This window comes from Salvia miltiorrhiza, chromosome 7, assembly GCF_028751815.1.
Source record: "Salvia miltiorrhiza cultivar Shanhuang (shh) chromosome 7, IMPLAD_Smil_shh, whole genome shotgun sequence".
NCBI lineage: Eukaryota > Viridiplantae > Streptophyta > Magnoliopsida > Lamiales > Lamiaceae > Salvia > Salvia miltiorrhiza.
This window is the reverse complement of record NC_080393.1, coordinates 52,547,136-52,619,224: the sequence shown is the minus strand read 5'-3', so window position 1 is coordinate 52,619,224 and position 72,089 is coordinate 52,547,136. Positions and strand designations below refer to the sequence as shown.

Here is a 72,089-nt window from a genome sequence, read left to right as displayed (position 1 = left end):
TTTGATTTATTTATTTGAGCCCAAACCAATCAATTATATATTCGTGGGGTCAAGATTTATTTAATTACTTAAGCCAATTATTTATTTTAATTGGGACTTCATAATTATTCTATTAAGTTTAATTAGAGAAGATTTTAAGACTTACTAATTATTAATTAGTAAGTGAATTAGATTATTTTAAGATGAGTAGATTATTAAAGATTAATAATCCGACCTCATAAGACGAGCTTTAATTCCTTAAATAGGATTAGCATCTCATAATTTAATTAAAGGAATATGAGTCATGCATAATCATTTCACGCATCCTCATTTATTGAGATTTTTCGAGAATTAGAATCTTATTTTATTTTCTCGGATTAAAGGTCAAGCACCAGAGTTAGAGCTAAACCGTGAGTCTGCTATTCAGGTGGGCTTTCTACGTATAAATTAAAACCATATATATTAGAATTGCTAAGACTTTATGCTTATGAATTTGAATGATATTGTCAATGCCTAAATGCTTTATGTTTTATTATTAATTGCCTATCTGATGTTAATCGAATTCGGATTCTGGATGGGACCGCAAATCCCTTCGGAATTAGTGTACACCTTGTGATCGTGAGTCATCTAGCGGGTTGGCCGATCATAGTGTCCGTAGAGGGAGGCCTCCCTCTCGGCACGAGTTACTGATATGGTGATTAATGATATAAAATACCTGCGCGGGTTATTGATGAAAGAAATGATATTATGTTTGGTAAATACGAGTCTTTAAAGGAAAACCCTCGTATCTTACTACTGTTGAAAGGCTTGACAATAAAATATTATGCATGTATGTAAATTTCGGCAAGTGTCCACTAAGTACTTTGTACTTAGCCCTGCATGTATTTTTAAATGTGCAGGTTGAGCGGTGATCGAGGATGTAGTGTGCAAGCGGAGCTTTGTCAAACTAGGATGATTACCTCAGAGTAGAGTATATGTCTTCATACATATACTCAAATTGTTATTCCGCTGCGAACACTGATTATGTTAAAGATATTATGTCATTTGTCAAACAATATGTATTATTTAATAATGTACTAAAACCATTGAGTACCCGTTTTGGGATAATATTATGTACGGTCCCCTTGTGGCCTTCATTGATATCTAGATATTTCGATTGATTTCCTTATACAAGTCGAGTCATTAAGAAACCGAATATGCCCCTTTCTTACTCCCGCTCCTAAATTCCCTCCCTTAGTCGCGGTTTCCCCGAATTTGCTATCCTTAGCAAGTGCGGTCGTGACAGAATGGTATCAGAGCATTTCTTTTGCTCTGAGTACTACTCATTCCTTCTAAGTTGAGTCTAGATTAAGTAAGTTAATACACTTTTGAACTAGTTGACAAAAGCTTGACACTACATCTCGTCACGCTCAACGGAGGTTATGGTAAGTACTTTCAAGTTTTAATTAAGTTAATTTCTTGAAATGTATGAAGCATGAATAAGTATGACTATGGTATGAATCACAAGAACTTAGAACTGTTAAGTTATATATGCTCACTCTCACGACGGAACATAGAAGAGAACTTAGGGAGATGCCTTAACTTTTTCTTCATATTACGATGACATCGACAATGACGGTCGAAATAGAGAAAGAAGAATCACACGAGGGGTCGCATGATGAAACCACGAGCATGAAGATTGAGCAGCGTAACGAACGCCAATAGTACGTTGATGGCATGGGCATAGCTTAAATATTCGAGTGTTTTTCTACGATGAGATCTCGAATTAGCTTGGCCTTTTGAACTTATTTTGTTGAAACTTTTAGTGCTCGTTGCTAGATTTAAGAAAATATCATCATCACATAACAAGCCCTAAGTCCGGTAAACAACGACACTAGAACTATATGATAGTCGAATTGGTAATCTGTGATTAAGTATTAAGAACCTGTATGACTTGTGTAAATGCTAGATTTAGATGATGAGGTATTTTTGCACGTTATGGTTATTGAACCGAACTTGTTTTCCGATTTTAGATATTTAGAACCTTATCGCCTTAAGTTACTTGTCGTGTGCTACTTTTGACGATAGAACTTCCTTTGTTAGATGGCGAGGACTGTTTTCACCCGACGACGACCACTACCCCCATGGGCTAGTCCAGAGGAGGTCGAGCGGTCCTACCGCACCTATGCTCCATGTCACGGGGATAACCTCGGACAGTTCCTCGCAGGTTTTCACAGACACTGGGTCGAGGCGAGTGCACATGGAGTATCAGGATATGACGGTATCCAGAGGTTGATCTTACTGTTACCTTCCGAGTGGCAGGGATGGGCTAGACAGATTTCTGCCCACTACATCTTTCGCCGAGAAGATTACCACGACCTCATGGGAGACTTCCCTAGCTTTATTGCGGAGCTTCAGATCTGTTTCACTTTGTGGGGCCGCGCCCCTCTAGGGCCCTACATCCTTCCGGGAGACTACGTACAAGTGGGGACGCCTTTGCCAGCGGAGACACCCGCTACTGCCCCTGAGTCTCCGATGGCCTTGCCACGAGATTCTCCACCACGTGCCTCAGCTCTAGGGCGCCGTGGTAGGCACGATGACGAGGCAGGCCCTTCTCGTCCACGGGCTCCTAGGGATTTCCCATCGCCCCCTGACTCATCAGCCCGGGCTGCTACTCCTCCACCACCAATGATACCTACGGCAGAAGCAAGGCTTTCGACTGCCATGGCCAACGCTGACAGGGTCATGTCCAACCTGAGGGAGTTCATAGATAGGGGCAAAGCCCCTATGCAGGAGGATGATGGTACAGTACCGTATGGTACGATGAGGAGTACTCATCCCGAGCCCGTGCCAACTCCAGCTCCGATCAAGCCTCGTGCCACGGCCAGGATCAGCACCAGAGACGATCCGATCCGTGAGATTGCGGACGATATCTTCCGCTCAGCCCAGATCATGCAGGAGACAGGCGAGGGCCAGGGAGAGACTCCGTTGCCCAGCTGGGAGCCGGGCGAGGATGAGGAGGAGGACCCCGAGGAGGATGAGGAGGAGGACCCCGAGGAGGATCCAGAAGAGGACCCCCTGGCGTCACCGAGGAACAGTCATACAGCGACTCAGAGTTCACAAATTTGATAGTTTTAGCTTGTGGATGTACTCCGGAAACGATAATTCGTTCCAATGACTAAGTTTTTATTTATGTTGTTTCTAGCTAGCATTAGTACGGAAATGTTGGTCTCTAGGACGTTCCGCGAATAAAAACCCTTTTGTGATTGCTTAACTAGTAAGCCGATACATCATAGGGAGTACTAGATAGACTTTACTTACATTTTGGGTTGACAATGTAAAAGCCCTCGATGAGGCAATATTCCATGAGATAAAAATGACCCTAGCATGGGTTTTCTGCGACGATCTCGTGTATGTTTTATGTTTCTCTACGGGTTTTATTCTTCACAAGTCAGTTAAGAATGTAGTAACTTTGAATAATGTGACTTGTGTATGCAACGGTTCCTGTTAATATCTTAGTTTTGGAGTTATGATAAGTTAAATTTGACAAACAGTTCTTTATTAATTGCCTTAGAAATTCCTGTATAGAATGTATTAAAAAAAAAAGTGTTTGTAATTTGCAGAATGCCGCCTAAACGAGGTCGCCCCCCTAGGAGAAACGTTAACAATGATGGAAATCGCGATGAAATACCTGAAGGGCGGCGAAACGACAGGGAACCTACCCCACCCCCTCCACCCCCTGCTAGAAGGACTGAAGAACTTTTTCTTCGACAGAATCCGCCCACATTTACTGGAACAGGCGACCCAGCCGAGGCCGAAGCTTGGATACGCGCCTTGGAGCGTATCTTCACTTTCCTACACTGCACAGAAGAGGAGCGACTCTCGTGTATGTCTTTCCAACTAGCCGGATCGGCTGACTTTTGGTGGGAGGCCCGCCGAAAGACTCTGACTCCCGAACAATGGGCAGCATACACTTGGGAAGACTTTAAGACGGGATTATATGATAAGTATATTCCCAAAAGCTACAGAAAGAAGAAGGAGGCTGAGTTCTATAGCCTGAAACAAGGGAAGAAGACGGTGACAGAGTATGACAGAGAGTTCTGCGATCTATCGCGTTATGCTCCACAACAGGTGGATACTGATGAGAAAATGGCGGAGAAATTTTGTGCCGGTCTGAGGCACGAGATTCGGATGACTCTAGCTAGTCATGGTGGACTCTCATACACTGAATCTTTGAACAGGGCACTGGACATCGAAGCTGCGATGCCAGTAGAAAGGTTGGCTCCATCACAGACCTCAGCGCCAGCCAACCCACCTGCACGCCCTCAGAACTTTAAAGGGAAGCGCAACTGGAACGACCATAGAGGAAATGAAAACCAGACTAACAAGAGGCCATGGCAAGGAAATGCGCCGTTGGGACAATATCAGCAACAAGGACAAGGGAAGCAACAGGGTCCTGCCCCGGCTGGAGGCAGCCAAAGACAAAATGAAGTTCCCCTTTGTCCAAAATGCCACAAACCACATCGTGGTGTCTGTAAGGCTGGAACTGATAGTTGCTACACGTGTGGCCAGAAGGGCCACTACTCCTCACAATGCCCCAACAAACAGCAGGGCGCGGCAATCAGGGCCACTTATGCCCAGCCCCTGCAAGCAGTTCAAGGGCAACACCAGCCCCGCCAACAACAACCATACCAGCAGCAATACCAATACCAGCCCCGCCAACAACAGCCATACCAGCAGCAATACCAACACAAGAACCAACAGCGCCAACAGCAACAGAGGCGGCAGCAACCATTGCCGCAGCAGGCAAGAGCCTTTGCTCTCACCCAAAACCAGCCCGAGAAAAACCAGGGAAACCTGGCAGGTATGGGCAAGCTTAAAGGTTTTTCCATAATGATTCTGTTCGATACTGGTGCCTCGCATTCTTTTATATCTGCCCCTTGCGTAGATACCGTAGAAATCGAATCAGAACAAGCTAAGTGTGCCTTAAGAATCACTACACCCTCAGGAGAAAGATCTACCACCACACATGTTTGCTCGAACGTAGAATTTGAAATAGGAGAACTTAAGATGGTAGCGAACAATCTTAATATTCTGCTCATGTGGGACGTAGATATGATCTTAGGAATGGACTGGCTAGCTGAGAATCACGCCACCATCCTTTGTAGTGAACGAAAAATTTCTCTTCGACCACCTGGAAAGGAACCGACGGAATTTCACGGCATGGGTATGAAGAAAAGAGTACTAGTAATATCTGCATTACAAGCCAGAAAAGAGATGATGAAGGAAGGAAGCACAGCTTATCTCGTCTACCTAAACGGGGAAGCTAGTGAAGACAAGAAGGTGGAAGATGTGGCAATAGTACGAGACTTTCCAGAAGTTTTTCCTGAAATATTGCCAGGACTACCTCCAGACAGGCAACTAGATTTCACCATTGATCTAGAACCTGGATCTGCCCCAGTATCAAAGGCACCGTACAGGATGGCCCCAAAGGAACTACAAGAATTAAAGGTGCAACTACAGGAACTCTTGGACTTGGGTTTCATCAGACCCAGTGTCTCGCCTTGGGGAGCACCTGTACTCTTTGTCAAGAAGAAAGATGGAACCATGAGAATGTGCATTGATTATCGAGAGTTGAACAAACTGACGCTTAAAAACAAATACCCTCTTCCAAGGATAGATGATTTGTTCGATCAACTCAAAGGAGCTAGTGTATTCTCAAAAATAGATTTAAGGTCTGGTTATCATCAACTGAAGATCAGACCAGAGGATATATCTAAGACCGCTTTCCGCACAAGATATGGTCACTATGAATTCATTGTCATGCCATTTGGTCTAACCAATGCACCGGCAGTATTCATGGACCTCATGAATCGAGTTTTCCATCCATACTTAGACAAATTTGTCTTAGTGTTTATAGATGATATCCTCATCTATTCTAAGAATGACCAAGAGCATGAAAATCATTTAAGAATCATCCTGGAGACATTAAAGATGGAGAAGTTGTTCGCCAAATTCAGCAAGTGCGAATTTTGGTTGAAAGAAGTAATGTTTCTAGGGCACATCGTATCAGCAGATGGAATCAAGGTGGACCCCGCCAAGGTGCAAGCAGTGCGCGAGTGGAAATCACCAACCACACCTAATGAAATCCGAAGTTTCTTAGGTTTGGCAGGATACTACCGGAGATTCATCGAAGGATTCTCTAAAATAGCGAGACCAATGACGCAATTACTTCGCAAAGGAATCAAGTATAAGTGGAACGAAGAGTGTGAAGCCAGCTTCCAAGAGCTGAAGAAGAAATTGACAACTGCACCAGTGCTAGCAGTTCCAGCAGCCGATAAAGAATACGTGATCTTCACAGACGCGTCCAAAAATGGGCTAGGTTGTGTGTTGATGCAAGAAGGGAAGGTCATCGCCTACGCCTCGCGACAACTAAGGCCACATGAATTGAACTACCCCACTCATGATCTGGAACTGGCAGCAATTGTGCACGCTTTGAAAATTTGGAGACACCATCTATACGGAGTTAGATGTGAAATCTTCACTGATCACAAAAGTCTTAAGTATTTTTTCGAGCAGAAAGACTTGAACATGAGACAGAGAAGATGGCTCGAGCTCGTGAAGGATTACGATTGCGGTATCAACTACCACCCGGGAAAAGCTAATGTAGTAGCTGATGCTTTAAGTCGTAAAACTCAATCCGAGTTAGGACTTCTTCTCACTCAAGAGGACACGCTTGTAAGGGATTTTGACAAATTGAAGATAGAAGTGGTTCAGCCACCGGCAACGACAAGAGCAATTATTGCAACTCTAGTAGCCGTCCCAGACCTCAGAGAAAGGATCGTCAGTGCCCAGAGAACGGATGAGAGCTTGGAAAAAGTTCGTCTCAAGATCCGAACAGGCACGCCAGAAGGCTACCAAGAGGCAACGGATAACGCAGTTCTTTTTGAAGGAAGATTGTGTGTTCCCTATAACGAGCAACTCAGAAACGAGATCATGAGTGAAGCTCATGACACGCCCTATACCGCTCATCCCGGGAGTACCAAAATGTACCAAGATCTAAAACAGAAGTTTTGGTGGGACGGGATGAAACGAGATATAACCTCGTTTGTAGAGCGTTGCCTTGCATGCCAGCAAGTGAAAGCTTTACATCAACGACCATATGGGAAATTGCAGCCATTGGAAATCCCAGAATGGAAGTGGGAGCACATAGCGATGGATTTCGTGACGGGTTTACCCAAGACAAATAGGGGCAACACAGCTATTTGGGTAATAGTAGACCGTCTCACAAAGAGCGCTCATTTTATACCGATTCCAATTACCCATGGATCGGAGAAACTAGCCCAACTGTACATTCGTGAGATTGTACGGCTACATGGAATACCAATATCCATTACTTCAGATAGAGATTCAAAATTTACTTCTAGATTTTGGATCAGTTTGCAGAAAGAGTTGGGAACGAGATTAAACTTTAGCACCGCCTTTCACCCTCAAACAGATGGACAATCAGAAAGGACAATTCAGACCCTTGAAGATATGTTGAGGACAGTGGTGCTAGACCGAGGAGGAAGTTGGGAATCAGTGCTGCCGTTAATCGAATTCGCCTACAACAATAGTTACCAGGCAACCATTGATATGGCACCTTATGAGGCGCTGTATGGAAGGAAGTGTAGATCACCACTTTACTGGGATGAGGTAGGTGAAAGAAAAATCCTTGGGCCAGATGCAGTAAGCGAAATGATTGAGACCATCCGCCAAATTAGAGCAAGAATTAAAGAGGCTCAGGACAGACAGAAGTCTTATGCTGATACCCGACGAACTGAACTACAATTTCAGATTGGAGACAAGGTTTTCCTTAAAATATCACCCTCGAAAGGGATCATTAGATTCGGTGTTAAGGGTAAGTTGAGACCCCGTTTTGTAGGACCTTATGAGATCCTAGAAAGAATAGGTCCCGTAGCGTATAGGTTGGCACTGCCACCTAGCTTTGGAAACGTCCACAATGTGTTCCACGTGTCACAGCTGAGACGGTACGTGTTTGACCCCAAACACGTGATTCACCAAGATGAAATGATTCTTAACCCAGACTTGACGTACGAGGAAAAACCTGAAGCCATTTTGGACCGAAAGGTGCAAGAGTTAAGGAATAAATCGATCGCGTCAGTCAAAATACTGTGGAGACACCATGGACCGGAAGAAGCAACGTGGGAACTTGAGGACCAGATGAAAGAAAAATACCCAGAACTTTTCACATAGGTATGCAAATTTCGGGACGAAATTTTTGTTAAGAGGGGTAGTATGTAACAACCCGCTCTTTTATTATATTTAAATCCAGGAATACGATAATTATTATTTCATCTTTCAGTAAATCAAGCCCAGTAATTATTTATGATTTAAATTCAGCTTATGACACTGGATTATATTCAATTAAGCAGGATTATTATTTTATTACCAAGTCAGTAGCTTCGCGTAAATAAAACCGCGATGAGAATTATTGAGTAAGCCAATAATTATTTATTTCAGATTCATAACTGACTTAGTTAAGTCATGTTATTTATTAATCACAATAGAATTATTTTTCTATTATTATTTCTTGAGTCGTGATTTATTCCGGTTTATGAAGAATTAAATCTACGGATTTAATTTAGAATCTATTCTAGCTAAGAAAGGAAGCAAATATCGAGTAGTTTCATAAACACGCGATATTAACAAAACCCAGTAGTTGGATTTTTTTTTAAAAAAAAAATGCAATACAATATTACAGATATAGAAATTCCAAGACAAGAATTATTGCTTCTGTTTATACTTCATTTTACAAACCCCTATTTTTCTATCTATCTACCAACACTTAAAAAAAAAAAAAAAAAAGGAATAGTGTATGTGTGTGAAAGAAATCTGCAGCAATCCCTTAAGCGCATGCTCAGCCATTTTTTTGACTCCAGCTCCACGCCTGTGTAATATTCTTCTTTGACTCCAGCTCCAGCAGCATATTTGCAAAATTTTCACACCCGAACACCTTCATTTGGTTTCAGATTTCAGCAGCTATTAATCCTCATCTCATACCCATTCCACACTTAAACGTTTTCATCATTCTCTGCCAAAGAAATTTTCAAGTATCAGTTAATTCTTGCTTCATTCAACACCAACGAGCAGTTCATTCAACAACCAACACAAACATTCAAGGTATTGATTCTATCTCTAATATCCATTCCAATAAAGCATTCATACCAAAGCATGATCAGTTTTACAATGATAGAAAACCTTTGTAAGCATACTGAACTTAACAAAGTTACACTCCTTATAATGCAAACACCAACAATTCTTAGGCAAAGCAAGAACAGACTGCACTCTTTCACACTAGGAAAATAAGAATTTTAGAAGATGTACCCCTAGACTGCCTTTGTTCGTATGTTGCTAAGACAAATACAGTAAAACCCCAAACTCCAAATCACACGCCATTTTCTTAATAACGAAGAGACAAGACAAGAACTTAGCTTTAGACGACGAAGGACGCTGCCCAGATCAGTCGGGCTAAGAGACGTCGAGTGGGCGGCGACTACTGCCAGCTCTGAATTGAGGATGACGGCGCACCGAACCAAAGCTGTGGCGACTTCGCCGAATTCCGAAATCTGCCAGTGGTGGCGAATGAAACCCAGATACGGCAGTCTCGCCGGAAATCGCACGCCGAGGCGACGGACGGAGACACAGCATCCTTCACGCGGCGGCGTCGAACAGAGGGAGGCGATTTTCTGATTTTTGGAAAGCTAGGGCTTTTACTCCATTTTTCATTTGGGGATTTCGATTGAGAGGCAAATCGAGAGAGGGGGGAAGCCTGAGGAGGCAGGTGAACGCCGGCCACGCCGGCAACAGGTCGCTGGACTGCAGGAGACCGCGGCGGCAGCAGAAGCCTCGGCGTCGGCTGGAGGCGGAGCAAGAGGGAGACGAGTTTGAGAGAGAGCAGATCGCTTGAGAGAAGAGGAAGAAAGAAGGGCGCACGGATGGGCGCGAAGGCAGCCAGCGCCGGATTCCGGAGCCACGGCGGCGGAATTCCGCGGCGGCGGCTGGATCGAGCGAGAGAGAGAGATGTTGAGCAGTGTTCGAATCTTGAGAATTTAGAGAGATGATGAGCAGTGTTCATTTCTTAATAATTGAGAAAGAGAGCGTGCAGTTTAGATAGATAGAGAGAGGGAAAGAATGTTACTTTAATATAGAGGGAGAGAGAGAACCGATTTTTATAAAAAAAAAAGGAGAGATTCGGTTTTAAAGATAAGAGAGAGAGAAATAGTGTTCTGCTTTAATAAAAAAAAAAGGGAGAACCGATAATTGAGAGAGAGAGAGAGTGTTCTGTTTTAAAAAAAAAAAAGGGAGAGAACCGATAATTTAGAGAGAGAGAGGAGAATTGTCGGTAGTGAGAGAACCGAGAGTGAAGACTTATGGGGAGAATTTTTGGACTCTTTTATTGGGCCTGTTTCAGATTTGTTTAGTTCAGCCCAGCTGTTAATTCGTCATTTGGGCCGATTAAAGTGTCTATTGGACTAAGATTAATTCTTTCCAGTCCACATTAATTATTATTTGGACTCCTATTATTTATTAATAATGGGTCTCGAATTTATATTACTTGGGCTCCTACGATTTAATTGATTAAGTCCAATGAAATTTATTTATTTTAAGAATTATTATTTTAGGCCTCTTTATTAATCCTAATTATTTTAATTAGTGATTAATATTAAAATTTACTAATTATTTTTAAGGGTGATGATGGGCTCACTTATTGGGCTTCATGATTTTATTATCTTGGGCCTCATTTGTTGGGCTTTAGAATTTAATTGATGTTGGGCCTAATGTTAATTATGCATTGGACTTTGAATTTATTCATTTGGGCTCAAATTAAATTCCTACTGGGCCTCGTTTGATTTATTTATTTGAGCCCAAACCAATCAATTATATATTCGTGGGGTCAAGATTTATTTAATTACTTAAGCCAATTATTTATTTTAATTGGGACTTCATAATTATTCTATTAAGTTTAATTAGAGAAGATTTTAAGACTTACTAATTATTAATTAGTAAGTGAATTAGATTATTTTAAGATGAGTAGATTATTAAAGATTAATAATCCGACCTCATAAGACGAGCTTTAATTCCTTAAATAGGATTAGCATCTCATAATTTAATTAAAGGAATATGAGTCATGCATAATCATTTCACGCATCCTCATTTATTGAGATTTTTCGAGAATTAGAATCTTATTTTATTTTCTCGGATTAAAGGTCAAGCACCAGAGTTAGAGCTAAACCGTGAGTCTGCTATTCAGGTGGGCTTTCTACGTATAAATTAAAACCATATATATTAGAATTGCTAAGACTTTATGCTTATGAATTTGAATGATATTGTCAATGCCTAAATGCTTTATGTTTTATTATTAATTGCCTATCTGATGTTAATCGAATTCGGATTCTGGATGGGACCGCAAATCCCTTCGGAATTAGTGTACACCTTGTGATCGTGAGTCATCTAGCGGGTTGGCCGATCATAGTGTCCGTAGAGGGAGGCCTCCCTCTCGGCACGAGTTACTGATATGGTGATTAATGATATAAAATACCTGCGCGGGTTATTGATGAAAGAAATGATATTATGTTTGGTAAATACGAGTCTTTAAAGGAAAACCCTCGTATCTTACTACTGTTGAAAGGCTTGACAATAAAATATTATGCATGTATGTAAATTTCGGCAAGTGTCCACTAAGTACTTTTGTACTTAGCCCTGCATGTATTTTTAAATGTGCAGGTTGAGCGGTGATCGAGGATGTAGTGTGCAAGCGGAGCTTTGTCAAACTAGGATGATTACCTCAGAGTAGAGTATATGTCTTCATACATATACTCAAATTGTTATTCCGCTGCGAACACTGATTATGTTAAAGATATTATGTCATTTGTCAAACAATATGTATTATTTAATAATGTACTAAAACCATTGAGTACCCGTTTTGGGATAATATTATGTACGGTCCCCTTGTGGCCTTCATTGATATCTAGATATTTCGATTGATTTCCTTATACAAGTCGAGTCATTAAGAAACCGAATATGCCCCTTTCTTACTCCCGCTCCTAAATTCCCTCCCTTAGTCGCGGTTTCCCCGAATTTGCTATCCTTAGCAAGTGCGGTCGTGACAGCCTCCCCCGGTGCCACCGATTTGTTCTTGCGGCATCCATTGGGAGAATGTCCCGTAATCTTGCAACGACCACAATAAAGGGGAAGATTTTCGAAAACAAATTCCACATGAAATGAGAACTCCTCCATATCAATAAGCATAGTATGAGGGAGAGGAAGAGACATATCTATTTCAACAAGAATGCGGGCGAACTGTCCAAAATCTCTTCCTGCCGACGCACCATCGATCTTCAAGGGGTGGCCCAAGAAACGTCCAATGCCAGAGATAATTTGTGGATTCCAGTACTCGATTGGAAGGTAATGAATTCTGACCCACACGTTAGCCAAAGGAGAGTTTTCCTTGAACGAATCAAAATTGCAAGTCCACTCCCGGAGCCGAAGATTCCCCTTCAAGAGTTCCCAGATCGCCTTCTCCTTCGCTATAGCTTTATCAGTCGCTGTAGTAAATCGGAGTGTATAATAGCCCTTTCCCAACGGAATCAATTGCCAAGCAGAAACTATACCCCAAAGTTGTTGAAGTTCCGACTTCAATTCCATAGTAGAACGTGGCTTATCACCTTTCCCCAGCAGGAGACGTCCTGTCAGCGCGTGCTCAAAAGCTTTAACCTCCTCAAGATATAAAGCCTTTGGTATTTTCAGGGAGAATTGATCTCCCTCCTTCGTTGGACGCAAATCGTGAAACACATGGGCTGCTAAATCCGGCCGCTTAACAGGTCGCTTCACAGTGGCGTTCGCATAAGAAATCCTAGCGTTTCCAGCCACGCTAGGGCTTGCAGTATTCGCCGCGCCGTTGCCTGATGAAGGGGAAGACCGAGTTGGAGAGTTGAGATTATTTATGGTTTGTGGCTTTTGTGGCTTTTCAAAATTCGCAGAAACGGAGGGGAGGTTAAGGGCTCCCCTGTCGCGAAAACCGGCTGACAGAGGAGTGGCCATCGATCAGCGAGAGACGGCAGGAGAAATATGTGCAGCTAGGGCAACGTCTGCATCAGGGCTCCCGAAACTCAGCGCCGATTCGAATCGAATCTGAGACGCGCTGCACCAGAGAAGTAGCGCCTCGCTGGAGGAAGAGAAGAAGAGCCGCGCCGCACCGGAAAGGAGGAGGCGGTTGTCGTGTCTCTGGCAGAAACACGCCGGAGAGGAGCGTCGCCGACGCCGAAAGCGGGGTAGCGGCGGCTGACCTAAATCTCCAATTTCTCTACTCTCTCTCTCTAATCTCTACACTCTCTCCATGAACACAAATTTTAATAAAGTTGTTAAAGTTCAATAAATACTCCTTCCATACATCAACAGATTTTAATAAAAATTAGTTATGTATTTGATGAGTGGAGAATGTGTCTCATAATAAGTGAAAATTGTAACGATAATTATTTTAAAATATAAATTGAAAAAATATTTTGAAAATAGACAAAGAAAAAAAAGATATTTGAGGGACTAATGGGAGTAAGAAGCATTTCATGGGATATGATGCAGAAGACCTGCCCAACGACTTTAAACAAACACAATAAAAGCGATGTAACATTTATATTTATGTTTTCTATTTTATTGACCAAAAAACATTTATTATTTCTAGACTAGATTCCAAGCAAATCTCGATTGGCCTGATTTAGACATAATCCAAAACATATTTATGTCCCTTAAAAATGCTTATTTAATACTCTGTCGGTTTTATTTGACTTTACTTTTAGAGTGGATTTTTAAAATGGTCACTTTCATATTGTAAAATTAAAAATCGTCCACTAAGATAAAAATATTAAAAAATGGCCACTGTTACCAAAATACCCTTCCACATTAAAAATTTAAAAAATGTCCACTTTACATCACCCCTTTAAAAAATCCCGCAATTCACAACCAGTGTGAATTCACAACCAAAATTTTTTGGTTGTGAATTCACACTGGTTGTGAATTCTCAATTCACAATCAGTCGAATTCACAACCAGAATTTTTTGTTTGTGAATTCACAACTAGTCGAATTCACAGCCAAAATTTAATTCACAACCAGTCGAATTCACAACCAAAATTTAATTCACAACTAAAATTTTTTGGTTGTGAATTCACAACAAACGAATTCACAACCAAAATTTAATTCACAACCAGATTTATGTTGGTTGTGAATTCACAATCAGTCGAATTCACAACCTGAATTTAATTCACAACTAGAATTTATTTTGGTTGTGAATTCAAGTAGTTGTGAATTTGAGTTTTTAAAGTTTGAATTTACAACTAAAATTAGAATTTATTTTGGTTGTGAATTCAAGTTTTAGTTGTAAATTCATAGATTTGGTTGTGAATTTTTAGAATATTAAGTTGTAAATTCATAGATGTGATCGTGAATTCAAGAAATATTAAGTTGTGAATCCACAGATCTGGTTGTGAATTTAAGAACATCAAATTATAAATTCATAAATCCGATCGTGAATTCAAGAACATTAACCAAAATATTCAAATTTCACAAAAATATTCATAGATCTTATATTAATTTCATCATAGGGAAAGAGAGAACCTCTTAGGTATTTCATCGAACACCATCGCGAATATCCCTAAATCCCCCAAATCTGCCGCACATTTAACCCATCGCTGAAGATTAGCTCAAACCGCAAAGAGGAAGATGAGTACATGATTCATTGAAATCGAAATTCACACTAATTCATCGAAAGCACTTGGAAAAAAACAAACGATTTTTAATCATTACAAAATCACACTAACACAAAATCAAATTCTATAGAGCATATATCAAATTTTCCAACAGCAAATCCAAATCTCATCATATTCCATCCTAGAAACATGCGAAAATTGCTATTCAAAATCGAAAATAGCAAATCGCAATTTGAATAGCTGGAATAGCAATTTTCGCAATTGCTATTCAATGAAATAGCAATCCAGATCGGAACCAATTTCACCAAATCCAACTGCAATTAGTAATTGATCGGAGCTATAGGATACGAAGCCACTCTCAGACCGATTGATGAATCCAAGGAATCGAGATCGCCGCGTGACAACGACGGCCACGGCACGCACACTTCCACCACCGCCACCGGATCCGTTGTCTCAGGCGCGAGTTTGTTCAATTGATTGGGATTCGACAGTCTCTGCAAATTCTGGGAATATCGTAGGGTTTTCTGAATCTAGGGTTGCGATTGGAGGAAAACAATGGTCGGGTGGAGAGAGCAGAGGGAGGCCAGGGCGCGGCGGCCCTGCCGCTGCCGTTCGGCCACGGACGGAGAGAGATAAGGGTAAGGGTGAGGGCGACTGGATTAAGGGGAGCTAGGGCTCAGGTGCCGGAGCTCGAGCAGAGAGGGAGAGTTGTTGAGTGCGGCGGCTGTAGCAGGAGCTGTGGTCGCCGGAGGAGATGAGAAAGAGGGAGAACGACGGCAGTCGCGGCGAATTCGCCGGAGCAGCTGCCTCGCCAGGAATTTCAGGCGGCGGCGGGACCTTGAGGAGATGGAGTCCGACAGATTTGAGTCGTGTGTGTGTTTCAATTTGGATTTGTGAGAGAAGAGAGAGAGAGAGAGGGGGGTGAGAGATTGAAAGGATCGACTGACTTATTTGACCGACCATTTTTTAACATTTTAAAGTAAAGGGTAATTTTGTACTTTTACACAAAAATTGGCCATTTTTTAATCTTTTAATTTCATAGGCTAAAATTTAATTTTACAATATCAAAGTGGCCACTTTTATATATTACCTCTTACTTTTATTCCATAGGTATTTTTATTTGATTTGATCCGTCTCATTTTTAATTAATCAATTTATATAATATATTAAGGGTTCGTTTGATACGAGTGTTTAAAGTGTATAATATAACTATGATATTTTAAAATTAATATTATTTAATAAAATAATAGTAAAAAAAACACACGACTCTTTATAAATTTATACTGATTTATGTGATTTTTCATATTAACCTCTAAGACAATATAGATACACCAATTTCAATTATAACAAATACTATTAATTTTTTTGTTGACTAAATTGTTCTAATTTCAATTAAAACCAATCCTAAAATAGTTTAATTATAAGGACATTTTTTAGAAATTAAAATTTTATATATTATCTCAATACATCATACAAATTAACATACTTATCATATTTTACAGTTATTTAAATGCATTCTATCAATTATGATTAGTACTTTATTCGTCCGTGAAACATACTTCTTTATTTCTTTTTTTTTGTTTGTTCTCAAAACATCTTCATAATATATTTTTGGAAACAATTCAATTAACTAACACCCTTACGATTCCACTAACTTGTGGGACTCCTTTATTAATTAAATACATAATTAATTATTACTCCATTAAACTTTATACTTCCTCTTTTCAGAAAGATATTTAGAGATGAATGGATTATAATATTTGATAAAATATATCCTCCCTCATCTCATTACATGTATCATACGGGGGCGTTCGATTGTCGATATAGAATAAGCTTGAGATTATTCGAGATTAAGTTGGTACGAGATTAATTTTATCATAGGGGGAAAGCCATGACTCACAATTCAAGACTATTTCTATGGGGCATTGTCCCGAGATTGAATATCGAGCCGTATCTACCCAACCAAATAAGATATTGTAAAATTAATCTAGGGCAAATGTGCGGATCCACCCCTGAACTAGACACCCCTAGAGCTTTGACCCCCCTAAACTCGATCCAGTTGCAAAAACCTCCCCCATAGTCCGAAAAAAGGTGCATTTAAACCTATATGTTAAACTGTTGTCTAACGCCGTTTTCTTAAAAAAAATTTAAGTGGACCCCACCTTAACGTCTAGACCTTTGCTCCAGACCCGCAATGGCCGTCCTCGACCTGCAAATTCACCTGCACACGAGCCACCGTCCTCGATCGATGGCCGTTTCCTCCGGCGATCCACCACTGGTGGAAGATGCTGTCGGCCGCAGCGGCGAGAAGAACTGCTTCTCTCGACATCGACCTGCTAAAAAATAACGTCTGCAAAACCTCCGCCCGACATCGCCCAAGCCGTGACATCATTCTCTGGCGAACTTCAGCCCGCAGCAACGCTCGACGCCGAAGTTGTAGAGTCGCAAGAAGAAGACGCGCCCCGACACGCGCGTGCCGAGTGGGAAGCAGAGGAGCCACTGGAGCGGGTGGTGCGGGAGCAGCGCCAGAGCCAACGCGTGTCGCGGATCTCGGCGGCGGCGGAGAGTGAGGTGCCAGCGAGGATGGTAGCAGAGATAAGCGCCATGGAGAGGGCGTGGGCGGCGGAGAGGGGGCCCGGTGGGTGACAGAGGAGGAGAAGGAGAGAGGCGTGAAGAAGGGCGGCGGCCGAGAGGTAGAGGACGATGGAGGTGAAGAGGAAGGACCACGTGGAGCAGTGTTTGAGCAATCCCGGTGGTTGTGCTGTTCTAGTTGAGTGCACGACGTTTGAGCAACATCAGTCACGCCACAGCGGCGGTCAGCGGCCTGAGCACCTGAGCGATGGGTGGGGCCCACTTAAAAATAAAATATTTAAAAAAAAAGAAAACGACGTTAGACAGCTGTTTAACATATGAGTTTAAATGCACCATTTTTTCGGACTATGGAGGAGGTTTTTGCAACTGGGTCGAGTCTGTGGGGGTTAAAGCTCTAGGGGTGTCTAGTTTAGGGTTGAATTCGCACCTTTGCCCATTAATCTAATCTTTATTAAATAAAGCTTATATTAAAAGTGAAAAGAAAAAGCCTAAACCCTTGAATGCACAGAAAAGCAGACTAAGGGCCGAGCCTCGTTAAAACCTCTTAAAGCAAAACCCGTGAGGAAAAAAACAATAAGAGGAAAAAGAGTACTCGTCTAAAGAGCCACGCAAAAAAATGTAAAAAGAAATGCCAAGGAAGCGGAAAAAATCGTCTCAAGAACTACGGCCTAACCATCGCCCTTAGACAATTCCGGCTTACCTTGACAAAACAAAGCAAAAAGAGAAAATCTAAAAACAAACAGATATCCAGGACAGAAGAAAAAGGAAAAAAGAAGCTAAACCAACAAATCGTCATGCCCTTAGACAAGGGAGGACAAAAACAGCTGCACCCCCTCTTCCACGCGAGCCACAAGATCGGCTCCGGGGCAACCAACGGAGCCCGTCCCTTCAATGCCCAGAAACCAACGCACCATATCTAAATCTAATCTAATCTTTCAAATTGAACGTCCTTATGAATTCTAAATGTAGGGGGGTGTATTCGTTGTGGATTTCCACAGACTTTAAAAAGTCCATGGAATTTAAATTCCATGGAATTCATATAGATTCCAGACGACTTTCAAAGAATTCGTGGTTGGATTTCACCCCGATTTTCACTGATTTTCGAAGACTTTACGGGATAATTTTGGAATTGAATTCCATGAAACCAGCGCCCGCGGAGAACCAGCGCCCACTAGAAGAGACCCAACGCCCGCACAGTCCCAGCACCCGCTGGAAACCCAGCGACCGCTGAGTTCCAGCGAGCGCTGGAAGTGTGGTAATTCAATGAAAATCAGTTCCAGCGAGCGCTGAGTCTACCTTTCCCATTTGCCGTGCTTTGCTGATTGATTGTAGCAATGGTTTCAATGAAGCTGGAATCAGTTTTTGGATCACAAAGAGCTAATGCAGCATGAGCACCATCTGCGTCTCCTATGTGCTCCTTGAACCTTGCATAAAAGTTCTTTCTTTTACAGAAAAGACAAAACAGATGTTAAACAGATGTCAAATAGACTGCAGACAATGTTGGATAGCAACAGTTGCAAAATTCGAATACATAAATGTTCCAATTAATAGTGCAGTTAATCAATGTTCACCATATATTATCAATTGACTCACTTATTATCGTCAGCATCGCACTAATCAATGTTCACCATATACAGTGCAGTTGACTTTTATTATCAATGTTCACCACTGAATCAATGCCTTCCCTAGAATCAGTGCTCACTTTCTCGTCTGCCTCATCACCCACTTTAGCAACTATGTCAACCTCTAGATTTCTTGCGCCCACTTTCTCTTCGGCTTCACCTCTCACTACAGCAACTGAGTCAACCTCTAAATTGCTTGCGCTCACTTTCTCTTCTGCTTCATCGCCCACGGCAGCAACTGAGTCAGCCTCTAAATTTCTTGCGCCCACATTTTCTTCTGCTTCATTGCCCATTACAGTAACTAAGTTAGCTCGCGGCGGAGGTTCTTCTGCTCGTCCTTCACGTACTACTCCTGAATTTCGATGAACTCGAGCTGCCGCTGCAGCGATTTGAGGCGGGTGTAGAGGTCATCGTCAGCGTAGGCGGACTGGTCGGAATCGGACGTGGCACGCGCCGGAGGTGGTTCGGACTGTGAGGGTTTCGCGTCGAGAACCATACTAGTAGCCATTTGGTGGCGGAATCAGGGTGGAAGAAGTGAGACGATGGGCGTCCGTGAGAGAGATGGAACCGAGGAGGGGTCTCTGTCGGAGTAGCAGTAGTTTGTAGAGAAACGTGGCGGTGGCAACAACAGCAGTAGTTTGTCAACGATTGTTGAGTTCCAGCGGGCGCTGGAACTCGGCGCTCGCTGGCTTCTTGGCCGCGGGCGCTGGAACTCAGCGCTCGCTTAAAACTTCATGGATTTCAATTCTCGTGGTTCTTGGCCGAATTTCGTCGTGTGTATTTTTTGGATGAAATCCATGAAAGTCATTCCGGATTTTAAGTCAATGGAATAACGAATACACCTAGATTTGTATGGATTTTAAAAAGTTTTGAACGAATACACCCAGATTTATATGGACTTTTAAAAGTCTTGAACGAATACACCCAGATTTCTGCAGACTTTTAAAAGTCTTGAACGAATACACTCAAACTTTTAAAATCCATAGAAATCCATCAAATTCCACAACGAATACACCCCCCGTAAATTACAAACATCCACGTTATAAATTCTTCTAAATAATCGTACAAAAAAAAGACAAATGAAATGAAATAAAGCAAATAACTATTGCACTTTCCCCGAGGGGTCCCACACAGCACACAGAATCGCAGAGAGTCGATCAATCGCAGCCGTTGATTGAAGTCCATCTCCAACCTCACCACCAAGGCGTTTTCTTTCTCATTAAGCACGTTGCTCTCTCCATGCAATCGGAAGCGCGTAAATCCACGCTACAAAACATTGGCCGTCGGATTCGTCCCATCAAACCAAGATTCAAACGTGGACTCACGCGCGAAACACGTGCTCTTTCTGGTCTCGAAAAGGTTTGTACGTTCCCGACAATTCTTGTACGGTGACTTCAAAGGTACAACAGTTTTATGCGAGTGGCGCAGTACGATCTGACGCAGAGGAGTGCACCACTGGTTTCGAAGCACCGGTTACCAAATTCGTAAATTTCGTTGATTCGAAGCCCAGAAGATAAAGATCAGAATTTTAACCTAAACAGTAGACTAAAAACTACCTTAAAGAAGAAATCCATAACGAGATTTGCCTTTTCCTCTCTTTCAACTGCTCTCAAAATATATAGATACACTATAGACACACTGGAAGATGCAATTCGATTACGAGCTGGAATAAGATTGAGAGCCCTAAGGATTCTTTTCTCGGAAGTTTGAAGCCCTAGAGTTCGCGGGTATTCAATTTGCTTGAATTCTAGTTCACTGTGAACTGAATTTTGATTTTGCCAATTTATCTTGTATGTTTGTTCCTGCAGCTTTTGCTTTATTGATTGTTTATGTAGCTCATATTATGTAGTTTTTAACTGAGGTGAGATAAGTTGAGAAGAAATTATGGGAGGGAGGACTAGGAAAGTGGAGAAAGGGGTTTTAGGTGGAGGGAGTGGAGGTTTATTGGGCGGGAGTGACTGTGAGTCGTTAAATGTGCCGTCTGGTCCGGTGTTTTATCCGAGTGAGGAGGAATTTAAGGACCCTTTGAAGTATATATACAAGATCAGGCCGGAAGCTGAGCCATATGGGATTTGTAAGATTGTTCCACCGGTGAGTTGGAAACCCCCGTTTGCGCTGGACATGGAGTCGTTCACGTTTGGGACGAAAACACAGGCCATTCACCAATTGCAGGCGCGGTGTGCTCCTTGTGATCCCAAGACTTTTAGGTTAGAGTACAATCGGTTCTTGGAGGAGCATTGTGGGAAGAAGGCGAGGAAGAGAATTGTGTTTGAGGGGCAAGATTTGGATTTGTGCAAGTTGTTTAATGCGGTGAAAAGATACGGAGGATATGACAATGTTGCAAAGATGAAGAAGTGGGGGGATGTTTTCCGGTTCATTCGACCAGGAGCGAAGATTTCAGCATGTTCAAAGCATGTCTTAGCTCAATTGTATTTGGAGCATTTGATTGAATATGAAGAGTACTTTTGTCAGTTGAATAAAGGAAAAGTTAAGAGTTGCAAGCGCGGTATTAATGGCTCGAAGAAATGTGAACTAGGGGTTGAGACTTCAGGTATCAAGAGAAGACGGAAAAACAAAGAGGGCGATAGGGTTGAAATACATAAAGTAGAGGACAAAGAGCTCGATCAGATATGTGAACAGTGTAAAAGTGGATTTCATGGTGATGTCATGTTGTTGTGTGACAGGTGTGACAAGGGTTGGCATACATATTGCTTATCTCCACCCTTGATGACAATTCCACCAGGAAATTGGTATTGCTTAGAGTGTTTGAATTCGGAGAAGGATAGTTTTGGTTTTGTTCCAGGCAAACAATTTTCAATTGAAGCCTTCAGGCGCGTGGCTGACCGTGTCAAGAAGAAGTGGTTTGGTTCAGCAGCTACTTCATGGGTTCAAGTGGAAAAGAAGTTCTGGGAAATTGTGGAGGGTTCAGCTGGAGAGGTGGAAGTAATGTATGGCAGTGATTTGGATACTTCTGCATATGGGAGTGGCTTTCCTCGCCAAATTGATCAAAGACCTCCTTCAGTGGACATTGATGTTTGGAATGAGTATTGTGGTAGCCCGTGGAACCTAAATAACCTACCTAGATTACAAGGCTCAATGCTTCGGACTGTGCACCAGAACATTGCTGGGGTTATGGTGCCATGGCTTTATCTTGGAATGGTTTTCTCTGCATTTTGCTGGCACTTTGAGGACCATTGCTTTTACTCGATGAATTATCACCACTGGTATGTAGATGATTGGATGGGATCTAGCATGTTTAGCTCATATCATTATGTAATTCTAATTTTCTTCTGTCGTCAGTGTCTACTCTTATCTCTACTACAGAGAGCAAAAGTTTTAATGCATGATTATGATACAATGCAGAAGGTTATGCTGCTGGCTTTAAATTTTGCAATTAGCAAAGAAAATTTAATTGAATGATCAAAAGAATTAGCTTCTGCATAATTATTGCACTATGAGCACAATCTGATCTCGTATATTAGTTAATTTGTGATGATTCAGAAGTGGGTTACCTTATCTATCTCTATCATCACGTGCCTTCTGCAACATAGTTTTATTAGTGCAGGATCACATGCTTATAAGCGTCAATGCGAAAAATATTTATGTGTTCTTTGTTAGGGTTAGATGTAGTGTCTATATGTCCCTAACAATTTTATTGCAATATCAATGTAGAAAGTGGTTTAAAGATTTTATTTTGTGAGACTGTCAAAGAATTTATACATTTGCTGTTAAGAATGTTTAGTGATCAACTGATCATCTTCCTGCTCTTCTAGCTACTTGATTGGTTTGGTAAATTTTATGTTTGTTCCAATTTTCCCCTTCAAAGAGATACACCCAGTTTCGTTCTATTCTGCTAGGTTTCTCTTGATTAAGCCTTTTCTTATCTAGGGCTTCTTAGACAGAATTCTCCCCCCCCCTCCCCCCCCCAAAAAAAAAAAACAGGAAAAAAGAAAAGAAAAAAGAAAAATGATAAGTGAAGGAAAGAATGAATGTTTTTTAAGGTTTCTGATTAAACTGAAAGTTCCAGTGGGAGTTATTACCATGAAGGTCTAACATTATCATTTCCAGTGGGGATTATTAGTTGCATTATCTTCTTTCAGTGCATCACGTTGCCATTTTGATTGTGCTGCTTAATACTCTAAACTAATTCGACATCAGAGAATGTATATGAGATTCTGATGGCGAATTTTATTCAATGTTCTACATATTTGATAAATGTTTTTATGAGGTTGACTCTTTAGTTGTATAGTCGATTAATAGAACTGAACTATGTGCTGAGCTTGGTGTATCTTCCTTGACCTGTTGTGCCTTGAAACTCACATGATTCTACTTAATATAATTTCTCTACGTGGGTATTATGCTTTTCTGCACTTACATTATTCAGGCAGTGGGTTCAAAGTATACTATGCTGTTTTTTGTACTCTTGACTTGACTTACCCATTCACTCCCACATTTCAGGGGAGAGCCAAAATGTTGGTACAGTGTCCCTGGTAACGAGACCCATGCTTTTGAAAAGGTATTATTGCTTCATTTATTAGCAGAAAATTTACTGTTTTAGGAGGGACTTAGGCATGCGGCTAATTTCAGTGGTGATGTTTGAAACATAGTTGAACTATGATAAAGTTTTAGAGGTTTTAATCAAATCCTTTTGCATATTTCTGGTCTAGATTCTGTTTTGTTATTTTTCAGTTGTGAGGCTAGTGCAGCAATATAGTAAGCAAGACTCGTCTTCAGTTGAGAGATGATTATCTTATATCCGCCATGGGATTTTACCGAAAGTAATCGTGCTTGGAGATGCATATTGCTTCTTGAAGCAGTTATAATTTTTGAAACAAGGATGCTCCTCACTATAATTTCTTTCCATGATATCCAAAGTGCCATTTCATTTTTATTTCCTCAAGCATCACAATGTGTCTTTTCTCAAATGTGTGTCTTCAGTGGGTATTAGTGTTTTTTACTCTTAAATAAGTGGTAGAACCATAGAAGAGGTGAGGAGAAAGAGTAGCATACTCTTAAATGCGTGTCTTGCTTGAATTCTCCTGTTGTGTAGGTAATGCGGGATAGTCTGCCCGATCTGTTTGAAGCACAACCAGACTTGTTGTTTCAGCTTGTCACAATGCTGAATCCTTCTGTTCTGAAAGAAAAAGGAGTTCCAGTGTACAGTATTATTCAGGTATGTTAAAGTATTTCAGAACTCAGAAAATTGATGCTTTATATCATTGTGAGGTTTGTAAAAAATTAATTTATTCGTCTTGGTAGTATTTTTTTATCCACCTTAGGTTTCTTTTGAAAGCTTTTAATAATGCTTAAGAAAAGTTAACTAAGTAACGACGTCTTTGTAAAGCATATGTAACAAGACATTTTCTGGGGCTGACTTCAGTTTTTCCTGAGTCTATAGTTTTTCCTCATTCAGTTTTTGCTTGCTTGATGGTTATCTTTGATCATCTGAGAGGGAAAGACTATCTTGCTTCAGCAGAACCCTTTTAAATGAACTTCTATTCTTCTGGGTGTGGGGCTGATTTTAGACAGCTGATTCTATGTATTGTGTGATGCTAATACTTATTACTTTCTTTGTTAATTGAAGAAGGTTAACATTTTGTTCGAGCTTTGCTGTTGATTAAGTTATCATATCTTGAATTTTTCCAATCCAACGGTGGTTTACTATCTGGGCCTGTATATGATTAATAGATTATCTTCTGGAAGTTGCTTATTCTTATGTTTTCTTTGATTTATTTTGTTTCCTCTATTGTCCAAGAAAATGGTCAGGTTTCAAGATTTATTATGTGATCCTACGTTTTTCTTTTTTAATCTTTAGGTTGTATTTTTTGATGTTTCATTAAAGCACATAGAATACCTATGTAATTGCATTTTATTTTGGCAGGAGCCTGGGAACTTTGTCATCACTTTTCCCCGATCTTATCATGGAGGTTTCAACTTGGGTAAGCATAAAATAGTTAAATTGCATGCCCTAGTAAGCTTGAGCGTCAAATCTCATTGTGTTGTATCCCTTTGACTAAATAGTTCATAATTTTGCTATAGTTATAAGAAGTTTCTTTGGTGGCAGGCTTGAATTGTGCTGAGGCTGTCAATTTTGCTCCTGCTGATTGGTTACCTCACGGTGGTTTCGGAGCTGAGCTTTACCGGCAATATCACAGAGTACCTGTTTTATCACATGAGGAACTCCTGTGTGTTGTGGCAAAGGTTTGGTATACTTCTTGCTGCTTTATTTTTGTGTTGGTTATCCATTTGGCTTGTTTATGAGAGAACAATGTATAAATAGATGCTGTCCTCCAATCTTTTAGGAAAGGATCCACAAAGATTATAAATTCATAATATTTGGGGTTGAATGCAAAAATACAGTTTTATTTGTTCTTGAATTAGAAGAGCTGGACCTTTTTTTTTGTCTGTGGAAGACTGGTTTAATATCAGATACCTGTTGACAGTCCCCCCCTTCTTTTAGCTGCCATAATTAGTAGCTCGTCTTTAGTTTGTTACCAGACACACTATTCTATTCTGTTAAAAAAAGCTCATTCTTTGCGAATTGCAACGGATCAAGGTTTGTTCTGGGCTAGTAAGATAGGTTTGGAAGTTTTGATATCACAGCCTTATAGATTATGGTAAATTGTTCTGGCTATTCCATGTATATTCATAAATATAACTGAGCTTAAACGTCAAAACATGATTGTAGATCCAATGTAAACATGTAAAGCAAGAGGCATGTTCTACTTATCCTCTTTGAGTAATACTGATGGTTTCGACATGACCATATTTTGTATGAGATTCGATCTTCATTAGCTTGTTCACCACTAAATGTTCTGTACGCTGGAGAGGTCCCACAATAGCTCATTTTATGTCTGATGCATGGAGTTATATTATGATCTTATGACCTGCCATTTATGAATGCTAAAATAGTCCTCTCTCATTATCGACTATTGGTCATCATCCAAGAGATTGTAACTGTAAGTAACAGGGTCTCAAATAAGCAAATATAGAACAGTCTTGTCTCAATAAAGAATGACGACTGATGTCACCTTATGAGATTTTCTTGAGTTCGTGTTCTAGGAGAAAATTCCAAATATTAAAATTAATAGGATTTTGGAACTAAAGGAATGAGGGTTCTTTATATTCTTTTTTTATCCTTTTAATTTTGAATTTAGTATATTCAAACATCTAATTATCTGACAACCATTTAAATTACTACACAACTTTAGGTGGTTCTGATTCATGCTAAAATTCTTCTCTTATTTTTCTCTTCTCTTTCATATTTTTCCTTCCTGTCACCCATTATTTGACTTCTCTCCTTGCTCCCATTTCCTCTTGTCACAACTTGATTTTCACTTTTCAACAGTATTTTGTCTAAATCTTGAGATATTGTTTTTTCTTGATCATGATTTCATACAAAGCTACATATGCAACTCGCTCAAATATTTGTATTAAAAACATCTAAAAAAAAGTTTAACTATCACTGTGAGCCAAAGTTGGTAATTTTATGTGCATGTGTAACAGGTTTCCAGATTTGGAGATATTAGGACACAAAATTTTCATATAAGTAGGTGTTTGTTGCAACTTGAATTTTGGACCATGTTGTCCTCATATAATTTGTATGTTGTTCAATTTTAATGTGTTTATTGTTGCATGTGGGGACATTCATGCGGACTACATTATTCCATATGAGTCGTGCATAAATAATTAGGGAACGAGTCTTTCAGTGTTAATTTCTTAGAACATTGCTTGCTAACTTTGACTTATCATTTGTTATTTCCTTTTTCTAGTTGTAACTATCTTCAACTGATTATTTGGTTGCTGAATTTTATCACAGAGTGAATTTGATAGTGAAGTATCCCCTTACTTGAAAGAGGAGTTACTTAGGATATACAACAATGAGAGAACTTGGAGGGAGCGGCTTTGGAGAAATGGCATAATTAGATCTTCTCGGATGACACCTCGAGCGCAGCCTGATTATGTTGGTACAGAGGAGGTATGTGATGAGTTTTACTTCTATTAAGTGTGTCGGTGGGTGGTGTTCGCCTGTTTTTTCCCCCTAAATCTGCTTTTCATCTGACTAGTATCACTGATGTCTTTCAAGGATCCAATGTGCATCATTTGCCAGCAACTATTGTATCTCTCTGCTGTTTCTTGCAACTGTAGACCATCCACATATGTTTGCCTAGAGGTGAGACAGTATTAGCTGCTTAAATAATTCACTATTTCAATGTCATCTACATTATCGTAATTCTTGAAATGGCTTGACTTCCATCTTGATGACAGTTCTAAACTTGTTTGTTATGTTGTGTTTGGGGGGTGGGGGTGGGGGTGGGGTTATAGTCCTGCCTCGTTCACTGATGCATGTAGGGGTAAGGCTAAAAAGTAAATGAGATTATGTGCAATTCGTGTGTGTGTGCTATGTTACATATTATATTAGAATTAGAACTAACAACTACTCTTTGTTAACAATTGGGTGTAAATCTGCATAACCCTTTATTTATTTATTGAAATGATTACTTAGACTAGCTAAAAACTTGAAATTGATGATACAGCATCCGATTTAAATTTAAAAGTAAAAAAAATTAGTTTATTTTATTGTTCTCATTTGCATTTTACCTATTTTTTTTCTCAACTTCTTGTGCCATATAATAAGGTCTTATAAACTTCAAAAGTATCTTATAAGTTGTAGGAACTTTTAACATTTTTAGTTTAGCATCCACCGTCCTAGTGGTCTTAGCTTTTCTGGATTGAGTAAATTTGTAGTTTTATCATGAAAAGATCAGTGATTGATGTATACAACAAGTCAGATTATTTTTTGTTATACGACCATATTGAAGGGCTTTCCTGATAATTGACTACTCTGTCGAGTTTATATTTTGCAATATCATCTTTTAATCTGCCTTATGTGATGTCTTCCAACTGCCAGTTTTTGCTGACTGCTTGCATGTCTCTTCGAGGTTTAGTATGCTATTCAGTTTCTTTATGTTGTGCCTCCATTACTATGAATCTCAAGTGCCAAAAGATTGCATTGAAACATCTAGCAATGGAACTGATGTTCTTTTCTTTCAGCACTGGGAGCACCTCTGTGAATGCAAGCCAAATAAACTTCGTCTTCAATACCGCCATACTCTGGCGGAACTGACTGGTTTGCTGCACGAGGCTGATAAATTTTATTTGGTGGAAGCAGCTGACGATTCACATTCACAAAGGACTACGAGCTCAGAAAAACAAGTAGTATTAACAAAAAAGGTTGACAATAATATTGATGTTTACATTAAGAGAGTACTTCTATTCTTTCTGTGTAAAGATTTTTCTTGTAAACTTGAGGTTGTTCTACCTTGTCTTTGGCCTCCTCTGAGCTTCCCTTACTCTTCCTACTTTTCTAGCTTTTTAAAATTACCATTCTCTAGGTGTGATATATCATTTTGCTGCACAATTGTCGTTGGCCATTAGTTTAAGATATAATTTGCGGATAGTTCTTGCTTTGGTACCCAACCTTTTACATGTGCTCAAAGTATCTATCCTTTAATGTTAAATGTGATATAGCTATCACCCCTTTTGCTATTTTAGAAATAATGGTGTTCACAAATAACCACTCTATTTTGTACGAAGCTCATAACTTGGAGGTAACAAGACAGTGTTCCTTGATGCTAGCGTAATTTTATGAATAGGAGTAGGCGGAGTTAAATTGTGTCGAGTATCACATTGCATGTACATGGTGTAGAACCACTTGTACATCGATTAACAAACTTATTTTAGGAGATCTTCAATATGTGGAATGTATTTTCAGAATCATAAAATGTCTTTGATTTATAAGCTTCTGATTGTTCTTCACTGTTTAGCCACATAGTTTGTCGTATTATATACAACTCTATATACTGCTTGAAGAAACTTTTAACCTACCATATCACTCGCCCTTTTTGCATTAGCCGATGAGCTTTTTTGCTTTGTCAATGTGAGATGAAATTGTAGTCCATGTCATTCTCCATTTATAGGTCAAGGGTGGTCATGTCACACATTTGCAACTTGCTGAAGAGTGGATTCTGAAATCATGTAAGATACTTGAGCATCCGTACTCCAGCCAAGCTTATGTCAGTGCTATAGAAGAAGCTGAGCAATTTCTTTGGGCGGGTTCTGAGATGGATCTTGTGAGCATTATTGGTTTCTGCAGTTTCTCTGGCTTCATCCGAATCTTAGTTGTTCGTGCACGGTGCATCTGAAGATATTTTTAATTATCTGTTCCACAGGTGCGGGAAATGCATACCAGCTTGATTGAAGCACGAAAGTGGGCAAAATCTGTGAGAAATTGTGTTTCTAAGTTAAAGATGTGGTCCAATAAATCTGACTCAGAGAGAATTCCGATGAATTGTGTCAATGAGTTGCTCAAATTTAGTACCCCACCTTGTAATGAACCTAGACATATTCAGTTAAAGGTTGGACTCTTCATTTACTTCAATAAATGTCATTATTTCTGTGCATTGGTTGCTGAGCTGAATGTTTATTGTCAACATCTCTGTAGGAATACAAAGAAGAAGCCGATATACTGATTCAGGAAATTAATTCTGCCCTCGCATTGTGGTCAGAATTTTCTGTAAGAAAGCATCTATCCCCTCCTTCATTTTATATTATTGTAGATGATAGTTTCAGATGGTTGCACACTTGGCTGTCTTTCTGTGTATCACACAGAGCTTACATTGTCCCATCCTTTTATTTTTTGCCTTGTGAACTTGTCCAGTTGGATGATTTGGAGATCTTATATACGAAGGCTGTTGACCTGCCAATCCACATAAAGGAAACCGAGCAACTAAATCTCAAGCTTTCTGCTCTGAAGGTATATATGATAATTGGTATTTGGCTTCTATGCCAGAGTTCATTTCAGTTAACTAGTCTGATAAGATTTACTTCAAGGCACTATAATTTTTTTCAAGGACTTCCATGTTTTCTCAGTTTGAAAAGTTTTTTTCAGTTCTCTAGTTGAGATTATATTCTACTATCTCTGTTTGCTTAATATGGTTTTGGCGTAGATGCATCTCCTGTAGATACTTGGTTTACTAATAGTGGTGATCAGAACACTGAACAGTTTTATCATTACTAACTTAATGATAAAGTTTTTCATTTTTAATAATACATATGTGACAACTTTATCATCGTTATTTGTGTTAGGTTTGGGTGGACAATGTGAGAAATTGTCTCTCTCAGAAAGCCCCTTCCTCAGTTGAGGTAGATATGCTATACAAGCTGCAGGCAGAGGTACACTAAAATGTTTTCCCTCTCCCCCACTTCCCTTTTCCCCTTGTGTCTATTTTCCAGCACGCCTGACACAGTTATGGCGTCTTCTTTGATATAGTTCTTTGCTGTTTATAATTTTCAGATATTGGAGAAACAAATTCAGCTTCCTGAAGCAGATAGGCTCAATGATTTGATAAGGCAAGTCGAATCTTGTCGGTCTCGGTGTGTTCAGATTTTGAAAGATTTGGATTCGCTGAAGGTTGTGTGGCTGCAGATTTTTAAGTTCAGTATTGGCCATTGATGTGGAACTCTTCCTTAAAAACTACTACCTTCTTGTGACAGGAAATCGAACAATTTCTTGGTGAATGGGAGGATTTTACTGTTAATGTTCCAGAGCTAGGACTCCTGAGAAAATATTATAGTGATACCATATCTTGGATGTCACGTTTTGATCTTGTTCTTTTGAATGTTCAAGAACGGGAGGATCAAGGAAAACTAGTCAATGAGTTAACATGCATCCAGCAGGATGCATTGTTGCTTAAAATCCGAGGTATGGTGCAGTGAGGTTTCCAGGATCTTGTCTGCTGATTAATGTTGATTGTTCTATTCAACTCATGGGTATGTTATATGTATACTTCTTCTTTCTTCTGATGTAGTGGATGAGTTGCCTCGTATTGAACTCGAACTTAACAAAGCACGGTCCCGTGTTAAAGCGTTTGAGGTAACTTGTTCCCTGTTTTGGTTTTACACCTATATTTCCATCCTGCTCTTCCTGTTATGAGTCTTGGTTTCTGTGGTAAATATTTGCATCTTTGGTTGTATGAAATGCAAGTGGCATGTTCACTTTGATTTCTGACTGGCAGTGCTAGCTATTTAATTGGTAACGTCACCATTTAAGCCATTGTGCTCCAATTGTCTTGGGTTTTGGGTGTGAAGATATTGTTTGTACTTTAGTCACTTGCATACAATTGATAGATGATATATCTAAAATCATCATCAACTTCAATACAGGTACTTCATGGTAAAATGTCCATGGTCTTCGTTCAGCAACTTATGTCGGAGGCAATCCTGTATGCTACCTTTTTTCAATAATTAGTTTCTCATTAGCTTAGAAAGAATTAATTTAATATTGATGACTGAACTGCATATACTTGTCAGACTGCAGATTGAGAAAGAGAAGCTCTTTGTTGATATATCCCAAAGACACGCTGGTGCTGTCCTCTGGGAAAAAAAAGCACAAGAACTTCTTGCTACCAAGGCACCTATGTCTGAGTTTGAGGATATATTGAGGTTGCGCTTTAAATGTTATTTTGGACTCTTAGCTGTTGAACTGATGTAAGTGGATGTTAATGTTCTTTGAATACAATATCTTCAGGGCATCCGAGGAGATTGGCATTATCCCACCATCTCTTCCTGAAGTCAAGCTTGCAGTGTCAACAGCTAAGCAGTGGTTATCGAAGTGCAAACCATTCCTATTTCAGGGCTCATCCAGTTTTCCAGTCTCAGATTCTTGTCACCAAGTTGGCAAATTGAAGGTTAATCCCCTTGATGTTGATATTAAGTTTCCTGTTATTGTTCTCGTACTGACAAATCTCATTTGATGGTTTATAATTATGTAGGAATTGGTGTTGGAATCTGAAGACTTGAAGGTACACCTTGAAGAACGTTCACTGCTCGAAAGAGTTTTGAAGAAGGCTATTGAGTGGGAACAGGAGGCCAGCTCTTTATTACAAGATGTAGAGGACTTATGGCTTGTCAACATTGTTGGTGAAGGCGCTGCCAACTCTCTTAAACCCAGACTTGAACATCATGCTCTTTCTATTGAGACTGCTGTTGCAGCTGGTGTTTCCCTTGGTCTTAAGCTTAACATGGTTCCTAAACTGCAAGATGCTTGTTCTATGCTCAAGTGGTGCATTCATCTCATCTCATTTTCCTCTCTTGTTCCTACACACAAGGTAATCGTATTTTCTTTGCATAGTTTTCAAGATCCAAAGCAACACATGGATTCTGATTGGATGACGTTGGATAACGTTTATTTCGTGCTATCTTTTATTGAGCTTCCAACCAACTTGGCCTTTTCAAATGTTAATTTGCTTTCTCTTAATTTTAAGCAAATGAGCAGCCAGTTTAATTACAAAGCTGTCTGTCTCTTTTTTTTTCCCCATTGCAGTAAGTAACACCAGAGATTTGCATTTAGGACTGGGTTATAATATTGTTCATCAGTAATCGAGGGAATTCATCTTAGTTCTATTTTTGTTTCCTATCTCTGTGTCTTTGTATTAATTTTTCTTTTGGTGTTTGAGGTCAAATTTATTTTCTCATTGTCTTTATTGGTATGGTGTTTATTAATTGACCTGCTTTGCAGACCTCCCTCCTGCGTCTATCATATCCATCCTTAAGTGGGACATATGCTTTTATCCATGAGGCTGACCATAAGTTCCCATTGAGTCCCAAAGAAGAACATATGCTGTCTAGGACATTCTCAAGGCATTTCCTGATTGTGCTTCCTTTTATAGTGACATGTCTTGTGCCTTGGATTGATGTTTTCATTTTCAAGTTGTTTCATGAAATGTCTGAATACCTACCGTTAATATAAAACAAATTTTCTTTGCTTTATGGTCTGTCAGTTTAGTCCAACCAAAGTAGCACATGGTGGGAAGTACAGTGCACTCATGTTATTTTTTTCAATTATTCAATCTCAGTAGCGACTCATGTGGATCATTCAGCTTGGCGTGTATGTGTCATACTTATCTTTTGGAAGATTGGAGATTTATTTTTGTATTGTTATCGGATATCCATTCATTTTTTTTATTTAATAGCTTTTTGTTTGCAGATCATCTAATGGCCCAATTCTTTCATTTTAGGAAGTTGAGATGATGTTGGAGGATGCTGACAACCTTCCTGGAACATATAAATCCTGCGCTTTATGGACTTCATTGTTTGATGGCTTACAATGGCTGAGGAAGTCTATTGACATTCTCGACCCTAACAATCATGGGCAATTTGAAGTCAGCAGTGTTGACAGACATATTCTTTTAGCTGAGGTCTCTATAATTGTATATTCTATTGTTCGTTCATGGATGACATAGAGCACCAAATATGCTATTTCTATGCATCTGACTTTTTTTAAGTTGCAGAATTTGTACGTGCCATTTCCATTGGTTATTGGTCGCCTGCAGGATGCAGTTCAGAATCACAAGTAAGTTGTGTCCTGTCACTGCAGTATATAAGGTTTCTTATATCCATCTGCTACAATTTAAATGATCATCTGTGTGTAAGAGTTCTTCTAGGTAAACTGTAAAAGTAGTTGGCCGCTGCCTGCACCTAATATTCTTGGTTGTAAAATATTATTTTAAACTCTACTAATTTCTGAGCACATTTATATCTTTGAGTCATCATTCTTTTATTAAATAATAATTCCACTGTTATGTAGTAATAGTTTGAATGTTTAATATAGTTTGTGGTTGGAGCAAGTGCACCTATTTCTTGGACTCAGCCTTGGAGATCGCTCATGGAATTCATTGCTGCAGCTCAAAGTAAGACAATTACCTTACATTTTGGTCTAGGTTTTTGGCAGTGTATTTGAGGATAATTAACATCTATCATGGAATTTCCCTTACAGCCATGTCATGCTGTAAGTTCCAATGTTTTAAAAAACGGAAAAAAACGCCGTTTCAAGGCGGGGCGGCAGGATACCGTTCCTCATGCGCCGTTTTTTCCCCTCCCCCCTGAACGTACGCCTCCACCTCGCCGAGGCGGGCCAAGGCGGTGAGGCGCTGTGAGCCGCTGCAAAGCGCTAGTTAGGTTTTCTGATTTTCTGAACTTAATTGGACTGGGCTTCAGGGCATTTGGTGCGAAAATAGATGGGCTTAGTTAAATTGAACCCTAATTTAAATGGGCACTTATAATTTAAGTGTAATTAACATATTAAAATTAAAATAAAAGGTCAGAAGGTTTTAAAAATTGAAAAACCCAGCGGCAACTAGCTTCAACTCTCTGCGCTCCTCTCCTTTTCATGTATGTGACTTTAATTTAAGATTTTAAACACTTAATAGCAGCTATGAACTTATGTATTTTGAATTATTTGCTATGTTTTTATGTATTTTGGAATATTTGCTATGTCTTTATGTGTTTTATGACATTAGGTATAATTTATGTGTTTTGTTACGAATTCCGTTTTTTTATTCCGCCTCACTCCGTTTCGAAACTAACGCCTTGTGAGGCGGAAGAAAAACGTTTCACCTTACAAAACGTACTTTAAAACATTGGTAAGTTCCATTAGCCATGTCTGTGAATTAACCTTGTCGAGTGTCTCCCTCACTCGAAGTGTTTTCAGCCACATATACTAGTTTTCCTTGAAGGTATTTCTTGGATTGTATACTCAACAAGAATGACCAACATGAGGTGGTTCTGGTTTATGATCTGATTAGGGATCCTGAACTCTAAGACTAGCTGATATACTAAGCAGAAAATAGAGGAAAACAAAACAGAACAAAGTATCCAATCTGGTTAACGTTGCAGTTGATTTTTTATTTTTAATATTTGGAATCTCTTTGCTTTTGCCATTATAATCCACGATTCCCAAAGCACATTATTTACAAGATATATTAATCTATAAGTTAACCAATTTGGGGAGTAACTATGATCCATTAGAGAGTGAACCCCGGGACAATTTGAGCGAGAAACACTTTTTGGAAGCGAACTCGTCCACCCCTTCTCATGATGGCAGTGGTTGTTGTGGTGGTGATGGTAGTGACAGAGAGAGGGGGGAGGGGTGGTGGTGGTGGAGGAAGTGGTGGTGATCGTGGGATTTTTTTTTATAAATTTTATGTGACAATCAAAACGATGTCTAATTTCAATTTTTCAATGTCAGGTTTGATTGGGGGCGATTCAATTTCATGGAAAAATTGGAAGTTCATGTATTCATATTCAATTTTTTTTATTTCATGTGCAAAATCAGAATGTGGTCAAAGTTCATGTATTTAGCAGCAATTAGCGCTTTTTATTATGATCCTTATTGGGATGTCATAGTTCTTGTCTATTACACCGTCACCTGCAATCAAAATATCGAATATCTGTTTCTGCACAAAACTATCGAGAAAAGTAGATCTGTTGCTCGAAAGAGTTACGTTGTTGGTGTAGTGGATAACCAATGCTATATGAGAATTTGGTTAATTGAATTACCTATCACGGGAAGGAAGCATTGAGTCTTTTGCATACAAGTTCAATTTCTTTGGATGGGTTATGCCTTTCTTTCTTCAATTCTCTCTTGTCTCTCTTTCCTTGAACTATGGTTTTCATGGTCATCTTGTTTTTACCGTCTATACTGCGTTACCTAATGACCAAATGGTCAAAGTATGTTGTTTCATGGAAGAGAAACTAAAATAATTTTTATTTTGCATTTAGAAGTCTCATTGTGTTTGCTGTCTTTTATGATTATTGAAATTGCAATTTCAACATCTAGGAACATGGAACTCTCAACGCATTCAGTTGTGTGGAACTACAGAAGGTCCTGTTTGAATTTGAAAAAGTTAAAAAATGGAAAGAGCAATGTGCTGAGCTAGTTAAGCATTCATCTGGAAAGGAAAATTCACTACTTAATGCTCTTACAAAGGTTAGTGAGACTGGTAGTACTATTCATCCAGTTAAATGATGTGTGGTGGTTATTTGGGTAATTCTCAAGGAATTATTCAATTTTTGTTGCAGTTAAAGGAGGCTCTTGAGAGGTCTCTTGAAGTATTTAATTATCACGAGACTGGAGAATCAAGATATTTGTGCTTATGCTGCGCCAGTGCTATTGAGGATCCTGACCTTTTGACCTGTTCTGTTTGCAACGACAGGTCGCTTCTCTAGGGCTCATCCCTGTCATGTCCAGCCGTGTTAAAATTTTAAAATAGATGCATAGCTTTTCGGCTGGCAGCAATGATCCATAACATTCCTTTCTCACTTGAACATATCTTCTGCTTCCCACGGAAAATTTTCCCTTCAACTTTGTTTATTAGAAATTACTACCTATTTAATTATTTATTTTCTCTTCCACAGTTTTCACTCGCATTGTACAGAGACATTGTTGGAGGATGCCGTGTTGTTTGTTTGCCAATACTGCGACTTTGTGAATAGAGCCAAACTTCCTCGTGGTGGATGTAGTGCCCTGGTTTGTGATTGACTGATAATTTACTTCTCGCTGAAGTTAATGCAGACTATTTTCCGTTTTAATCTGATCTCTCCTTGTGCAGAGATCTGGAAAGAAGCCTGTTGCATTGGATGAGCTCAAAGTTCTTCTCTCTGATGCCAATGATCTTTGTCTGCGGTAATCCACTTTGTTTTCCTTAATTTTTTGGGATTTGTTTGCTTATGAAATTTATGGATTTTGCGATGTTTGGCACATTTTCCATTGCTCAAGATTTGTACTCTTGAGATTTACAGTTTATATGGAACATGTTACGAACCTTTTACTTCTATATCAACTAAAGTTTATCGTAAGATGGACTGTATACTTCAGTGGTTACAATATCTAAATTTGAATTGTCTTATTTTCTGAATGAAGTGGTTGGCAAAGGATTGGATCTAAATCACAGTTGATGGAATTTAATTTATTTTATTTTATCATATTCATTTTCCTAAGTGAAAAAACTTTGATTTTCTTGTATGAGCTGCAGCCATTTACATGGTACATAATAAAGTAGACACATGAAATAAATAGTTATCAGCTAGAAAATACAGTGTGCTACTTTCATGTAAATATCTAGGATCTTCGTAAATAATCAAAAGTAAAAAAAGGTCATGTTTGGAGCCTAAGAATTCAGCTTGTTGATATTAACCAAATCGCTTTTGTTAGAAGATTTTTGTCTGCTTTTGTATGTTTCCCCTCAAAGTTGATTGGTGAAGACAGCTCTCCATTTCCAGCTTGCCCATTTTTTGGATTGATGTCCTGGCAGTCATTTTCTTTATCAGTATAATCGTTACTTGATTTCTTGAGTTTACATGAGACTTTGAAGTAGGTCCTACTTCAACATTCTCTTTGGTAAAATGGATATCAAACTTTAGTTGTTATTGGAGCATGTCAGATACTATTGGCAGTCATTTGTATTCTCTGAAGCATTCTTATTTCAGTTGTTAAAGAATTTCTGTATATCAATTAAAAAGGGTTTATATTATATATATTCAGCGTTTCGTCGTGCAGTAAAACCTTTGTTTTTACTCCATCATGCTATCAATCTCCTTGTTTACGTATATATCCATATAATTCTGGAATGGGTTGAATGAGTCTCCACGTTGCTTTTGTACATGCTACATATGCTTCATCCTGCTATTAGCTATAGATATTGTTGATGTTGATGAATTTATTTGAGTATGAGTATGTGTGTACGTCGTTGCATGAAGTTAATCATTTAGATAAAAGCATACTAGCATTATTGTTCCATAATGAATCACATAAATGTGTTATTTTGTTCAGGACGGAAGAGTGGAAGATATTGGACCAAATCGTTGTGAATGCGCATGATTCCATTGCATGCGTGATGGAACTCGTGAATTTCGCATTATCCTACACCAACCCAAATCTCGATGTGGTCAAACAAAAGTTGTGTTTTGCTTTGAAGGTATCAGTTAAAAAATCTGTCCTTTTATCATTAACAAGCTAAGGCATTTATATTTTTTGACAATTTTTATACGGTTAGCATGCTTATTTTCTCCTCTTCTAACATAGCACGGATGAATTATACTAAGGGGGTGTTTACTTTGCATGATGAGTGTTTTTATCCTCAAGAATAGGATTTCTCCAATCCTACCCTTTCAATGAGATAAGAATCAAGCAAAACTAGCTTAAATGATAGAAATAATCAAGGGCCTTGGGATATCCCAAAGTTTCAATCCATCAAAGTAAACAAGGGATTAACCTTACTGTTTTTATCTATCAAGGCTAATCATTCAAAGTAAATGCCCCCCTAACAGTGTGTTTCAAACACTACTATTGTTTTTGTATGTCGACTCTTTCTATCTTCCACATGGCTGAAACGAATTAAAACTTGACGTTTTGTTTAAAATGTCAATTGTGTTGTATACTCTGGCTTTGATTATTGGCAATGCACCGGAGAGACGAAGGGATGTATTCTGGTTTCGACTTTCTTTTGGGTCTTCATTTAGTGAAGCTAGTAAAAAAAAGATATTAGTTTCTGCAGGCAATAAGTGTTTCAGGCATTTGTGATGATGAGGCGGATCTCAAGTTTGAGTTGGCATTGGCTAGAAATTCATGGAAAATCAGAGCAGATAAACTTTTACAAAGTTCAGAAAAGCCCGCGCTCCAACAGATCCAGCATCATCTGCATGAAGTATGATGATCCTTTCGCTAATTCTTTTTCTTTTTTGTCCAACTAATTTGTTTTCCTTTGTGTTTCTTCATATAATTAAATACTATCTAGAAGACATGAATGGTTCAAACATGTATAGCTCTATGAAGATGCAATGCTATTTCTACCTACGAACTAGATCGACAAAATAAAATCTGAATGATGTGCATTTGAACTATGAACTAATGATAATAATGCATATTATTTAATCGAAATTTTAACAAACTGATCTTAGGTTGTAACTGAATTCTCTAGGTTGATCTTGCAACACTAAAAAGTTGCAAGATGTTCTATGACAGAAGTTTCAAAGTGATCTCAACATGTTAATTATATTTAACTATATTGGGTCTCACAAACAGAATACAAGCATTTCTGAAACCAAATAATGCTGAAATTTCCTTTGTTGATAAAGAGAGCACACATCTTAATTGTATGGATTGATGGTCAGTGTCATTATACCAAATATTTAGGTATGTAGGAGACATACGAAGCTCGTATATTTATCAAGTATTGAACACTTTGACTGTATTTCTGCAACTTTTTTGATTCCTATGCCTTCTGTGGTATTATATCTACGCCCATTTCTTGGAACCCGTAAAAAAGCGGTAGTTTTTAATATCTTTAATTTTCACTCAGATGATTATATTACGTTGTAATCGTGTTTTAGGGATTGGTTATGAAGATCCCTCCCGAAGATTACTTCACTCTGAGATTAACAGAAATGAAGGACATGGGGTTGCAATGGGCAGATACAGCCAAGCAGGTCATAATGTTTCCAACTTCCATATATTGCATAGAGAAAGTGCTTCTATCCCTTCACAAATAATAACCCTTGTATTTCTCATTCCCTTATAACACAAGCAGGTCTCGGTGGATGGTGGGGTACTTGGATTGGATAGAGTGTTTGCACTTATTTACGAGGGTGAATGCTTGCCGGTATCCTGTGAAAAGGAACTGAAGGTAATGAGTGCAATATTCTCATGGCTAATGGCTCTTTGCTGTTATATATCCTGAGCTTGTGGTTGCTGCAGTTACTGAGGGATCGGAGCATGCTTTACTGCATTTGTCGGAGACCATATGGCCAGAGAGCTATGATCGCTTGTGATAAATGTGATGAGTGGTATCACTTTGATTGCGTTAAAATATCTTTAGCGCCAAAGGTTTACATATGTCCAGCATGCAATTCTTGCCCGGATGGAGATATGCCTCCATCAGCCCTAACTGCACACGACAGGCAAGTTATTGCTATATGGATTCCCTTTCTAATGTTTCTCGTATAGTTCTTTCTATAAAAAGGCATGCCAGAAAGTCTAATAATTTCTATCATTGGGCTAATTTATGCTTGATTCATATCCATCCCACTGAGATTGGAGAAATCTTAGTAATGAAGATAAAAATACTAAATCATGTGTCTTATTAATCATGAAAGGTAAACGTGTCCTAAAGGAAACAAAGTTTAAAATTAAGTACAAAACAACAGCTTCAGTTGAAGCTGATTTACATTTAGCCCATGCTTGGTTGGGTATTTTTGGAGATTGGAAAGTGATTCAATTAATTGAATCCATTACTTGTTGTTTGGTTTGAATAATAAGTTAACCATTACCCTTACTTGAGGGTAATCCAATCACCCAATTTGTTACCCCTCAAAATAGAGGGGAAACAAAAGAAAGAGAATTCCTTACTAATGATTCCATTGTCAAACCAAACACTCAATAAATGTAATGGTTATTGTTACCATTCCATCCGTTTATTTGATTCCATTCCCTTTCCATTCCTCTACTCCAACCAAACGAGATGCTATATCCAACACTAACAAACCTAAACTGTACAAATCACCAATATAGAATATGACATTAGGAGAATGACTGATGTCCGTGATCGTGAATACACTGAATAACCAAGGTGAAATAATCTGGATTTAAGCATGAGCTTCAAAATTTTCTGTTCATTTATTTGCTTTGCTTAGAGGCACGTGCCATCTTTCTGATCTTTCCCTAGATTTAAGGTCCATTTCAAGACATAAAGCTTACTACTTCGTGGAGTAAATACACCAATGTTGAATTGGCTGTATAACATTTGAAGTTGTCAAGTTTTAAGCGATGATTTGGTTATACTTTGTCCACGGCTTTCTCAGATCACACGTAAACTAATCAATATCGAATTGTTTTAAAGTTTGCTTAGAAAATTTCTGTTGAAATTAGACATCATTACCACCTTTGAAACCAAATAATTAAGAAGCACTGATACTAATTTTTAGCCTTTTCATCTTCTTCCTTCCGTGACTGTTAACCAAATGCTTCCTTTCATAGGGAAAGTAGTCAACTTAATACTTTGTTATATCTTGTTTCTTTTATGTATTGTATTTGAAAGCAAATATGACAAGCCATACATGGGATTTTCATGTCATTCTTATTTTGTTTTGCAGGTGTAGCGCTGAAGAGCCTCATACACCGTTGAGGCGGTCGGAACTGAGGAGGAACTCATCGAAGAAGGTAGCGGCGGAGGTGGAGATGAATATTAAGCAGAGGGATTTTAGCAATTTTGAGAGATTGTTGTGGAGGCAGAGAAAACCTTTTAGAAGGGCAGCTCGAAAACGTTCTCAACTTCAGACTTTATCTCCCTTTTTCTACGTACAAGATAACTGATTATTGTAGTTTTAGACACATGCTATTCATCAATTTATTCAATTGATTTTTTTCCCCCCACCTTTTTCTCTCTGCGTGTTACAAAGATTGCCTGTCGATTTTTGCTATTTTTTCCATTACTAGGCACCTGTATAACTATATAATGAGGTTTTATAATGAAATCCATATTTCCATATTTATAATAGAACTACTGAAAAACTCAATAATATAAGGAGCACATTCAAAAAACTAATAATAAAAAGATTACAAAAAGATCTTTAATTCAATGTAAAATTGAAAAAATGAATTTGAAACGAATATGTATGATCGTTTAAAGTGTCAAAAATAACTTTTATTCTCTTGTATTTATCTTCAATGTTGAATATTATAGTATTATTTTTTATTTGTTTTCGTTTGTTGATGAAAAAATAAGTAGATGTCATTTTTTTTTCTTTTAAAAAAATTTACATGATTGTTTAATTATAATTATTTTAAATTCAAAATAGTTTACCTGTTTTTTTAAGAAAATCTTGAAAAATGTGTATTAAGTAGATAAATGATTCTATCAAAATAGAATTGTTAGTTAATTAATAAATAGTGTGTGAGATGTGTTTTTTGTAAATATTATGTGAACAAAGGAAAAAATAAGAGATATAGTATATCCTAAAATGAAGAAAAGATAATATTTATTATGAATAAACGAAAATGATAAAAAACCAGACGTATTATGGCCGAAAAGAGTATGTACATGCTTCAATTCTATCATCCCCTTTCCTAATTCATAAAAAATTATTCACTCCGTTCCGCGAAGCTTGAACAATGTTCATTTTTTGGTTGTCCCGCAAAACTTGAGTATTTTCTTTATATGGCAATTTTTTTTCCTTTATTCACATTTTCACTTTTTCACGTACTACGCTTAACACACAAAATACTTAACTTTTTAAAATTGGTGCTGAAAAAAAATTGCTCAAGCTTCACACGACAGAGGGACTAAAAATTTGTATGGTAACCCTCATAAATCAGACGAGCTAAAATGCGCCCACATGGAACCTTAGCTTTTCTATTTTAATGGATAAGGATAATTCTCATACAAAAATGAAGATGCATTCAAACCATAGAAATATGTATTGCAACTTTGCAAGTGCATAACAATACAAGCACAAAATATGAAACCAAAAAATAAAAGTTATCATCGTCGAAATTTATTCATACCAAGAAAACGAAATGCTGCCTACAAAGTTGTATATTGAACATTATTGAGCGTCAGTGTAGTAGCCCGCTCTTTTAATTATGATTAAAACTAGTAAATGCAAAAATTTTTATAAATGAATCCAGTTTATGGTCCTGATTTTTTTTTTATCAGAAACGAAGTTATTATTTTAGCTTTATACTTTATAACGTATGAGAAAAACGCGATGAGGATTATTCAGTCATTCAAAAATTTATTACCCAGTTTAATAACTGACTTAGCAAAGTCAAGTTATTAATTTATATGCGATAGAAATATTATTTCTATTATCTACTAGAAGTCGATGAATTATTCCGACTGCAACGCAGATTAAATCTACGGATTTAATTTAAGTTATATTACAGTTTATTAAGTTAGCAGGCAAGGAAAAAGATATCAAGCAAGATACAGAAATGCGATGATTGAAAATCGAAGCCAGTATTTATTTACAGTTCACAGATTACAGGCTAGTTCCCAGCTTGGGGAAAATCGTTTAGTATATTACAAAAACAAAAGCTCTTCAATCAATTAGAGTTTAAATACAGTTATTATTTCAATCTTTTGCTAATGATGTACACGTCTTTACTCCCCACTTCTCCACTCCACCAATTTCCCCACCACACTCAAAGTATCAGCACCAACACCAACCCCACCTCACCAAACATCCCACTCCACCAACTCCATTATCTTTTGCTCCCCACCAAATCCTTCTCCCTTCTTACTCAATAGATCGCCAGTGGAGCTGTTTAAGAAAATCCAATTCGTATATTCCAACAGAATGTTTACAGCAAGCTCATGCCAACATCAAAACCAAGTTTCACACAGAAAAAAAAACACCCGAAATAACATCTATAATCTCCGAGATCTCCTTATTCAAACAGTATATGCCAACAAATTTTCACCAAGAAGAAGAAAACAGATCAGCCAATCAAGCACAAATAGACAAGGTAAACACTAGGCTCAGCTCATTCAATCCATTCGTTTTTCATCCAACAAGCATGATCGATTAAAGGATACTAAGCATACAATGAGTATATTCATAAAGAGACTTAGCAAACTCATATGATCTTTAGGCAGAAATCAGTTTATGCTATATTTTCTTATCACACGAGGCAAGCAAGGAAATTTCTTGATACATTAGTAAACCACGAACTTAGTTTTATCTCTTGCATAATCAATTATAGAAATACCATAATTCAATAGAAAAAGGGAGAGAGTGAGGCTTGAGCCGGTTCTTGAGCAGAGGACAGATTTCAGCGGCATCTCCTGCTGCCTCGGCGGAAATTGCGTGACAACAGCAGCAGCGTCACGAACGAAACAACGGCGCTGAATCGCTGATCTTCCACAAACGGTGGAGATGGCGGCAGAACCATGGCGGCAGAGGCGGAAAAGAAACAAGGCTCGACTCCCCGCCTGCTTTGACATCTGAATCGGGACCGGAACGGAGGAAGAAGGCGGCGTGACGCAACTCGAACCTCATCGGGACCCCAAACAGCAACAACGATCCAAGGACAGCAGCGGATCGGCGAGCCTTTCACCTGCCGCCGGGAGGAACAGCGGCACCATTCCAAGGGCAGCAGCGGCGCGATGAGGGCGTCGGACACTCCCCTGCTCGCCGGCCTTCACAAGGCGGCGGCGGAACTTCAGCGTGAGGGAGAGAGACCGGAACCGATGGCCGCTGAACAACCGAGGAAGAGGGCCGATCAGATCTTGGCCGAGAAAGAGAGAGAGCGGCCGGAAGGAGAGGAGGCCGATGGGCTCCAGGCCGGAGCAACGCCGCTCCCAGACGGCGACCGGCCGCCCAATTTCGAAAGGGTAGAAGCAGCAGCAGCAATGATTCCTTGAGAATCAGGGCTCGATGTTGGGGGAGGAAAGAGGACGGCGCCGGGGATTTGACGCGTCGACAGATGACGACGACCGGAGCAGGCGGCTGGATGGCCGGAGAAGAAGACGTCGAGCGAGCTGGGAAGGGCCGATCGACTGGTTTTTGAATCAAGAAGAAGAGCAGATTTTGGGGAGGAAAGAGAGAGAGATCCGACTGATAGGAAAAAGGGAGGAGGCACGACCTTGCCGGGCTTAGGCGGCGGCGACGCCGGCAACCTCGTCGGAGCCGAGGTCGAGAGAGCTCGACTGGATTTTGAGTTTTTCAGTGAGAGAGAAAAGAGAGAAGCGTGCGTCTGAGAGAGAGAGAGACCGAGTGGGAGAGATAAGGAAGGATTTGGGCCATTTTATGTGGGCCGAATTTTGGGCTTCTTTTTATTTTAAGTTGGGCCGAAATTTTTAAAGATTTGGGTTTTTTTTATGTTGGGCTTGATTTTAATTTAATTGAGTTGGGCCGAAAATTTGGGCCTCCTATTTATTTTTGGGCCTTGTTGTATTTATTTTAATTGGGCCTTTATCTTTTAAAAGATTGGGCTGGTGTTTAAATGGTATTGGGCTTTGGCTATGGGCCGATTTTATTAAAGTCTTTGGGCCGATTGTATTAAAGTCTTTGGGCCCTGATTTAAATTGAAACATTGGGCTTATGTTTTTTTTAAAGAAATGGACTACCTTATTATTTAATTGGGCTGCAGTTCAAAGAAAAATGGATACTTATTAATTAGACTATTTATTTAGTTTAATTAATTATTTTTCTCTAAAGATGATTTACATAATAATAATATTGTATTATTATTATGTGCATATTTTAAGTAAATTACTTATTATATACTAAGCATGACATGAAATTGCATTTTTACTTGCAATAAAAGTATTTAATTGGTTTTAATTATAAATCCAATTATTAAAGAAAGACGAGTAAGAATATTGTTGGTGTTCTTAACTCAAGAGAAATGTTTTCAATTATTTATTAAATTTTGAAAAGCCCGATAATTTTTACGAGGTCACACCTCGTTTAAAGCCGAGTTAGTCATTTTTCAATCAAGTACAAATACGAGGTTTATTTCACGACTAGAATATTCCGATGAGGAAGGAAGAATCACAGTTTTATTCGACCGCGCTAGACGAGAATTAGCTAAATCTATTAACGAGGATTAATAGTAGAATTCCCGATTATCGCTCAGAAGATTAGTTCATGCATACCAGATTCATGCATAGTTAAATTACGCTTTCTCATTAATTAAGAATTTTCCTCGAGGCAATGTCTTATTTTATATTCTCGTGATTAAGGTCAAGCGCGAGAGTAAGAACTACTCAAGGAGTCACAATACCTTAGCAAAACTTTGCTATCAGGTGGGCAATTTCTTACGCGTAAATAAAATGCTATGTATGTGTTATGCTTTAAAATGCAAATTGCATCTTCAAGTGTGGTATGCTTTATTATGCTTTACGTTAAATGATTTACGCTTGATTACGCTTATTTACGCTTGAATGCTTTACGCTGATAAGTTTATGCCTGTGATTGATGCTTGCGTCTGTTGGGGGAGGCCTCCCTCAACAGTACGATGCCGTGTCCGCTGAGGAGGGCCTTCCTCACGGCGCGATGCCCGTGTCCGCTGAGAGAGGCCTCTCTCGCGGCGCGATGCCAGTATGCCAATATGCCAGTGTTACAGCGTCTATTGGGGGAGGCCTCCCTCAATAGTACGATGCCGTGACCGCTGAGGGAGGCTCCCCCTCACGGCGCGATGCCCGTGTTCGTTTGGGAAGGCCTTCTCCACGACACGATGCTTGTTGATGATTGTTAATGATGTTATGTTATATGCTTGGCAACTGCCCACTAAGTACTCTTGTACTTAGCCCTTCGATGTTTATGTTTGTGCAGGTTGAGCTGTGATGGGCGATGAAGTGTTGCTGAGTGGAGTTTTTGTCGAACTTAAAGTAGGCTCAGAAAGGATACATGTCTTCATACATGTATCACAGTTATGCTTTCCGCTGTAAACACTGATTATTTCAGTTACGCCTTCCGTTGCAAACTCTGATAATGTTTTAGCCAAGCCCCTAATGATGCCTTTTTCCTTTTAAGGAATATAACGCGTATACAAGTTCTTTGAGTACCCTTTTTATGCGAACTATGCCTTTTTCCTTTTTAAGGAATATTTCACGCGTATTCAAGCTCTTTGAGTATTCTTTTATGCACCCCTTTCTAAACCCGCTTCTTAATTTCCCTTCCCCAGTCATGGTTTTCCCGGATTAATTATCCTTAATTAAGGCCGGTCGTGACAGAGTGGTATCAGAGCAGATCGTTTGCTCTGAGCCTAAGAGTTTATTTAAGCCAAACTTAGAATGGATCACTAAAGTGTCTAGAGTTCAATCGACAAAGCTCAGCACTTCATCGCATCACACTCAACGAAGCAGAATGGTATGCTCTTCCAAGTTTTGAGTTAATGTTTACAAAAAGTCAGAATTATCGTAATAGCAAAGTGAGTAACTGTTAATAGTTATGTTATGTTGTTATTGAATGAAATGATTTACGCAAGTGCGATTAAGTATGCCTATGGAATGAATCCCTATGAACATAGAGCTATTAAGTTATGAGATCACCACTACGACAGAACATAGAAGCAAACATAGAAGAAATTAGATTGTATCTTTTGGTGGCTATAGTGAAGGCAGCAAGATAAGTGATACGTATAGAATAATTCTTAAGCTCATGATTTTATAGCCGCTATGAATCTCCATGACTTATGCTTAAGTATCCAATTTAGATGATGTGATATTATATGCTTAAGAATTGATATGACTCATGGATTTGAGATGCTAAGGACCCTTAAAGCTTACTACATCAATGCAGTCATTGGAGTTATGACTTGTTTACAAGTTAGAATAATTTAACCTGTACAAGAATTCTTTTGAGGCTTGTATTAGATTATGCTAGAGTGTACTTATTGGCACATCCTTGCTATCAGAATGCCGCCTAAGAGAGGACGCCCTGCGAGAAACAATAACAATCGCAGAAACCATAACGCTGTACCCGAAGAACCACAAAATGATCGAGAACATAATCCATCCCCTCCGCCCCCGACTAGGAGAGTCGAAGAACTCTTTTTAAGGCAAAATCCACCTACGTTTGACGGAACAAGTGAACCGGCTGAAGCTGAGATTTGGGTGCGTGCAATGGAACGTATTTTCAACTTTCTACGTTGTACTGATGAGGAGCGCCTATCTTGCGTCTCATTCCAGCTAACAGGATCAGCTGACTTCTGGTGGGAAGCACGTCGAAAAATTTTGACACCTGAACAATGGGCAAGTTATACTTGGGAAGATTTTAAGACAGGATTATATGATAAATATATTCCGAAAAGCTATAGGAAGAAGAAAGAAGCTGAGTTCTACGAGTTGAAGCAAGGAAAGAAATCTGTGGTGGAATACGACAAGGAATTCTGCAACCTGTCGAGGTTTGCTCCACAACAAGTGGACACAGAGGAGAAGATGGCAGAGAAATTTTGTGCCGGACTGCGCTACGAAATTAAGATGGCTCTAGCAAGCCACGGAGGACTCTCATACATGGAGTCTCTGAACAGGGCACTTGACATTGAAGCTGCAATGCCGTCGGACAAGTTAGCCTCACCATTTATCTCGACGCCAAACGACTTACCAGCAGTCTCGCATACTCTCAAAGGGAAGCGCAAGTGGGACAACAACGAAGACAATATCAATCAGACTAGTAAGAAAGTGTGGCAAGAAAAGGAACGGGCCGAACAGTTTATTCAACCAAGGCACGAGGCACAGACTAACCTCGAGTCAACTGGGGGTAGCCAAGGTCAGAGAGGAATTTCACCTTGCCCAAATTGTGGTAAGATGCATAGAAGTGTTTGTCGAGCTGGGACTAACGGTTGTTACAATTGTGGCCAAAAGGGTCACTACTCCACGCAATGCCCCAACAGATAACGAGGTTCAGCAATTGAGAACACCCGCACCCCTTGCCAGCAATACGTAGACACTTGCGAAATCAGCCTCAATCACATCAGTGAAAATCTTATGGAGACACCGCAGACAAGAGAAGCTACGTGGGAACTTGAAGACAAGATGAAGGAAAAATACCCCGAACTGTTTTAGCAGAGATATGCAAATTTCGGGACGAAATTTTTGTTAAGAGGGGTAGTATGTAGTAGCCCGCTCTTTTAATTATGATTAAAACTAGTAAATGCAAAAATTTTTATAAATGAATCCAGTTTATGGTCCTGATTTTTTTTTTTATCAGAAACGAAGTTATTATTTTAGCTTTATACTTTATAACGTATGAGAAAAACGCGATGAGGATTATTCAGTCATTCAAAAATTTATTACCCAGTTTAATAACTGACTTAGCAAAGTCAAGTTATTAATTTATATGCGATAGAAATATTATTTCTATTATCTACTAGAAGTCGATGAATTATTCCGACTGCAACGCAGATTAAATCTACGGATTTAATTTAAGTTATATTACAGTTTATTAAGTTAGCAGGCAAGGAAAAAGATATCAAGCAAGATACAGAAATGCGATGATTGAAAATCGAAGCCAGTATTTATTTACAGTTCACAGATTACAGGCTAGTTCCCAGCTTGGGGAAAATCGTTTAGTATATTACAAAAACAAAAGCTCTTCAATCAATTAGAGTTTAAATACAGTTATTATTTCAATCTTTTGCTAATGATGTACACGTCTTTACTCCCCACTTCTCCACTCCACCAATTTCCCCACCACACTCAAAGTATCAGCACCAACACCAACCCCACCTCACCAAACATCCCACTCCACCAACTCCATTATCTTTTGCTCCCCACCAAATCCTTCTCCCTTCTTACTCAATAGATCGCCAGTGGAGCTGTTTAAGAAAATCCAATTCGTATATTCCAACAGAATGTTTACAGCAAGCTCATGCCAACATCAAAACCAAGTTTCACACAGAAAAAAAAACACCCGAAATAACATCTATAATCTCCGAGATCTCCTTATTCAAACAGTATATGCCAACAAATTTTCACCAAGAAGAAGAAAACAGATCAGCCAATCAAGCACAAATAGACAAGGTAAACACTAGGCTCAGCTCATTCAATCCATTCGTTTTTCATCCAACAAGCATGATCGATTAAAGGATACTAAGCATACAATGAGTATATTCATAAAGAGACTTAGCAAACTCATATGATCTTTAGGCAGAAATCAGTTTATGCTATATTTTCTTATCACACGAGGCAAGCAAGGAAATTTCTTGATACATTAGTAAACCACGAACTTAGTTTTATCTCTTGCATAATCAATTATAGAAATACCATAATTCAATAGAAAAAGGGAGAGAGTGAGGCTTGAGCCGGTTCTTGAGCAGAGGACAGATTTCAGCGGCATCTCCTGCTGCCTCGGCGGAAATTGCGTGACAACAGCAGCAGCGTCACGAACGAAACAACGGCGCTGAATCGCTGATCTTCCACAAACGGTGGAGATGGCGGCAGAACCATGGCGGCAGAGGCGGAAAAGAAACAAGGCTCGACTCCCCGCCTGCTTTGACATCTGAATCGGGACCGGAACGGAGGAAGAAGGCGGCGTGACGCAACTCGAACCTCATCGGGACCCCAAACAGCAACAACGATCCAAGGACAGCAGCGGATCGGCGAGCCTTTCACCTGCCGCCGGGAGGAACAGCGGCACCATTCCAAGGGCAGCAGCGGCGCGATGAGGGCGTCGGACACTCCCCTGCTCGCCGGCCTTCACAAGGCGGCGGCGGAACTTCAGCGTGAGGGAGAGAGACCGGAACCGATGGCCGCTGAACAACCGAGGAAGAGGGCCGATCAGATCTTGGCCGAGAAAGAGAGAGAGCGGCCGGAAGGAGAGGAGGCCGATGGGCTCCAGGCCGGAGCAACGCCGCTCCCAGACGGCGACCGGCCGCCCAATTTCGAAAGGGTAGAAGCAGCAGCAGCAATGATTCCTTGAGAATCAGGGCTCGATGTTGGGGGAGGAAAGAGGACGGCGCCGGGGATTTGACGCGTCGACAGATGACGACGACCGGAGCAGGCGGCTGGATGGCCGGAGAAGAAGACGTCGAGCGAGCTGGGAAGGGCCGATCGACTGGTTTTTGAATCAAGAAGAAGAGCAGATTTTGGGGAGGAAAGAGAGAGAGATCCGACTGATAGGAAAAAGGGAGGAGGCACGACCTTGCCGGGCTTAGGCGGCGGCGACGCCGGCAACCTCGTCGGAGCCGAGGTCGAGAGAGCTCGACTGGATTTTGAGTTTTTCAGTGAGAGAGAAAAGAGAGAAGCGTGCGTCTGAGAGAGAGAGAGACCGAGTGGGAGAGATAAGGAAGGATTTGGGCCATTTTATGTGGGCCGAATTTTGGGCTTCTTTTTATTTTAAGTTGGGCCGAAATTTTTAAAGATTTGGGTTTTTTTTTTATGTTGGGCTTGATTTTAATTTAATTGAGTTGGGCCGAAAATTTGGGCCTCCTATTTATTTTTGGGCCTTGTTGTATTTATTTTAATTGGGCCTTTATCTTTTAAAAGATTGGGCTGGTGTTTAAATGGTATTGGGCTTTGGCTATGGGCCGATTTTATTAAAGTCTTTGGGCCGATTGTATTAAAGTCTTTGGGCCCTGATTTAAATTGAAACATTGGGCTTATGTTTTTTTTAAAGAAATGGACTACCTTATTATTTAATTGGGCTGCAGTTCAAAGAAAAATGGATACTTATTAATTAGACTATTTATTTAGTTTAATTAATTATTTTTCTCTAAAGATGATTTACATAATAATAATATTGTATTATTATTATGTGCATATTTTAAGTAAATTACTTATTATATACTAAGCATGACATGAAATTGCATTTTTACTTGCAATAAAAGTATTTAATTGGTTTTAATTATAAATCCAATTATTAAAGAAAGACGAGTAAGAATATTGTTGGTGTTCTTAACTCAAGAGAAATGTTTTCAATTATTTATTAAATTTTGAAAAGCCCGATAATTTTTACGAGGTCACACCTCGTTTAAAGCCGAGTTAGTCATTTTTCAATCAAGTACAAATACGAGGTTTATTTCACGACTAGAATATTCCGATGAGGAAGGAAGAATCACAGTTTTATTCGACCGCGCTAGACGAGAATTAGCTAAATCTATTAACGAGGATTAATAGTAGAATTCCCGATTATCGCTCAGAAGATTAGTTCATGCATACCAGATTCATGCATAGTTAAATTACGCTTTCTCATTAATTAAGAATTTTCCTCGAGGCAATGTCTTATTTTATATTCTCGTGATTAAGGTCAAGCGCGAGAGTAAGAACTACTCAAGGAGTCACAATACCTTAGCAAAACTTTGCTATCAGGTGGGCAATTTCTTACGCGTAAATAAAATGCTATGTATGTGTTATGCTTTAAAATGCAAATTGCATCTTCAAGTGTGGTATGCTTTATTATGCTTTACGTTAAATGATTTACGCTTGATTACGCTTATTTACGCTTGAATGCTTTACGCTGATAAGTTTATGCCTGTGATTGATGCTTGCGTCTGTTGGGGGAGGCCTCCCTCAACAGTACGATGCCGTGTCCGCTGAGGAGGGCCTTCCTCACGGCGCGATGCCCGTGTCCGCTGAGAGAGGCCTCTCTCGCGGCGCGATGCCAGTATGCCAATATGCCAGTGTTACAGCGTCTATTGGGGGAGGCCTCCCTCAATAGTACGATGCCGTGACCGCTGAGGGAGGCTCCCCCTCACGGCGCGATGCCCGTGTTCGTTTGGGAAGGCCTTCTCCACGACACGATGCTTGTTGATGATTGTTAATGATGTTATGTTATATGCTTGGCAACTGCCCACTAAGTACTCTTGTACTTAGCCCTTCGATGTTTATGTTTGTGCAGGTTGAGCTGTGATGGGCGATGAAGTGTTGCTGAGTGGAGTTTTTGTCGAACTTAAAGTAGGCTCAGAAAGGATACATGTCTTCATACATGTATCACAGTTATGCTTTCCGCTGTAAACACTGATTATTTCAGTTACGCCTTCCGTTGCAAACTCTGATAATGTTTTAGCCAAGCCCCTAATGATGCCTTTTTCCTTTTAAGGAATATAACGCGTATACAAGTTCTTTGAGTACCCTTTTTATGCGAACTATGCCTTTTTCCTTTTTAAGGAATATTTCACGCGTATTCAAGCTCTTTGAGTATTCTTTTATGCACCCCTTTCTAAACCCGCTTCTTAATTTCCCTTCCCCAGTCATGGTTTTCCCGGATTAATTATCCTTAATTAAGGCCGGTCGTGACAGTCAGGCCCTCTGTTTCCACCATTGCCATGAAGCTCTTCATTTGATCATCATCCATAATAACTTGGATTTGAAGGTCATCATTGTCCTGATACTCGAGCTGCTCGTCTTTGATTTTGATAGCTGAAATCGTGGCAGAGTTACTACAACAATCCAGATGAATAAGTTTGAGTGTTGGTATCTCACCAATACCCCATGGAATCTCTTCCAACCGATATAGACAACAAAGAACAAGCTTCTCCAGCATTGGGAAATGACAACTCTCCGCATTCCAACATCTCAGATGACAGTTATCAATTTTCAAGAACTTGAGGCGTTCAAATTGCCCTTTAACAGGACTCCACGTGGTCTCGACATAGTTAAATTGTACCTTGAGAACTTCCAGTTGGGGCAACGGATCAATATTTGTCAGATCATCCCAATCAAAATTGATCAGACCCAAGGTCAACTTGTTTAGCGAACTGGGAAACGAGAGCATCTCATTCAGCTTACAATTCACATGGCATATCAGTTTGAGTGATGCAAGTTTATGCAAGCGATCAAGATTACACAAACACTCAATCAAACTATCATCCCATCCTACCATGTTAGGATCATAACGTAGACGCAATATCTTGATGTTGCGAATGATCTTGCACACATCCTCACTCAACCTCAAATTCACTGCTTCCCTAAGCGTCTGAAGATTTAGCAACTCATCTTGTCCGTCGGGTTGAGGAACATAAATTCGATGACACTTTATATGCCTAAGTTGTCGCATCTTCCAAATTTCAATTGGTGCAACAAATATCAAATAATGATTATGAAAGATTAAAGCATGCAGATTCCATACCAAGGATAATGAACTTGGAAGCTCCACCACATCACTGTGATCAGATTCCCCAATAGCAAGGTAGCGCAAGTTAACACACCCTAATGATTCTTTAACTGACCCGGTATATTTTACATCCAAAATTCTCAACAATCTATGTTTACAAAAATCCTCCCCGACAAATTCAAATTTCATGATAGAGCGTGCAAGTAAGGGTCTAGTATTTTCTCTCAACCAAGGAAAAGTATCATATATCAGGTGGTGTTCTGTGCCTACTACATGACCTTGAGAGATCACATGAAAAAACCCTTGTTGCTCAGCTACTTTTAAGCATAGGTCTCTTAAAAGATCATGAATATCACAACATTTCATCTTCCCATTTCTACTTCGCTTCTCAACAAATATCAGATTCCTCTCAATAAGTCCTTTCAAGTAACCCTCTGCAATCTCTTCCAAAACTCGGCCTCCATTTGACTTCAAAAATCCCTCAGCAACCCAAAGTTGGATGATTCTCGAGATATGGAGGTTCTCATAATTAGTAAGTTTAAGAACTCCAATATGAAGAAAGCAAGGCTTTAAATGAGGAGGCAAGTGGTTATAACTTGAAAACAATACATCTATGCTTTCTTCTTTCTCTTTTGAATTTGGATTTGATTCTATATCTTCGGCAACACTCTTCCAATATCCTATAGTCCTAGGAGACTTTAGAAGACTCCCACCAATCACAACAATAGACAATGCTAGTCCTTTGCATAATCTAACAATCTTCCTTCCAACTTCCTCAAGTTCAGTTGGGCAATCTTCATTTTGGAATGACTTCTTACAGAATAATTCCCAACTTTCATTCTCATCTAGAAGATTCTTTGAAAAACAAGAAGAGCCACAATTGTTAGCCACATCTGACAACCTAGTAGTTAGGAGAATCCGGCTTCCATTTCCGTTATCGGGAAAGAAACGCCTCACTTCATCCCAAGCTTCAACACTCCATATGTCATCTAATATGATCAAATATCTTCTACCAAATAAAGTTTTATGTAATTGTTCTCCTAATTCATGTACATCTTTATTGGAGGAGTTGTCTTTGTCAGAAAGAAGTTGTTGAAGAATTTGTCTAGCATTGTATTGCTGAGATACAATAGCCCAAGCACGAATATCAAAATGTTCGATGATGAGTTGATTAGCATAAATATTTTTGGCAAGAGTAGTCTTACCCATGCCGCCCATACCAACGATTGAGATGATATGCCGATTGGATCGATGACCGGTGAGCTCGTCGAGAAGTTGAATCAACTCCTCACCAAATCCCACCATAGAACTTTCTTCTCCGGTCTCCGTATACTTAGGTGTTGAATGCGTGGGGGGTTGGTCCTCTCTTAATCTCTGTTTCTCCTTCAACTCATTGGCCTTTTCGATTAGAGCATCCATGTCTTCAATTATCTGTCGCAGATAGTCAAAGTAGCTGAGGTTTGATTCACCATGAAATTGATCAACATCTCCAACTGCAGCTGCATTTTTCTCTTGAATTGCCCTTTTTTTCTGTAGATACAACGAGAAACTCAAAGTTGTTTCCTCATCATGAGCTGAAAGAGGAAGGATTTGATTGACGATGTGAGATTCAATCATATCTTCAGCCGTATGAGCTGCAGATGCGATTAGGCTTTCCAGATCTTGTACTTCTTGGCTAAATCCACCATAATTAGAAATCAAGCAACAAAGCAGCCCTCTCCTCAAGAGACCGGATCTGATAGTTGTGGAAAGAAGTGGAAAGGGTAGGATGGGTCATCATGTGCTGAATGGTGTTCAAGAGAGAAGCCAGAGCTGCATAAGCTGCCATCTCAAATTAAACCTTGGATTAAACTGCAGATTGCAAATGTGTTGGTGATTGTTATTTTGTTGGGAGATTTTTACAAGAAATAGAGTAAATATATGTGTACCTTTGATTTCTTCACAATGTAGAGTTGAATAGAGTCAATTCTTGCAGCGTATGTTTCGGTGGTATTGCATATATGGTTGGACAAAATAATCGCAGGATTTAGAAAAGAAATTGTTTGGACTTTGAGATGGAAACAGCAGCTACGGATTTTGTGATTATTTGAAAATGGAGTGGAAGATGGTGATCTTGAAGGTGGAATAAATCGAAGGGAGAAGACAGAGATTGGAGATTTGGATTGAGCAGGATACTCTTTGGGGAGTTGACGCTTAGAGCATTGGCATCGCTTCTCCTCGATGCCTTACTCGAACTCGAGTAGCCACTCGAGTAGGCGATGCAAGTGAGTGCTACTCGAGTTATCGAGTATGCTCGATAATTTTTTTTTTTTTTAATTCTCTTCTTCTCTTTAAAAATTTATCTCTCCTATTTAAAAACTAAAAAAATCAAGTAGGCTATCAAGGAACCCCAATGCAGCACTATCTACTCAATAACACAAACACTATCAAGTAGGCTATCAAGGAACCCCCAATGCGGATGCTCTTATGCTGCGTTTGGTATCCTAATTTAGTTAATGCTTAATTTCACTTTAAATCTTAAACTATTTTCATACAGTCAGTTATATTATAAACTATTAAAAATATTTTTTAAAATTTTGAACTATTAATTTTATATTAATTGTACTTTTCATCCATTTTTCACCTTTTAAATTTTCAATTAATAAGGCGTTTTGTACAATATAAGTTATATAAAAAAATGATTCTAAATATATCATGGCATATCATGGCAATCGGCGAGTTACATCATTTTTTTAAACTTAAAAAAATGAACGAATTATACAATTAATACAAAATTGATAGTTGAAGGTTTAAAAAAATATTTCTGATAATTCAAAAAATCACAACCGACCCCGACCCCAACCCCAAGATACATAATACCGATTTGAATAATGTTCAATATTATAATTGAGTAACCTCAAATACCCCTTACATATTCTCAATATCTCTTTTGTTACTCCGGCACAATTATACTATCTCTGTCCCAGAGGAGTGTGAATTAATTTTAGTTGTACGAATTTTAATAAAATGTTAGATGGGTGTATTGAGAATTGAAAAAATGATTCACTTTATTATAAAATAAGAATAAGAAATAAGGAGTTAGTGGTGAGAAAGTGTCCAAAAATGACAATACACACTCTTGTGGGACATCCCAAAATAGAAATAAGGACACAGATTTACAGGGGACGAACGGAGTATGTTTATTAGGGCTGTGCAATCGGTTCGGACCGAATCGACGGAACCGAAAACCGATGAGCTTAAAATTCTTGGATCGACCCGGACCCATTTGAGTGTTGAAATAGAATTGAAACTGACCTTAACCGACTCTCAGTTTCGATTTAAACTGATAAAAAAAAAAGAATATTTTCGTCCCCTTTTAATCTGCAAATAAATACACAGACTCCACACCAATTCTTCATTATTCACGAATCACACCTAATTGAGCCCCACGAGAATTAACACCAAAACTCATTCTATACCTTTGCCATCACTATACATCTATACCTTTAATTAACTGAAGCTCGAAGTGGCAAATTCCCACCAAGATTAAGAGGGTGTTTGGCTAAGCTTATTTTAAAGAGCTTATAAGTTCTTGGAGCTTATAAAATATTTCAAGAGCTTATAAGATGTAATTTTTAAGAGCTTATAAATTGTCAAATTGTTTGGATAATTGAGCTTATAACCTAGAGAGAGAATTTATTGCAAGAGAAAAAAATTCGAAGAAAAATGAACTTATGATATATGATGAAAATAATATCTGAAACACAGTACTTTTCTATCGAGCATTTAATTTTTCTTAGTCGAAGTTACAACATTCTCGTTGCAGGAAGTGTGATATATCCTTCTCCAATATGAACTTACAAGCCCATATGTATACTATCATTCAAATAAATTAGATTATCGAATAATAGAAAAATATAATATTATTTAAAACAAATCAAAAATAAAAATAAAAGTACATGAACATGTTGCCTGGAACGTCCAAGTTGCTCCATTCTTGCTCATATATATGTGGTTAGGGGTGTGCATTCGTTTAATTATTTGATTCGAGTTTTGTCAAAATCAAATCAAATTAAACTTATGTCCGATTTAAAAAAAATCGAACCAAATCGAATTAATCGAATTAACCGAAATTTTTAAAATTAAAATCGAACCGAACCGAAAGATCGAATTAATCCGATTTTTTTATAATATTTTTTTAAAAAACACTTCTCAAATTTAGATTATATATTTTTTACTTTATCCGTCATTCATTTTAAAACATGTAATTAAAATAGGTTAAGTACCGAATTCCCCCTATCGATGGCGTCCATATCGCATACAGGACCCTATAGTCAAGATAAGCGTTGTTTACTACCTCAATGTGGTAAAATCGAACCAATTTTCCTTAAAACGCCGTTAGAAAAATTGTTTTTATTATTTTTAATCATAAAGGACCCTATAGTCAAGGCCCCTATCGTTGTGTTTTGCGGCAACGATTCACATTCTGCGGCTGAGAAGGCCGCCGCGCAACTAGCTGTCACCTCATCTCTCAATTCCGGCGAGCAGCAACGAAGGCTATTGCCGCCTCTTGCCCTAGTCTCCCTCTCCCTTCGTTTGGCCGGACAGTAGCTCCGAGTTACCGCCGACCGCCGTGTCCTAGCCCCTGCCTCCCTATCTCATGCACACCGCCTTCTCTCTCCTCTGCGTCCTTGACCTGGCAGTAGCGGGAGGAGCCACCAAACCGCACCCCCCCTCTCATCTGGCTTCGACGGACAATAGTAGCTAGGCGTGGCCTAGGGGTGAGCATTCGGTTATTCGGTCACCGAACCGAACCGAATAACAAAAACCAAATTAAAACCGAATTATATAATTAATATCCAAATTCGAATCGAACATGCTTAAAATCAAACAAAACCGAACCGAAATATTTTGGTTCGGTTTCAGTTAAAACCAAATAACCGAAATAAATACACAATATATTTTTTAAAGTTTAAATAATTAATTAATATTCAATATACAAGATTCGAAATCGGTAAAAAATAATAATCTAAAACTTCAAAACATCTTAACCAAAGATTAAGAGTATAAATTAAAAAAATATATTGAAAAATTACTTTATTTTTTTAAAATTAACTGAGATTAAGAGTATAAATTAAGAGTAATTATTGACTATTTTATAGAATAGTAATAATAATCATTTTAATATTTAAATAATATTATTTTGGTTCGATTTTAGGTTAACCAAATATTTTTTCTTAAAAATCATAATCGAACCGAAAAATAAAAAATTTCAAAATTCAAAACCAAAACCGAACCGAAAACCAAATTAACCGAACCGAATTAGTATTTCGGTTAGGTTCGGTTCGGATTTTAGGATTTAACCGGATTCTGCTCACTCCTAGGCCGCCGCCGCCGCCGTCGTGCACTAACCACTGCTTCGATTAGAGAGAGAGAGAGATGGGGCATTTGGACGGTGGCTGACTCCGCTGTCCACTGCAGTCGCCGGAATGAGAGAGGGAGGCGACGACGTCTTGCCGTCGCCAAGGAAGGGGACGGCGCAGGGCTCACAAAGCGTCTGAGGTCGAGTCGAGGAGAAGAAGGTGACCGGTGGTGGCACTTCTCGTCGAGGAGATGGAGCAGCGGCGGTGACTGAGCTGTGTCGAGCTACGTTGGGGAGAAGAGAATGACCAGTAGAAAATGCCCCCCTGCCAGGCCCATCTAAATTAAAAATTAAGAAAAAAATAATTTTTCTAACGGCGTTTTAACGGTGTTAAAATGAGGGGGTACGTTTAGGTAGCAAACAACGCTTATCCTGACTATATGGTCTTGTACGCGATAGGGATGCCATCGATATGGGAGAATTTTGTACTTAACTCATTTAAATATTATAATTATGGTTAGACTAGAAGTTAGATATTAGAAAATTATAATTAAAATATTATATATATAAAAGTGTTAATATATAAGAGTAGCCACTTTTATATAGTAAAAATAAATTTTACCCACTAATATAAAACTTAAAAAAATACCCACATTTACCATTTTACCCTTACATATAAAATTTTTACAAATACCAACTGTTCATTGATTGTGAATTCAACTCGAATTCACAACTGAATTCAAGTATTGGTTGTGAATAACAAGTGTTGGTTGTGAATTCGCGTGAATTCACAACCAACATTATTTCGAGTTGTGAATTCACAACCGATAAAACTTAAATTCACAACCAACACTATTTCAAGTTGTGAATTCACAATCAATAAAACTTGAATTCACAATCAACACTATTTCAATTGTGAATTCACAACCAACGCCGATAATTCAGTTGTGAATTCAAGAACATTTGTACAAAATTGCGTGATTTTCATCAATTTCTTCGTTATTTGTATTTTTTTTTCGATTAAATTCAAATTGAATATAACTAAAGTCTACATCCCAATCATTCTCATCATCAACAATCAACTCTCCCCCAATTCTTCCTCTCTCTCACAATCGAAAATTAGGTTTTAATTGAATTGAAATTAGGTTTTAATTTAGAAATTCAATCGGTTATGGATACTGATTATCAGAGGGAGTTGGAGGGGAAGGCAACGCACGACCCTACCGCAGCAAGGCGGCGCCGCGGGTGGTGGCGGGGCTGCTGATCGTCGTCCACCGCCTCCTCTCCGACGGACTTGGCTAGGCAGCTCCAGATCTGAAATTCCAATTTACAGATCGCCAGATTCGATATCACGACAACCGCGAGCAGCATCTTCACCGCCACCTCCGCCGCCCTGCAGTAGGTGAATTTTCGCGAAGAGAGAGAGAGAGAAATCGGCGTCGACTGAGATCGGAGAAGTGGAGACAGCTGATGCGCCACCGCCGGGGTCGGTGGCGCTGCTGCTGGCCTCGTCGTGGGCGACGGAGTTGGCGGTGGGCGTGGGAGCATGCGGCGGCGCCGCTTGGAAGAGAAAGATCGAGAGAAAGAGAGAGAAGAGAAAGAGTCAGCGTGTATAGAGAGAGAGAGAAGAGAGAGCTTGTAGAGAGAGAAAGAGAATAGAGGGAAAGAGAAATGAGAATGAGAGGAGGCTAGGGTTTGCCCATTTATATAGAAGGGTAATTTAGTCATTTAACACAAAAAGTGGGTATTTTTTAAAAAAATTATTTGAGTGGGTAAAATTTATTTTTACTATATAAAAGTGGCTATTTTCAAAATCCACTCTATATATAATATAAATATAATTTTGTTTTTCGGTTTTGTTCTATATATAATATAAATATAATTTTGTTTTTCGGTTTTAAAAAATTCAAATCGAACCGAACCGAAAAATCGAATTTTTAAGAAAAAAATCGAACCGAACCAAAAAATCAAAAAAATCGAACCATATTTTAAAATTTCAGTTTCAATCGATTCGGTTATTCGATTTCGAATTTTTTTCTTACCCCTATATGTGACCCTCTAGTAGGCAAGATATATTAATTTCATTAGAAGACCTTGACTACTTGTTGAAGTAAAACAATATACGAGGACATATGTCACTCATTCGTGTGTTACGAGGACATGCCTCGCTCGTTTAAGAGTCTAAGCTCCTTTTCGAAAAAAAAAAAAAAACCTGAGTAGGGATAACGGGGTCGATTGGGGGAGGGATTGCTTTCCCATCTCCATACCAACTTCAAAACTTTACACTCATATCCACTTCCATACCCATTTAAATAGGGATGGCCAAGTATCCACCGATTTATTTATTTATTGATTTTGCAAAAATTTTTTATACAAGCATTTTATTCATTCCATCATATATATATATATATAGATATATATATATATATATATATATATATATATATATATATAGGGTGTGGTTTTAGAGAGAACTACATTATTTGTGAGAACGTGAGAACCATCAAATTTAATGCATTCACTATAAAAATTAATGTAGTCGTTGTTAAAATTAATACACTCAAAAAATAAAATTTCTCCTATATAATTTGAGTCTGAAATTGAGATTACATGATTTTCATATATATTAACATTCTCTAAGGGAAGGGGGGATAGATATTCGAATACTATTCATTTGATTGTAAATAAAATGGATTGACATTTATGTTAACACAAGAAAGTATTACCTGACATGAAAAATAATAGTTTGGCAATGATGCGAATGAATTATGAGATGGACGAAATTTTGGATTTGAGTTTTGAGTTTCTACACTTTGTATCCTTACACTGATTGTTCGAATATTCAAAGTTTGAGTCACACTTGCATGCGGGCATCCGCATGGGATGCGGCCGGGTCGACCCGCGCCCCAGCCTTGACCCGGATCCGTGCCCTTGACCCGCGCCCATTTGATCTGTCCCCCCAAATTATTACATTTGCTATAGTAAATGTTACTTTTAATAAGCATAACATATACATTTATTCGCACAAATATATACTTCTGTAAATATAAGAATTTATCTTCATTTAATATAAAGTATTATATTTTTTAAACCCTAAATCCTATAAACTAAACCCTAAACCCTGTAAACTAAACCCTAAAACCTGAACACTAAACCCTAATATGAATATTTACTTTTAATAAGCATAAGATATACATTTTGTTGCACAAATGTATACTTATGGTAATATAAATATTTACCTTCATTCAATATAAAGCATTATACATATCAATAATTACTTTTTCTTACGGTAATAATAATTTGATCAAATAATAATATTATTATTTATGTTTATTAAAAGTAATCATTGATATATATAATAAAAAGTAATAATTGATATGGAGAAATGTAATGTTTCAAAAATATTATATTTATTATAATTATTATTGTCTAAAAAGTAATTATTGTTATAAAGATTACTTTTCTTCACATAAATAATTACTTTTATTTACAAAGATGTCACGACCGCACTTGCTAAGGATAGCAAATTCGGGAAAACCGCGACTAAGGGAGGGAATTTAGGAGCGGGATTTAGAAAGGGGCATATTCGGTTTCTTGATGACTTGACTTGTATAAAGAAATCAATCGAAATATCTAGAAATCAATGAAGGCCACAAGGGGACCGTACATAATATTATTCAAAGGGGTACTCAACGAGTTTGAGTACATTATTCAATAGTACATATTGTTTTGACAGATAACATAATGTCTTAGTAAAATCAGTGTTTGCAGCGGAATAATAATTTGAATATATGTATGAAGACATATACTCTACTCTGAGGTACTCGTCCTAGATTGACAGAAGCTCCGCTTGCACACTACATCCTCGATCACCGCTCAACCTGCACATTTAAAAATACATGCAGGGCTAAGTACAAAAGTACTTAGTGGACACTTGCCGAAATTTACATACATGCATAATATTTTATTGTCAAGCCTTTCAACAGTAGTAAGATACGAGGGTTTTCCTTTAAAGACTCGTATTTACCAAACATAATATCATTTCTTTCATCAATAACCCGCGCAGGTATTTTATATCATTAATTACCATATCAGTAACTCGTGCCGAGAGGGAGGCCTCCCTCTACGGACACTATGATCGGCCAACCCGCTAGATGACTCACGATCACAAGGTGTACACTAATTCCGAAGGGATTTGCGGTCCCATCCAGAATCCGAATTCGATTAACATCAGATAGGCAATTAATAATAAAACATAAAGCATTTAGGCATTGACAATATCATTTAAATTCATAAGCATAAAGTCTTAACAATTCTAATATATAATTTTAGTTTATACATAGAAAGCCTACCTGAATAGCAGACTCACGGTTTAGCTCTAACTCTGGTGCTTGACCTTTAATCCGAGAAAATAAAATAAGATTCTAATTCTCGAAAAATCTCAATAAATGAGGATGCGTGAAATGATTATGCATGACTCATATTCCTTTAATTAAATTATGAGATGCTAATCCTATTTAAGGAATTAAATCTCGTCTTATGAGGTCGGATTATTAATCTTTAATAATCTACTCATCTTAAAATAATCTAATTCACTTACTAATTAATAATTAGTAAGTCTTAAAATTTTCTCTAATTAAACTTAATAGAATAATTATGAAGACCCAATTAAAATAAAATAATCAAGGCCCAAAAGGAATTTAATTCGAGCCCAAAAGAACAAATTCGAAGCCCAGTGCATTAATAATATTAGGCCCAACATCAATTAAATTCTAGAGCCCAACAAATGAGGCCCAAGATAATAAAATCATGAAGCCCAATAAGTGAGCCCATCATCACCCTTAAAGTAATTAGTAAATTTTAATATTAATCTTATCTCGTCAAAACCTTAGACTCAAAACATTATCACATAACTATCATTTAGGTTCGAAACTATTTATTCGAACATCAACATGCGCATTAATCATAACTCGTTCTATTTATGTCATCAAGTCAAATATTCCGTCATTTAAAAAAACAAAACCTATAATATTACATAGATAAATTATATCATCATAGATCATGCTTTCTCATACATAAAACAATTTAATCCTTTTCAAATAATCCATATTAATAAGTCGTTTGAAAAGAATTAATTTAAATGAGAGTTTAACTCGAAAAATTTCATTTTATAATCCATTTATAAATACTTGAAATAAAGAACTCCATTTAAATAATTAATTTAAAGGTCAATATATAATTAAATTAATCAAGCTCAATTTAAATTAATTATTAAGAGCTCAAATAATTTAAATAGATATAAGCCCAAATTAATTAGATAAATTAAGTCTATCATGTTTTTCTTTGAATAAGGCCCAAACAATTTAATTAAAATAGGTCCAAATCCTTTAATTAAAAGAAGCCCATCAGATTTTATTTGTAAAGGGCCGAGCCCAAACATTTAAATCGAAGCCCATCTGTTAATTAAATAAGGGCCCAAACAATTTAATTAAAAATCGACCCAAGTCTCGGCCCAAACAATTAATAAAATCGGCCCAAGAGGGAGCCCAATATTTTCGGCCCAAACCCGGCTCAAACCCGGCCCAAACCCGGCTGAAACCCGGCCCAAACCCGGCTCCCTTTTCTAACCTAAATATACACACACAAACACCTCCCAACACACACAAGTTTCTCTCTCTCTCTATCTCTCGGACCTCTCTCTCTATCTCTCGGACCTCTCTCTCTCCCGACCCTCTCTCTGCTCGGCTGAGGGCGGCGCCGCCTCCGGCGCGCCGCCTCGCCGTCGCCTTCGCCTTCGCCGTCGCCTTCTCCTCTATCTCTCTCGCTCAATCTCGGCCGCTGGAAAGGCGCAGCAAGCGCAGCCACGCCGCCGCTCCGTCGCCTCCGCTCCTCCTCCATGGCAGATCCGCCACCGCCGTTCAACGCCACGGATGTTCACGGCCATCGCCTGGCCGTGGAAGAGCACGGCCGCCGCCTGCCGCCCTGATTCTCTCTCTCGGTTTCTAGATCTCTAGATCGGAACACTGTTCATCATCTCTCTCTCTTGCTCGATCCAGCCGTCGCCGCCACGGAATTCGCCGGAGGAGCAGCGGCGATAGGCCGCGCCGCCCTCGGCTCTCTCGCCTTTCTCTCTGGATCGACGGGTAGCCTAAGGTAAGCCCTAATTTCTTCCTTTTCTATTTTCCCCCTTTTTTTTCATTTTCTAAATTAAAATCTGAAATACTCATCTCTTTTTTTTCTCTTTGGCAGATCGGAGACCACCTCGGCTCCGTCGCCGACCGTCGACCGCCGGCAGCCACCGCGGCTGCCGTCCCCTCTGATTTCGACTCACACACACAGTAGGTTCAAGCCACAATTTAGTTCACAAAATAGCATAGGATTTTGAGCAGAAATCAAATACTGTAAATGCTTATTGAAATCTGAAATTCTTTTCTTGAAACTGAACTAGTCTATAAATTTCAGTTCATATGTGCATATGTAAACATGTTGTGAAATATCTGAACAGCCGTATGAATTGGTATGAATTGGTGGTTCCCTGAGGGTGATGATACCTTGAGTAGGTGGATAATAGTCTCTGCAGATATTGTATATCACAAAAATTAGAAATCAATTTGGGAAGAGAATGGAAAGATGCAGAAATTTCTTTGTTGCATTACCTTAAAATTGGCTGTGAAATTGGGCTGCAGTAGTTGATAATGGTGGTGTGAGAATGGTGAAAATGGCTGTAGTTTTAAAGAAAAATGGGGTGGTTTGGATGGATGAGGATTGTGGAATTTTTTTCAACTTACAGGTATGAACTCTTCAGCTGGCATGTAAGACTGAAGAATTTCCTTCAGCATGCGTAGTAAGAATTTCTTCAGCATGCTTAGGATTCAGCATGCTTAGGATTATTCAACTTTTAATCATTAAAAAATCTAAGAGATTAATATATTAATAATATGGTTCCAAACTCATTTAAATACATTAAGACATATAAGCCTAATTCTTATTGAAGCATAAAATCCATTTAAGCTTGCTTCTAACATAAATTAAATTACTCATGGGCTTAAGTAAACAATCGATAAAAGATTCATATTTAACACTTCAGTGTTAAATTCTCCACAATAAATTAATGGACTCAAAATATATTTTGAGTGCATCATCTATTGAAAATAAAAAAAATAAATCATCACATATATAAATTATCAAATTCATATAAGTTCGTATTTTATTAATGGATGCTGAACTCTAATTACCATAATACATCCTTAAATCAGTAATTAAAAGTATATAATCCTTAATAAAAAGTCGGGTCATTACATACTATCCCCCTTAAAAGAAATTTCGTCCCGAAATTTGCATACCTATGTGAAAAGTTCTGGGTATTTTTCTTTCATCTGGTCCTCAAGTTCCCACGTTGCTTCTTCCGGTCCATGGTGTCTCCACAGTATTTTGACTGACGCGATCGATTTATTCCTTAACTCTTGCACCTTTCGGTCCAAAATGGCTTTAGGTTTTTCCTCGTACGTCAAGTCTGGGTTAAGAATCATTTCATCTTGGTGAATCACGTGTTTGGGGTCAAACACGTACCGTCTCAGCTGTGACACATGGAACACATTGTGGACGTTTCCAAAGCTAGGTGGCAGTGCCAACCTATACGCTACGAGACCTATTCTTTCAAGGATCTCATAAGGTCCTACAAAACGGGGTCTCAACTTACCCTTAACACCGAATCTAACGATCCCTTTCGAGGGTGATATTTTAAGGAAAACCTTGTCTCCAATCTGAAATTGTAGTTCAGTTCGTCGGGTATCAGCATAAGACTTCTGTCTGTCCTGGGCCTCTTTAATTCTTGCTCTAATCTGGCGGATGGTCTCAATCATCTCGCTTACTGCATCTGGCCCAAGGATCTTTCTTTCACCCACTTCATCCCAGTAAAGTGGTGATCTACACTTCCTTCCATACAGCGCCTCATAAGGTGCCATATCAATGGTTGCCTGGTAACTATTGTTGTAGGCGAATTCGATTAACGGCAGCACTGATTCCCAACTTCCTCCTCGGTCTAGCACCACTGTCCTCAACATATCTTCAAGGGTCTGAATTGTCCTTTCTGATTGTCCATCTGTTTGAGGGTGAAAGGCGGTGCTAAAGTTTAATCTCGTTCCCAACTCTTTCTGCAAACTGATCCAAAATCTAGAAGTAAATTTTGAATCTCTATCTGAAGTAATGGATATTGGTATTCCATGTAGCCGTACAATCTCACGAACGTACAGTTGGGCTAGTTTCTCCGATCCATGGGTAATTGGAATCGGTATAAAATGAGCGCTCTTTGTGAGACGGTCTACTATTACCCAAATAGCTGTGTTGCCCCTATTTGTCTTGGGTAAACCCGTCACGAAATCCATCGCTATGTGCTCCCACTTCCATTCTGGGATTTCCAATGGCTGCAATTTCCCATATGGTCGTTGATGTAAAGCTTTCACTTGCTGGCATGCAAGGCAACGCTCTACAAACGAGGCTATATCTCGTTTCATCCCGTCCCACCAAAACTTCTGTTTTAGATCTTGGTACATTTTGGTACTTCCGGGATGAGCGGTATAGGGCGTGTCATGAGCTTCACTCATGATCTCGTTTCTCAGTTCCTCGTTATGGGGAACACACAATCTTCCTTCAAAAATAACTGCGTTATCCGTTGCCTCTTGGTAGCCTCCTGGCGTGCCTGTTCGGATCTTGAGACGAACTTTTTCCAAGTTCTCATCCGCTCTCTGGGCACTGACGATCCTTTCTCTGAGGTCTGGGACGGCTACTAGAGTTGCAATAATTGCTCTTGTCGTTGCCGGTGGCTGAACCACTTCTATCTTCAATTTGTCAAAATCCCTTACAAGCGTGTCCTCTTGAGTGAGAAGAAGTCCTAACTCGGATTGAGTTTTACGACTTAAAGCATCAGCTACTACATTAGCTTTTCCCGGGTGGTAGTTGATACCGCAGTCGTAATCCTTCACGAGTTCGAGCCATCTCCTATGTCTCATATTCAAGTCTTTCTGCTCGAAGAAATACTTAAGGCTTTTGTGATCAGTGAAGATTTCACATCTAACTCCGTATAGATGGTGTCTCCAAATTTTCAAAGCATGCACAATTGCTGCCAGTTCCAGATCATGAGTGGGGTAGTTCAATTCATGTGGCCTTAGTTGTCGCGAGGCGTAGGCAATGACCTTTCCTTCTTGCATCAACACACAACCTAGCCCATTTTTGGACGCGTCCGTGAAGATCACGTATTCTTTATCGGCTGCTGGAACTGCTAGCACTGGTGCAGTTGTCAATTTCTTCTTCAGCTCTTGGAAGCTGGCTTCACACTCTTCGTTCCACTTATACTTGATTCCTTTGCGAAGTAATTGCGTCATTGGTCTTGCTATTTTAGAGAATCCTTCGATGAATCTCCGGTAGTATCCCGCCAAACCTAAGAAACTCCGGATTTCATTAGGTGTGGTTGGTGATTTCCACTCGCGCACTGCCTGCACCTTGGCGGGGTCCACCTTGATTCCATCTGCTGATACGATGTGCCCTAGAAACATTACTTCTTTCAACCAAAATTCGCACTTGCTGAATTTGGCGAACAACTTCTCCGTCTTTAATGTCTCCAGGATGATTCTCAAATGATTTTCATGCTCTTGGTCATTCTTAGAATAGATGAGGATATCATCTATAAACACTAAGACAAATTTGTCTAAGTATGGATGGAAAACTCGATTCATGAGGTCCATGAATACTGCCGGTGCATTGGTTAAACCAAATGGCATGACAACGAATTCATAGTGACCATATCTTGTGCGGAAAGCGGTCTTAGATATATCCTCTGATCTGATCTTCAGTTGATGATACCCAGACCTTAAATCTATTTTTGAGAATACACTGGCTCCTTTGAGTTGATCGAACAAATCATCTATCCTTGGGAGAGGGTATTTGTTTTTAAGCGTCAGTTTGTTCAACTCTCGATAATCAATGCACATTCTCATGGTTCCATCTTTCTTCTTGACAAAGAGTACAGGCGCTCCCCAAGGCGAGACACTGGGTCTGATGAAACCCAAGTCCAAGAGTTCCTGTAGTTGCACCTTTAATTCTTGTAGTTCCTTTGGGGCCATCCTGTACGGTGCCTTTGATACTGGGGCAGATCCAGGTTCTAGATCAATGGTGAAATCTAGTTGCCTGTCTGGAGGTAGTCCTGGCAATATTTCAGGAAAAACTTCTGGAAAGTCTCGTACTATTGCCACATCTTCCACCTTCTTGTCTTCACTAGCTTCCCCGTTTAAGTAGACGAGATAAGCTGTGCTTCCTTCCTTCATCATCTCTTTTCTGGCTTGTAATGCGGATATCACTGGTACTCTTTTCTTCATACCTATGCCGTGAAATTCCGTCGGTTCCTTTCCAGGTGGTCGAATAGAAATTTTTCGTTCACTACAAAGGATGGTGGCGTGATTCTCAGCTAGCCAGTCCATTCCTAAGATTATATCTACATCCCACATGAGCAGAATATTAAGATTGTTCGCTACCATCTTAAGTTCTCCTATTTCAAATTCTACGTTCGAGCAAACATGTGTGGTGGTAGATCTTCCTCCTGAGGGTGTAGTGATTCTTAAGGCACACTTAGCTCGTTCTGATTCGATTTCTAAGGTATCTACGCAAGGGGCAGATATAAAAGAATGCGAGGCACCAGTATCGAACAGAATCATTATGGAAAAACCTTTAAGCTTGCCCATACCTGCCAGGTTTCCTTGGTTTTTCTCGGGCTGGTTTTGGGTGAGAGCAAAGGCTCTCGCCTGCTGCGGCAATGGTTGTTGCCGCCTTTGTTGCTGTTGGCGCTGTTGGTTCTTGTGTTGGTATTGCTGCTGGTATGGCTGTTGTTGGCGGGGCTGGTGTTGCCCTTGAACTGCTTGCAGGGGCTGGGCATAAGTGGCCCTGATTGCCGCGCCCTGCTGTTTGTTGGGGCATTGTGAGGAGTAGTGGCCCTTCTGGCCACACGTGTAGCAACTGTCAGTTCCAGCCTTACAGACACCACGATGTGGTTTGTGGCATTTTGGACAAAGGGGAACTTCATTTTGTCTTTGGCTGCCTCCAGCTGGGGCAGGACCCTGTTGCTTCCCTTGTCCTTGTTGCTGATATTGTCCAAACGGCGCATTTCCTTGCCATGGCCTCTTGTTAGTCTGGTTTTCATTTCCTCTATGGTCGTTCCAGTTGCGCTTCCCTTTAAAGTTCTGAGGGCGTGCAGGTGGGTTGGCTGGCGCTGAGGTCTGTGATGGAGCCAACCTTTCTACTGGCATCGCAGCTTCGATGTCCAGTGCCCTGTTCAAAGACTCAGTGTATGAGAGTCCACCATGACTAGCTAGAGTCATCCGAATCTCGTGCCTCAGACCGGCACAAAATTTCTCCGCCATTTTCTCATCAGTATCCACCTGTTGCGGAGCATAACGCGATAGATCGCAGAACTCTCTGTCATACTCTGTCACCGTCTTCTTCCCTTGTTTCAGGCTATAAAACTCAGCCTCCTTCTTCTTTCTGTAGCTCTTGGGAATATACTTATCATATAATCCCGTCTTAAAGTCTTCCCAAGTGTATGCTGCCCATTGTTCGGGAGTCAGAGTCTTTCGGCGGGCTTCCCACCAAAAGTCAGCCGATCCGGCTAGTTGGAAAGACATACACGAGAGTCGCTCCTCTTCTGTGCAGTGTAGGAAAGTGAAGATACGCTCCAAGGCGCGTATCCAAGCTTCGGCCTCGGCTGGGTCGCCTGTCCCAGTAAATGTAGGCGGATTCTGTCGAAGAAACAGTTCTTCAGTCCTTCTAGCAGGGGGTGGAGGGGGTGGGGTAGGTTCCCTGTCGTTTCGCCGCCCTTCAGGTATTTCATCGCGATTTCCATCATTGTTAACGTTTCTCCTAGGGGGGCGACCTCGTTTAGGCGGCATTCTGCAAATTACAAACACCCTTTTTAATACATTCTATACAGGAATCTCTAAGGCAATTAAGAAAGAACTGTTTGTTAATTTTAACTTATCATAACTCCAAAACTAAGACATTAACAGGAACCGTTGTATATACAAGTCACATTATTCAAAGTTACTACATTCTTAACTGACTCGTGAAGAATAAAACCCGTAGAGAAACATAAAACATACACGAGATCGTCGTAGAAAACCCATGCTAGGGTCATTTATATCTCATGGAAAATTGTCTCATCGAGGGCTTTTACATTGTCAACCCAAAATGTAAGTAAAGTCTATCTAGTACTCCCTATGATGTATCGGCTTACTAGTTAAGCAATCACAAAAGGGTTTTTATTCGCGGAATGTCCTAGAGACCAACATTTCCGTACTAATGCTAGCTAGAAACAACATAATTAAAAACATAGTCATTGGAACGAATTATCATTTCCGGAGTACATCCACAAGCTAAAACTATCAAATCTGTGAACTCTGAGTCGCGGTATGACTGCTCCTCGGTGACGCCAGGGGGTCCTCTTCTGGATCCTCCTCGGGGTCCTCCTCCTCATCCTCCTCGGGGTCCTCCTCCTCATCCTCGCCCGGCTCCCAGCTGGGCAACGGAGTCTCTCCCTGGCCCTCGCCTGTCTCCTGCATGATCTGAGCTGAGCGGAAGATATCGTCCACAATCTCACGGATCGGATCGTCTCTGGTGCTGATCCTGGCCGTGGCACGAGGCTTGATCGGAGCTGGAGGTGGCACGGGCTCGGGACGAGTAATTCTCATCGTACCACACTGTGCTGTATCGTCATCCTCCTGCATAGGGTATTTACCCCTATCTAGAAACTCCCTCATGTTGGCCATGACCCTGTCGACATCTGCCATGGAAGCCTCAAACCTTGCGTCTATCGTAGGTATCAGTGGTGGTGGAGTAGTAGTAGCTCGGATTGCTGAGTCAGGAGGCGATGGGAAATCCCTACGAGCCCGTGGACGAGAAGGGCCTGTCTCGTCATCGTGCCTACCACGGCGCCCTAGAACTGAGGCACGTGGTGGAGAATCTCGTGGCAAGGCCATCGGAGACTCAGGGGCAGTAGCGGGTGTCTCCGCTGGCAAAGGCGTCCCCACTTGTACGTAGTCTCCCGGAAGGATGTAGGGCCCTAGAGGAGCACGGCCCCACAAAGTGAAACAGATCTGAAGCTCCGCAATAAAGCTAGGGAAGTCTCCCATGAGGTCGTGGTAATCTTCTCGGCGAAAGATGTAGTGGGCAGAAATCTGCCTAGCCCATCCCTGCCACTCGGAAGGTAACAGTAAGATCAACCTCTGGATACCGTCATAACCTGATACTCCATGTGCACTCGCCTCAACCCAGTGTCTGTGAAAACCTGCGAGGAACTGTCCGAGGTTATCCCCGTGACATGGAGCATAGGTGCGGTAGGACCGCTCGACCTCCTCTGGACTAGCCCATGGGGGCAG

At 39.5% G+C, this 72,089-nt stretch overlaps 2 protein-coding genes and 3 long non-coding RNA genes across 8 annotated transcripts; 2 read left to right on the top strand and 3 right to left on the bottom strand.

The window, feature by feature from the left end:
* Positions 1 to 20,457: 20,457 nt before the first annotated feature.
* Positions 20,458 to 41,202, top strand: LOC130994769 (lysine-specific demethylase JMJ17). Of its 3 annotated transcripts, XM_057919830.1 has the most exons (34): positions 20,458 to 20,662; positions 20,744 to 22,159; positions 23,394 to 23,451; positions 23,986 to 24,108; positions 24,817 to 24,874; positions 25,000 to 25,136; positions 26,755 to 26,913; positions 27,022 to 27,108; positions 27,990 to 28,169; positions 28,916 to 29,068; positions 29,168 to 29,353; positions 29,440 to 29,511; positions 29,656 to 29,751; positions 30,084 to 30,170; positions 30,292 to 30,408; positions 30,492 to 30,699; positions 30,806 to 30,870; positions 31,161 to 31,219; positions 31,308 to 31,439; positions 31,525 to 31,684; positions 31,769 to 32,104; positions 33,014 to 33,193; positions 33,287 to 33,348; positions 33,607 to 33,685; positions 35,614 to 35,763; positions 35,856 to 35,989; positions 36,192 to 36,303; positions 36,386 to 36,459; positions 37,606 to 37,750; positions 38,321 to 38,479; positions 39,165 to 39,260; positions 39,362 to 39,457; positions 39,529 to 39,731; positions 40,923 to 41,202. In XM_057919830.1, exons 2-34 carry the CDS (start codon positions 20,820 to 20,822, stop codon positions 41,140 to 41,142), a joined length of 5,523 nt encoding a protein of 1,840 aa, XP_057775813.1. In that variant the 5' UTR covers positions 20,458 to 20,662; positions 20,744 to 20,819; the 3' UTR covers positions 41,143 to 41,202. The 3 variants fall into 3 exon arrangements, with proteins under 3 accessions (XP_057775813.1, XP_057775812.1, XP_057775815.1); XM_057919829.1 differs by having other exon boundaries at positions 20,461 to 22,159; XM_057919832.1 differs by having other exon boundaries at positions 20,464 to 22,159; positions 38,330 to 38,479.
* A 1,566-nt stretch (positions 41,203 to 42,768) lies between these two features.
* LOC130994768 (uncharacterized) lies at positions 42,769 to 44,590 on the bottom strand. Its single transcript, XR_009091924.1, has 2 exons — positions 43,540 to 44,590; positions 42,769 to 43,091 (listed from the first exon to the last, which is right to left on the bottom strand). It is a non-coding gene; the product is annotated as an uncharacterized LOC130994768 (long non-coding RNA).
* Positions 43,085 to 52,405, top strand: LOC130994766 (uncharacterized). Of its 2 annotated transcripts, XR_009091922.1 has the most exons (4): positions 43,085 to 43,296; positions 45,518 to 45,580; positions 46,110 to 46,646; positions 52,116 to 52,405. It is a non-coding gene; the product is annotated as an uncharacterized LOC130994766 (long non-coding RNA). The 2 variants fall into 2 exon arrangements; XR_009091921.1 differs by lacking the exon at positions 45,518 to 45,580.
* Positions 48,773 to 50,617, bottom strand: LOC130994767 (uncharacterized). The gene is made up of 2 exons (XR_009091923.1): positions 49,544 to 50,617; positions 48,773 to 49,095 (listed from the first exon to the last, which is right to left on the bottom strand). It is a non-coding gene; the product is annotated as an uncharacterized LOC130994767 (long non-coding RNA).
* Positions 52,406 to 52,493: 88 nt separating the features above from the next.
* On the bottom strand, positions 52,494 to 55,017 carry LOC130994383 (putative late blight resistance protein homolog R1B-16). Its single transcript, XM_057919428.1, has one exon. The coding sequence runs from the start codon at positions 54,945 to 54,947 to the stop codon at positions 52,494 to 52,496; it is 2,454 nt and encodes an 817-aa protein (XP_057775411.1). The 5' UTR covers positions 54,948 to 55,017.
* Positions 55,018 to 72,089: the final 17,072 nt, after the last annotated feature.

Coding starts and splice junctions, on each gene's coding strand:
- LOC130994769 (XM_057919830.1), top strand. CDS start 20,820: ATGGGAGGGAGGACTAGGAAAGTGGAGAAAGGGGTTTTAGGTGGAGGG. Junction 30,871..31,160: donor CCCGTGTTAAAGCGTTTGAG/GTAACTTGTTCC, acceptor ACTTCAATACAG/GTACTTCATGGTAAAATGTC. Junction 33,194..33,286: donor GACATATTCTTTTAGCTGAG/GTCTCTATAATT, acceptor TTTAAGTTGCAG/AATTTGTACGTGCCATTTCC.
- LOC130994383 (XM_057919428.1), bottom strand. CDS start 54,947: ATGATTGAATCTCACATCGTCAATCAAATCCTTCCTCTTTCAGCTCAT.